General features: G+C 32.2%; 1 protein-coding gene across 1 annotated transcript; it reads left to right on the forward strand.

Annotated features, from left to right (window-relative positions):
• The first annotated feature begins 18,789 nt into the window (after positions 1-18,789).
• LOC126886123 (putative inorganic phosphate cotransporter) lies at positions 18,790-48,539 on the forward strand. The gene is made up of 8 exons (XM_050652971.1): positions 18,790-19,045; positions 24,434-24,746; positions 25,354-25,574; positions 29,050-29,196; positions 31,452-31,584; positions 35,641-35,885; positions 40,403-40,529; positions 48,427-48,539. Exons 1-8 carry the CDS (start codon positions 18,863-18,865, stop codon positions 48,462-48,464), a joined length of 1,407 nt encoding a protein of 468 aa, XP_050508928.1. The 5' UTR covers positions 18,790-18,862; the 3' UTR covers positions 48,465-48,539.
• Positions 48,540-72,089: the final 23,550 nt, after the last annotated feature.

Genomic DNA, 72,089 nt, shown 5'->3' on the forward strand with positions numbered 1-72,089 from the left:
TACTCGATATGTGAATTTGAGGATTTTTCAAACGGCGTCCAAATTTCTTTAAATAGTAGGAAAGTCAGTGTAAGTATCCTTTGCTTATTTGGTTATGGTAGTTAGTCTTCTTTAAACCCTCTTACCCCCCCTACCGATTCCACGACCTGCCACCGCACAAAAAATGAGCTGCCGTATGCATGAAGCTTTATGTGTCTGTTCCTTCTACTAGCCCCATTTCGACTCAAAGTATCTATATAGTTAATCTTGTCCTTGATCCCATTAGAGCAGACATGTAAAACGCTACACCTTTCGGCTTTCTTTGTAATATTTTCTTTGTTGTTTATTGATTGTCTTTTCTCTGCACATGTCTCAATCATGACACTGTTTGACTTTTCACAAATTGTACAATATCGTAACCTTCATTCAATTCATTAACCTCGTTGTTTCTACTGATTCTCCATGTGTCGTCTTCCTCTTGCACCGGGCCATATACTTTTTTCTCAGTATTTTCTCTCGAATGTACTTCTCGAATGTACCGAGTTGGGCTTCAATCCTTTTCGATATTTCTCAGGTTTCACAACCATACGGGTCTAATCAATGTTCTGTAGATAGTAATTTTGGTTCTTTTGTCTAATAATTTCGATGTCATCAATCTTTTAGTAGCATAGTATGTACGATTCGCCTCTGGAAATACGTGCACTAATTTCGATCCTTACGGAATTCTTCTGATTTCTCTGCTCAGATATGTCAAGGCATCCACTCGTTTAAGAGTATAGTTGTCTATTGTGATACAATTTTCATTGTCAGGTGTTCTTTTGACGGTCATGTAATTCGTTTTTGCTTCGTTTGTTTAAAGCTCCCTTTTTCGTGCTTCAGGATCAATGTTTTTGAACCCTTCAGTTAGTCATGTTAAAGTGTAGAACTACATCGTCTGCATATGCAGTAATTTGTACTGTCTTGGTGTTTCATTGGTTTTTCTGATGAGTGACTCAAGAACTAGGTTGAATATTATAGTTCAATTTGCAGCAGTAAGTTGATAAATTCATCCACTGTCATTCGGTTATATTTAAAAATATTTGTCTGATCGTCTAAAATTTCGGAGTGTAAGGTTGCAAATTCTCCTTCTTTTGTGCTTTTCTTTAGCATTTCAGCACCCAACAACGTCTTTTTCTATTTCTGCAATATTTGTTTCCATTTTCTGTTTCTTGGTCTAATATTAAAGCAATTTTTATTAACGTTCAATTTCAACATTGTCCATTACATAAAGCAAGTAACCCGCGGCAAACCTTTCACAGTGTGAATTGACTCCGAAAATCTTGCCCGTGCCTTGCCGTTGCCGGTCCGGTTCCTTGCACGTCTAATGAGAATCAGGCTTATAGATTATCGCAAAGTAAAGTGATAAACATGGTAATATCTTTTTACATCCGCCGTATTTATATATATCATTTATGACAGATATTAAAAGAAGTAGGCCTATCTCAACACTTAATTTCGCTTATAACTGAACTACACTCCCACACTACTGGATGTAGCGTACATATATAAAGTTCTTGGACATGCTCTCAGACGAATTTCACCCATAACAAAGTGTCGGACAATGACGTATACTTTTTCCACAATTTTCTAATATATTACGAGGAACATATTATGAAAACATCGCTTGACAGATGGGAAAAAGTTATGTCAATAAATGACCGAAAAATAAAAAAAGCTACGTTTTTTAGATGTCACAGCCCTTCTTGCGAATAGTCAAGCAGAGGTATTTGATCTCATACGAATGATTGAAAACGAAAGTCAAACATTTGGTTTGCTGTTCAACCCATCAAATACAAAGATCATGATAGTGAATAGACTACATAACAATAATCCACACAAAACCACAATTAACCGGCCTGAGGTTGTGAACTCAATCCTATATCTGGGATCATTGATCACAAACACAGGGCCACTATAGGAAGAAATAAAGCGTAGATGTGATCTAGGAAAAGTCGCCGTAGGATGTCTAATATGTGGAAGGGCTCTCAAATTTTAAAATAAAATAAAAATATTGAATATTTTTGATATTTTGAATAAAAAGAAGGGTATCCCTTATATGGTTTGAAGTTTAAATATGACCGTCGTTCAAATAGTTCATAAATTTTCACTATACTCAACATCGGACTTTTTTTACCAAAAGACCTGAAATATTAAAAATATTCCGGGCAATTCGCAATGACAGTCCATATATCTCCTCAGATATACTCTGCAGTCGAGAAGTCGACAAATTCCAGTATATAAAGGAACAGGACCAGAGATAAGAATCCGTCATTTTCAGCCCAGTCCATCCTTCATCCTCGCATCCCGCTGCGTTATCCCGGCTCACATTCGAGTCCTGTAAAATATTATGCTGGAAGTTTCGCGCGCTTCAACCAGAGATAGCAACTCCTATATCCGGTAGTTATAAAGTGACCCGAAGTTTATCTTAGTTCTAGCTAATTCTCCTTATTAATATTGTTTAGAGTGAGGAAGGTGGTAGCTGGAATATAAATCTTACCAAATAGCACATCTGAAATATGTCTGAAGACAAAAGATCTATACTATACAATATTAACTTAAAAAAAATTTTTCTTCGAATTCATAAACAACAAAGATTTTGAAAGTGAAAGGAATTAAACTGAACATTTAAAGACGAAAAGCATAAATATGCAAATTACGTGTTAAACTAATATTGTTAAAAGCAAAAAAGCAAAAAAGAAGAGATCAGGGCGATAATTATCCTTACGTGGACCACGGTACGACATTGGTAATAATTCGATCGTACCTATACCAAGCAGCTACGAAGGCCTCGTTGCTTAGAGTCGGATGCTTTATTAGGGGGGATGTGGATATAACTAGTAGATAAATAAGAGATAGCTAACAGTTGGATGATATTTCACTACAAAACATCTCGACTATAAGCTAAGAAATGATATGGAGTCGTGGCTATTTGACAATTTATAAGTAGGACTAAGTGACATCCAAGTGAAGCTTAAAGAAGTTGAAGAAAGCCCCAAAACACCACAATTACATATAGTCTGGGCTGATTATCGGAGAATAGGCCATTTTTGGGAAAAGTTATTTACCAGCAATTTTATTGCTGTAATCGAATTATAAGATCCTATATATTAATAATATAGGTATGCAAAGTCCTCAGATAGTATGCTACTTTTTTTATAAAAAAATGGCGCACGAAAATCGTGTTCTTTTCAATTATTACTCTATAACTCCGAAGATTTTAACTTTACAACAAGAACACTCAAATAAAAATTCACCATGATTAAATTCTGCATAGAGACGTGTTTTTACAGATCTGCTCCGACGAAAATTTTCCTCGGAAAATGCAGGTTTTCCCAACAAAATCTTTAATTTTCAAATAATGTTTTAGATAAGTAATTATTTACCAATAATTAAATAATTTGGTGACTTAAAAGCCTTCTTAATTTATATTATAATTCCAGAAGCTGTTGAAAATTGAACGAATATTTTAGCCACAATTCAATTGTTAATTATTAATTTATGGTCGCAATAATAACCAAAATAATTATGATACACTGATTAAACTTTGAGATCTTATAAAGATGAGACGCCTATTTAACATTTTGTCGACAAAATATAAATTTTTTATTTTTTTGCATAATCTTTAAATGTTTTAAAAAAATAGTTATAAACAAATTAACGTTTCTCAGAAAGTTTTTACTATATTATAATTTTAAAAAATAGCTAAAATGCGCATTTGAAATATCTTGAAAAGTAATGCTTTAAAACTTTTTTGCAACGATTTGCAAAAAAGTTATGAAACAGCAAAATAAACATACGACTACTACGGTGTTTATAATTTTTTTTTATTTCTTGTAAAGCGTAGAAGTGAGTTTAAAGTACAAGCTAATTATATAAAAGAAAATATTGATTATAAGTTTAATGGTTATATTTTAATTAAAGATAATAAATATATTTTTTTGTAATTTACACGCGCGAAAGTAGAATAATACAGTACTGTAGCTAAAATTTTCACTCGGAGCGACGACCGGCGGCCGCGAGACGTACACTTTAATAAATAATGTATGCTGCGTGTCAGTCGCTTCGAGTGAACATTTTAGCTCTGACTCTGTATCAGGCCTACTTTTGCGCTAAAAATTACAAAAAAAAAGTATTTTTAATCTTTGATTAAAATATAACTATTGCACTAATTTTTGACATTCTTTGTGAGTAATTAGATTGTACTATGGACTCATTTTTAAGCTTTGAAACAATTAAAACAAATTATAAACAACGGAGAAATCGTATATTTATTTTGCTGTTTCATAACTTTTTTACAAATGGTTGGAAAAATTTTTTAAAGCATTCATTTTCAAGACCTATGAAATACGTATTTTAAGAATTTTTTAAAATTAGTATATAATGAACAATTTCTGAGAAATGTTAATTTGTTTATAACATTTTTTTTAAACATTTAAAGATTATGCAAAAAAATTAAAAATTTATATTTTGTCGACACAATATTAAATAGGCATCACACCTTTATAATCCTGTTAAGTTTGATCAATATCTCATGATTATTTTGGTTGTTATTGCGACTGTAAATTGTTAATTAACAATTGAATTGTTGCTAAAGTATTCGTTTCATTTTTACCGTCTTCTGAATTCATAATCTATAAAAAGAAAGCTTTTATTTCACCAAGCTATATAATTATTGATAAATAATTACTGGCCAAAAAAAATTATTTGAAAATTCGAGATTTTGTTGGGAAAACCCACATTTTCCGAGGAAAATTTTTGTCGGAGCAAATCGGGAAAAACATGCCTTTATGTAGAATTAAATTGGGGTGAATTTTTATTTGAGTGTTTTTGGTGTAAAGTTAAAATCTTTGGAGTTAGAGAGCAATAATTGAAAAAAATACGATTTGTCGGCGCCATTTTGTTTATAAAAAAGTAGCACACTATCTGCGGACTTTGCATACCTATATTATTAATATATAGGATCTTATAATTCGATTCCAGCAATAAAATTGCTGGTAAATAACTTTTCCATGAATTTTGCTAATTAGCCCAGAGTAGTATATCACCATCCAACAAAACGCTAATAGAAAATGACCTGAATAACAGCTAAAGCATTCAACAAATGAAAACAATACAGAAATATGGAACACTTTTAAAGATCTTACCTGGAAAGTAATGGAAAAATATACAACAACGATGCAGAGGCACAAAAAACAACAATAGATGACTGATGAAATCCTGGAATTGATGGAGCAGACAAGAAAACTGAAAGATGGCAAGACGGAATACAAAGAAAAACAGAAACTAATTAAACAAAAAATAAAGGTAGCTAAAGAAATATGGATGAAAGATAAATGCAAGGAATTAGAAAAGTTAAATGAAATACGTGATACGTTTAATATGTTTAAAAAAGTTAGAGAAGTAGCTGGTCTTCATCATAAGAAAACTCCACATACTATAACCGATTTATCGGGAAAAATTATAATAGACGAACACAAAATTCGAACTACCTGGTATAATTATATAAATGAACTATATAATGATAGACCCGAAGAACTGGAGACTTTAGATGAAGGTGAAGGACCAGAAATACTAACATCAGAAATACTACATGCTATAAAATTGGCAAAAACCAAGAAAGCCGTTGGTCCTGACAAAATACCTACAGAAATGTTAAAGCTCATAAATGAGGAAAACATTGGAATACTAGTCAAACTTTTCAATGATGTTTATTCGACTGGTAATATCCCTGAAGATTGGTTAAAGTTCGAATTCATAACCCTACCAAAAAAATAAAGTCCGAAAAACTGTAGCGATTATAGAATGATAAACCTTATGAGCCACACTTTGAAAATCTTTCTACGTATTATCCACAGTAGAATCAGAGATAAATGTGAAGAAGACCAGGATGAAACACAATTTGGCTTCAGAAATGGACTGGAAACCCAGGACGCACTCTTTGCACTAAATGTATTATTGCAGAAATGCCGAGATCAAAGCTAAGACGTCTTTGCTGTATTTATTGACTTTGAGAAGGCCTTTGATCGAGTACAACATCACAAATTAATTAAAATATTAAAGGATAAAGGAATCATAGAAAAATTATACTGGCGTCACACAGCGACAGCTTGCATAAATGGAAAATCAACAGAAATATGCAAAATACAAAGAGGTGTCAGGCAGGTACATGTAATAATAATTATTACATGTACTTGCTCTGGGCAATTTTCTTTATGACACGGTGACAGGAAAATACAGCGTGTTTTATATGTTCGTTCATGGGTATTCTTTCATTTTTCCGACTGTAACAAACTATGAAATGTACTGATTAGATTAAATTAAATAATAGTTCCTCTAATTTTAATATTGGCACTAAATCGCTCAAATTCTGATTATCCATAAAGAAAAACATCTTTTGTGTAAAGAAAATATATTAAAGTATAAAATATTATGTCGTAGGGTCGTCGAGTATATTTATCTTCGGCCCAGACAATTTTTTATCGGCTGCATCCCAGAATGTTTTTCAAAACTGCAATCTCGTCCCTTCGGCAAATTTTGTTTTGTCAGCGCCTTATCCATAATCCACGGCAGCTCGGAGAGTTTGTCTAGAATCAAATTGCGGAGGCACAAAAGAAAGTTGTTGTTAAATTATCCGTATATATAGAGAAATCTCGTTTATGTAGAGATGATGTCGGATATTTAGACCTGTTTCTTTGAATATAAATTGCTCTCAAAATAATCCAAAATACACTAAGCGCCAAAATTAACGCACCACCTTAAAAATGGGACATTTTTAATGTCTGATATTTCCTAAACCTGTTGTCCGATTTTAGTGATTTTTTAAATATTTTATAGCTTTATTCTTCAGGAATATCGATGTAATAATATTGTTGCTAAACAGATAAGTGTCATTGTATATCGGGTGTAACAATGATAGTGTGTTTTTTCCTCAAAGTTTGGAACACCCTGTGGAATATTCTAGCGTATATAAAATATTGAAATTAAAACTCAACTAGAACCTTAGGTTATCTTAACATTTTGCTTTTTGATTCATTCGCTTATGTTGGATAATAAAAAAGTTAGGTACTTTAACAACTGGCAAAGTTTTTCATCAATACAGGGTGTTTCTAGATAAGTGCGACCAACTTTGAGGGGTAATTCTGCATGCAAAAATAATGACCGTTTACTTTATAAACATGTTTCCGCAAATGCTTCGTTTACTAGATACGGGATGTTAAATTTTTTCTTACAAACTGACGATTTATTTATGAAATTTAGTGGGTTTTAAGAGGCAGTTATTGCGCATTTTTTGACGTACAACTAAGAATTTTATATTCACCATTGGCGTGCATACGGGTCATATAACCCGGTCATATTACCTGTATGCACGCCAATGGTGAATATAAAATTCTTAATTGTATGCCAAAAAATGCCCAATAACTACCTCTTAAAATCTACCAAATTTCATTTGCATATCTCAACCGGTTTTAGAGCAATAAATAAATCGTCAGTTTGTACGAAAAAATTCAACATCCCGTATCTCGAAAACGAAGCATTTGCGGACATATGTTTATAAAGCAAACGGTCATTATTTTTCATGGCGAATTACCCCTTAAACTTTGTCGCACTTTTTTAGAAACACCCTGTATTGATGAAAAACCTTGCTAGTTGTTAAGGTACCTAACTTTTTTATTATCCAACATAAGCGAATGAATCAAAAAGCAAAATGTTAAGATAACCTAAGGTTCCAGCTGAGTTTTAATTTCAATATTTTATATTCGCTAGAATATTCCACAGGGTGTTCCAAACATTGAGGAAAAAACACACTATCATGGTTACACCCGGTATACAATGACACTTATCTGTTTAGCAACAATATTATTACATAGATATTCTTGAAGAATAAAGCTATAAAATATTTAAAAAATCACTAAAATCGGACAACAGGTTTAGGAAATATCAGACATTAAAAATGTCCCATTTTTAAGGTGGTGCGTTAATTTTGGCGCTTAGTGTATTTTTACTTTCTATTAGCTGCATACTTCGTATCTTCGACTTTTTTAGCTGCATTTTAGATGTCTACTATCGTTCAAATTATACAAGAGTTAGCACCTCTCAATAGCAATTATTGCAATTAATGTAGACGTTACAAAAAAGCTTTTTCAGAAAACCAATGATGAAACTATATGAAAAACAACTACATGGAATAAAATTTAATTCTCGATTTTATTCTCATATGAAATACAAAAGTGCAGAAAAACTATAACCTATAAAGAAATAAAATAGCCAATTAAAATCAATTAAAGAATATTTCTCCAAAATTAGCACAAAAATAATAAAAATCATTATGAGGAGTGCAAAAAACGGCAAAAAATTTATACAGAGTGGGCAAAAGAAAATAGTCCACCTCGATATTTGGCATTATTTATTAGATTTTCAGGAAATGACGAAATAGGTCGGTTTTTTGATCTATGTAAGGAAGGCACATTTTTACGGTACATACATCTATTATTTGTCAACCCCCTTCCTTCCAGACCCCGTATTTTTAAATAAGGAACAAGGGTCGTGTGCTAGCTCATTTGAAAAATTATTCAATGCTCTATTCAGTAATATAAACATTAACATAATTATTTATACTATAAGAAAAAAATTTTTAAATTAAATTAATTGACGCGAAAAGAAGAATGTATGTAATTTATTCAATTCAAAATACATTATACTGCTGTCAAAAAACAGAAAAATGTTTTTTTGATAAATAAACATTGCTTTTTTGCTTAATTTTAATGTTCAAGCTGCCACCCATCTGCCTCTTGGTAGGTTGAATATTGAATTTAACCCGGGAGTAGTCGCGCTCACTTCTGTAACGTCGATAGTCGCGTGTGAGATTTTATCTCAAAATAAGAATTTAAAACAAATTTTTATTTTGTACTATTTTTATCTACTTTTTATATTGAAAATGTATATTTCTAACAATTTTATTAAAAAAACCTGTGTTAACGGCCACCTGCCAACATCGGCCACCTGTCCTAACGGCCAGTTTAAAAATTTCCTAAACCAATTATATGTAGACTACAAAAACTGGCAATACCGTCCACCTTTCTATATCGGCCAATAGTTCTTTCATTTTTAGTGGCCGTTACTGACAAATTTTACTGTACAGTAAAACCTGTGTTAAGGGCCACCTACCAACATCGGCCACCTGTCCTAACGGCCAGTTTAAAAATTTCCCAAACCAATTATATATAGACTACAAAACTGGCAATAGCGGCCACCTTTCTATATCGGCCAATAGTTCTTTCATTTTTAGTGGCCGTTACTGACAGGTTTTACTGTATTACGAAAAAGGATGAAAGGTGAGATTCTATCTAACGGCGCGACTACTCGCGGGTTAAAGCTAATTGGCTCTCCCCAAAGCCATAAATTCCACAAAAAGAAGAAGAAGAAAAACAAAAAATTCCTACGCATTACTACACCCTTCCTCGAGGCACTTACGAAATTTTTTCAAAATTGCAAAATTTTTCATCAAGTTATCGCGAAAAAGGATAAAAATTGAGATTCTATCTCACCGCGCGACTACTCGCGGGTTAAGCAACAGACAATGTTTATTTATCAAATATACATTTTTTTTCTGTTTTCTATCAGCAGTAGACTGTATTTTGAGTTAAATAAACTGCATACATTCTTCTTTTTGTGTCAATTAATTTAATTCAAAATAATTTTTCTTGGATATAATTTTAATTATGCCAATGTTAATATTACTGAATAGAGAGTTGAATAACCTTTCAAATTAGCTAGCACACGATCCCTATTCCCTATTTAAAAATAAGGGGTGGGGGTCGACAAATGACAAATGTATGTACCGTAAAAATGTGTCCCCCTTAGATCAAAAATCGACCTGTTTCGTCATTTCCTTAAAATTTCTTGGCAAACAAGACTGAAATGAAATTTTTAGTTACTAACAAAAAATACACTGTCCAAAACGTAACTGTATTAAATTCATTTTCAACCGGAAATGATAATAAAATGGTTATACAGTGCTAGTCAAAAGTCCGTACCCCCCTCTTATCTTTTGAACGGTTTTACCTATAATAGTGAAATTTGGATGGAGGAAATTAACTGACGTAAGCTTCTTAACTAGTTATCACAGGTGACGTAATAGTGACAGATGACGTTACAGAGCCACTGTGACCGATAATTTTAAATGGGACCTTATGGCAAGTGATACCTCGTTTGAAAGGTATTCAAAATACCTACTCAGCCATACTAATTTTTTTGTGTTTTAGTTGATTTTGATTTTGGTGAATAAATTAAATAAATATAATATTGTAGCTTCGCATTTAATTAATAAAAATTCAAATGTACGCCTATGGTTTTTTTGTCAAAAAAGTTGACGTTTTTCGATTCTCTAGTAGTTTTTACGTCAACGTCAACCTTTTTGACAAGTAATCATAGGCGGAATTTTGAATTTTGAATTAATTAAATGAAACTACAATTTTATATTTATTTCATTAATTCGTCAAAATTAGCTTAAACTTAAACAATATTAGTATGACTGAATAGGTATTTTCAATACCTTTCAAACGAGGTGTCACTTGCCATACGGTCCCATTTAAAATTATCTGTCACAGTGGCGCTGTAAAGTCATCTGTCACTATTACGTCACCTGTCATGACTAGTTAAGAAGCTTACGTCCGTTTATTTCCTATCTCCAAATTTCACTATTATAGGTATAACCGTTCAAAAGATACGAGGGGGGGTACGGACTTTTGACTAGCACTGTATAGCAAATATAGTCTCCTTTTCTTCCTCTTTGTTTCGTAGAAAATGGTCCTGTTTATCCTATTATCACAGCTCTTGTGTTTTTAATGTCCATATATGACATGCCACCCTTGAGGGCATTCCTAGTGGTATTTTTTTATTGGATTTATGTACTTTTTCCCATTTCGTGATTCTTCCTGGACCTGTTTGTTTGGCATGATCTCCTAATTTACGGCGTCGTTCTCATTCCCGTAATTTATCCCCATTCCTCATTATATTACTTAGTTTCTTAGAACTCTGATTTCTGTAATGCTCATCAATATTTTGGCGGGGTTTAATCTCTTGTGTTTCCTACGTATGTTAGTACCGGCATTACAGATGCTTTGTGTATCCAGATTTTGCTCTCTGTGCTCATTCACCTATCTGTTTCTTCACATGACATCCTAGAGAATTATCCCTGACAGAATTAACCCTATATTCTGGCTCCCTTTTAGGCAAGTTTTCTCACTTCTTCTGCAGTACCCATGCGTATCAGAAGATTCCAAGATATCTATTCCGAGGTGGTTGAAATTCATGACTTGTTCTATTATGTGTTCTTCTTCTTAAAGAGCCGTCTTCTCAATGGAGGTTGGCTACTACAATTGCAAACTCTTCTCTGTCTTCAGCTGTTCTTATTAACTGTTCAAAATTTAGCCCTGTCCATTGCCGGATATTTCTAAGCCACGATAGTCTTTTTCTTTCTAGTCCTCTCCTTCCCTCGATCTTTCATTTCACTATAATTTGAGCATATTGGTACTTATTATTTCTTAGTATGTGGCCCAGGTATGATGTTTTTCTAACTTTCACTTCGTTGAAAAGTTCTCTTGCCTTGCTTATTCTATTCAGCACTTCTTCGTTTGAGATATGCGATGTCCACGAAATTTTGAGAATTCTCCTCTAGATCCACATTTCAAAGGCCTCCAACTTATTTATGGTTGATGTTTTAAGGGTCCATGTCTATACTGCATAGAAAAGAGTCGACCAGACGTAGCATTTGAATAAACGTAGTCGAATTTCGTGATTTATTCGAGAATCACAAAGCGTGATTCATGTGTGAATAATGTGTTCATTAGGTTAATAGTTTGTATATCTTGGCTATAACTATTGACTCTTTATTTTTTTTTGTCCGATACTTATTACTAATACCGAACATACTTTTAAACATAAATACAGAAATAGGAAATATGGAAGCAGAGACTAAAATGTCAAATTTACTACGATAATTAACACGAAGGCATACCAGGAAGAGAAAGAGGAAACTGAGAAATCCGGAAATTTCAAAAACTCAAATAAAATAGTTATTTATGAAGAATCATGCCTTAGCCGTCGTGATGCCTGTTGACGCGAGCCACGCCGATTCCCTAAATAGCAATGAGCTACTATGCTGAATTTCTACCGGCCAATTAAAAAATGTCAACAAAAGATAGGTAAGTATTTTCTTTGTAATAGATGATAATTTATAAATACGCCACATTTGTCCGTTCCTATTCATTCTTTCATATTTTCAATTGTATTATGTAGTATATTTATTCAATTGATGGATTCGACCGTTACTTGATGGAAGTTCATTTTATTTAATAATAAAGCACTGAAAACATTTGATTTCTATACTTCCACAAAATTTATTATAACTATGTGACTACAGCTGTTTCGGCAGAGTGCCTTTCTTAAGTGATTTAGTTTACAATGGTTTGCCTATTTAAAGTTTTTAACTGAAGAGGTTGAGGAGTGCTGTTTGTCTCGAGTTGGTCATTCATAATTATATCTGCATTTTTCAATTTGTTAATTTCCATAGATTTTAATAAAAATAGCTTAAGGCCTTTATTTTGAATATGCAGAATTTGAAACTCTTCATTAAAAGAATGATTATGATCTAGAAGGTGAAGTGCGTATGTAGAAGTGTCTGTTTTTCTATTATTGAAACCATTTTGTGTTCTGCTATCCGTTTGTCAAAAGTTCTGCCAGTTTAACCGATGTAAGTTTTCGGACAGTCACCACAAGTTAGTTTGTAAACACCACTCTGCAGTTGTTTTCTATGGGCCATTCCACGAGCATACGCCTGTTTTGGATTACTTCGACAACCAATATTTTACTATGCAACATAAAAAGCACGAAAGTAAATGGCGCTAATAATTATTCCAATAAACAACAATGTAATTTGCAATTTACTTTCGTTCTTTTTATTTTGCACAGTAAAATATTCGTTGTCGAAGTAATCCAAAACAAGTGTATGTTCGTGGAATAGGGTATAGAGTATATTTATTCAACTGCTCGCGATTTAAATTAATTAAGCAGCTAATTTAAATAGTTTCATCAATATTAAGATACGTTATAAAATATTAAATTAAAGAAATAACAAAGTATTTTAAATGTAACAAGTTTTATCATCTCTACATTTATTGTGATAATACGACAACCGAGAAGAGCGCCAGTATCATGGAATCCGATAACTCCTTTCTTCTCTATAACCTATCGTAAAATAGGAGCTCGGATTTGGCTTAGAGTCTATTATGAATATGTCTCGAATATCCGTAATTTTACTTAACAATGAAAGTTTTGGATTAATGCGGCTTCGTTTCTGTGAACTAGGATCTGAAAAATACGAAAATTTTGAAAATTTCAAACAAAAAATATATTTTTATATTATTCGTGTATATTTGTTTCTCTCTGCATTTTTTTATTTTCGTTTCTTTTCTTTTATGGTTGCACCCTTTTACTACTTGCCTCTTTAATAAATAATATCATGTTTTTTTGTGTAAAATCTGTCAAAATATCAATAGTATAGCAGAAAGCTATAAAAAAAATTCAGAACGTCATTGCGGAATAATTGAAGGAAGCACAAGAGTTGTTGAAAATTTGTTTCTAACTCTATCGCTAGGTAAATTTTACCTCCTTTCTAATTAAAGTAGTTAAAAACACTAATTTACACTCCAAATTCCCGACAAACTTTTAATATTCACTTGCCATAGTAGCACACTCCACAAGAAATAATTTACATAGAGCCACGAGGAGAAAAGTTAAGAGACTTATTTTGGACTTCTAGCGGACTCGCGCTTGCCGAAAAGAGATTATTTACATATTTTTACCTGCACGGGCGTCCTACAAATCAGAAGGGGTTACGGTAATGCATCAATAGTTACTCTAATTTAAAAAGTGGATCCTTTTTCTTTTTCTAGTTCCCTCTTCACTAACGAAGGTTGGCTATAACCATTGCAAATTCATCTCTCATCATCATCAACAACAGCTATTCCATCCATCGTCGGATATAATCCTCCCTTAGGTGTGTCTATTCATATCTCTTTGATGTTTTTTACATCCATTCGCGGTCAGTCATTCGCTTGATGTCATCAGTCCGTCTTGTTTGATCGTGTCCTCCATTCTTCCTATGTGTCCTGTCCAGTTCCATTTTAACATGGCAATCACATCTGTTACTTTTGATCGTCTTCTTATCTTTTCATTGGACTTAAGATCACTGAGCTTAATGGTGAGCATTCTCTGTTCCAATGATCTCCGAGTCAGTTCAAGTTTATGTAGTAAGCTGTTGTTAAAAGCTTAAGTTTTAGTTCCGTCTCTCAGAACTGGTAACACGTACCAATCAAACTTTTTTACCTGTAAAGTGTTTTCTACCCATGATAACGAACATCTTCTATTTGCATCAGCTTTTAGAGCCTCAGCTTCTTAAAAAGCAGTGGTACAGAAGGTGCGTAAGATTTATTCCATACAGAACAAGCTGAAAATGCATTATCATAACGAAAACTTTGTTTATTTACGTATTTTAATTCATAATATGGAAAATTGCCATTATGAAAAATAGTTTAGAATTAATAATTATGTTTTAATGTGCAATTATATCATTCTACTTTAAATGTTATGAACTATAAAGGTAGTTTACTCTTGATCGAAATTCATATTTTTTATTTACCTCGTATAAAATTAATAAAATTTTATATATTATGTTGGTTGCATCATAAATCTTAGAACATGAAGAGCTTTTTATGAAGAATAACTTTTCTTCGTCAAATTAAAAATAAATGAGTTATAAATGAAAATGTTGTTGGTATCCATAATTTGAGAAAAATCTTCAAATATTTTTTTCCATTAGAAGGATGTAATTGCACATATCAGACCATAATTTTTTTACCAAACAATATTATTTCATATACTGTCGGTTCGCTAAACTCAGACAAAACTGGCTAGTGATTTTAGTCAATAATTTTGCCAATTTGGCAAAAAAAATAATTTCTAATTAGTTAATAATTACTAAATAATTAGTAATTTTGCCAATTTTGGCAAAATTCGCAAAAAACAAAAAAAGTACCTACTAAACTCACTAGCCAGTTGTGTCGAGTTTAGCGAACCGACTATACAGAGTGTCCAGAAACTCTACTGACAAACGAAGACAGGAGATTCCTCAGATAATTTTAAGAGAATTTAACCAAATTCACCTAGTCCGAAAATGCTTCCTAAGGGAGCTAGAGCTCTTTGAAGATGGCGTCTTGTAATTTGTTTTTCTTAAACACCTCCAGGACGCTTTTAGTTAGAAAAACGAAAATTGGTACACATCTTCCAGAGATAAATCGATTCCATCCATGGTGGCGTTCTAGTACTAGTGATAGGCGTCCGTTTTTGGGTGGGTCAACAGTAATTTTATCGCATAACTTTTGTTGTCTTTAACTTTTAAGCACTTTTGATACTGGATTATTAAATTGTGAGGTATTCTAGTACTAAAAAGTACTCCTGTTTTAAGTCGGTAGGACAAACCGTTTTCTAGAAAAATTGATATGAAAATTTTTCGTTTCCTGAATTTGAAAAAAATTTTGAAAATTAAAAAAAAAACGGTGTATTTTACCAATTTTGGTCGCAATTACACAAACACTTTTACATTTCGTTAATTTAATAGTATCAATAATTTAGTTATCTATTTTATTAATTAAAACTGTTAAACATCATACGGACTTTTATTACGATTGTCTTTAAAGAAACCTACATTTTATTCCCTCTCATAACGTGTCCGATATATTCTTACTTTCTTATCTTAATCGTATTCACGATTTTCTTTTCTTTTTCATCTTTCTGAGGACCTCTCGTTCGCTACCACTGTTTAAATTCAAATTATATTACTCGCTTTTTTCTTATGCTCTTCTCTCATTTGGGATTTGTTTGGGCATTTTAGCACCTTTGAAATTTCAAGTGGTAAAACTTTTTTTCCATCAAGCGGCGAGGCTGTTGAAAAAGTTGGTAATATACTACCCCGCATTTTTTGAGTTGAACATCTAATTTTGGTCCGTAAATTAGGGATGCTCAATCTTTTACTTTTTAGGTCAAAACTGAAATTTACGTTATTTGAGAAAAACATATTTTTAAAATATTGTAGCGTTTTTTAAATAAAATTCCGTATTGAAATAAGATCGTAGGTTTACAATAATTGATTGTATCTAGTTTAGAGATTTTGAGATGTAAATTTTATCTTATAAAAAAGAAACTTTACCAAATTGAAGTAAACCTAATAAAGGAAACAAGGCTCTTGTTTTTCTTTTTTCTTTTTATAAGCAATTCTGCTTGTTTATTGGCGGAATGGAACGCTGTCACTTCATCGTTTTCGCGTTCGCGTCAGCCGATACTTCCACCCATTGGTGATTGTCAAAATCACTATTTATAAAGAAAATACCCATCATGATAAAATACTTTTTATCATGAGCTATTTGTCAGCGACAAACTGGGACAAACCCATGGCCCAAGAAAATCAAGTCTGGGACTACCCCAAGGTTCCCCATTAAGCCCTATCCTCTTCAACCTATATTGTCTTTCCCTGTATAATATAATCCCCTCTTAATGCAAACTAATTCAGTATGCAGACGATTTAGTTCTTCTGATTAGAGGGAGTGATATTAATGAATTGGTAATTAATGTAAATAAATTCTTGATTCAGATGGAATCATGGTTGCTAGACCACAATTTAAATCTATCCCAGAACAAATCTTCTGCAATATTATTTACAAAAGGAAACACGAAAATCTCTCCCCCCAACGTAATATTTTCTAACCAGAATATTGGTTGGGTGGATTCAGTCAAATACCTGGGGGTAAATATTAAAAAAAACTTAAAGTGGAATTCGTATGTAAACTCAATAGAACTAAAAGTAAATCGTGGCCTGAATGTGATGAGAGCTCTTTGTGGGACTTATTGGGGAAGTGATCCAAAAACCTTACAAATTGTAAACAATGGTCTGATTCAGAGCCATCTGGACTATGGCTGCCAGGTAATTTTCGATTGCCCAACTTTCTTAATTAAAAGATTGGAGAAACTCAAATACAAAAGTATCCGAATTATAACTGGATGCATGAAATCTACCCCAATCCATGCTCTCTTAAATGAAAGTGGTCAGGTCTCGCTTAAATCTAAATGGGAATGGCTTAGCTCTATATTTATATTAAAAAATTTAATGTTAATTGGCAAACCAATTATTTCCGCTCTCGACCTGTGAGACTTATCAATTAAAAGGAACCAAAATAATTGAAAAAACAGAAATATTCCATTTCTAGTGCTTTTAAAAAACAAATTTAAAAGTACTTATCCCAACTTATATTTAAGTGACTTATACCCATGCCATAACTTTAAACTAGACCATCAATTATCAACAATTCCAATCATAAATATCCAATCTAATCGTTCAGATGAACTTGCCTCAGTTCAACTCCAAAAAATAATTCTAAATAAACCTAGTCACACCAAATTCTTCACGGATGGCTCGGTTGATGGTGAAGGATCAGCAGGCTTTGGTGTCTTTAGCCCAGAGATCAACTATTCTTATACCAGTAAACTACCTAAGTATACCCAAATATGTATGGCTGAGATTGTCGCAATTAATCGTGCCCTCCAAATTATTTTGAAAAATGGGATTAAACAGGCAATCATCTGCTCGGACTCTAAAAGTGCCATACAGAAAACAGGCAGATCAACCTATTCTATGGAAACAGAACATTCATCGTTCATGACCAAGAGAGTCATCATCGAAGCGAAAGAAAATAACGTTAATATTAGTCTGGCATGGATTCCAGGACACTCGCATATTAAAGGGAACATGGTGGCTGATAAACTAGCTAATATAGGTAGAACCTTAAATGTAGCTGCTGGTATCATTCTTCACTATTCCAACTTTCTACCAGACTCCAAGCATTTTATCTGGAACCGGTGGAAGCAAGAATGGCAGGGGAAAAATCGAAATAATTCATTTTACTCTAAAATTGTAGGTCAAATAGATAAACTCCCCTGGTACCACAATTTTGCATACCAAGACAGAAGACATATAACCAACATTATTAGAATGAGGACAGGTCATTGTGCTACTCCAGTTCACCTATTCAGGATAGGAGTAAAAGACAACCCATATTGTGACTGTGGCCAAGTTGGGTCCTTAAATCATCTGATTTTTGAGTGCCCTATAAATATGTCACCCAATTTTGACCTATATAAAGAATTAGCTAAAACAAATATCCCTACCCCCATTGAAATTTGCCTAATTATGTCCAACCTTAATCCACATAGGATTAACCTGGTCCTTAAATTCCTTTACTTAGCCAAACTTAACTTATAAATTAATCAATTCCCAACTTTTAATTAAAAAAATTATGAAGATAAAGACATAAAAAGATATTTTAACCCTTATGTTATAATATTGCCTTTCCTGTAGGGACTGTCTGGCCCTATAAGAAGATGTTCCTACTAATATATATTTAAAAAAATTGAGGCTTTAGCATATATATTTGGAAATATTCGATTGCCCAAAGCAAGACAAGAGTATTTCCCTGGTGTAAGCTGGGCGAATTATCCCTAGGGATATAACCCAATAAAGGAAGAAGAAGAAGAAGAATGATAAAATACTTAAAAACATTTTTTCTTCTTTTTTAATCCAATGGTTTCCAGCCTTACAGTACTTGTCAAATTAAGTGTGTTCCGACTGTCAAAAAAAATAAATTATAAACAAAAATGACATTGTCACTGATTGTCATATTTACTTACGGTAAAAATCATACACATAAGAAATAAATTGGGATGTAAAAAATTCTTCATGGTTAATTCTCTAAGAACGAGATGTGCAATTTGGTTTTTAGATTCGCCGTTTGGAAAACGACATGTCGAAGCTTTCAGCTTCTTTCTGGCTGTATTTCTTGGATTTTCTATAAGGGTAAATTTGTCTTTAACTATAGTAGCGATGACTGATCCAAATGCAAACGAATACGAGCATATACCGGTAGGTAAAACATTTAATATTTTTAGCGTTAAGAAAATTATAAATAATAAACTACATTAAGATTTTAACGGTATGTAATATTGAGAGTTGCTTTGAAATACTCTTCCAGGAGGCTGGAAAAAGTATTTTCTGAGTCGAGTAGAATATCAAGGACATGTAAATCAAAACCAACATAGAATTACAATAGTAGGATGACCAATAAGATTAAGGCCATGGGTACATAATTCGCAAATATTTTACGGCTATCCCTACCTTTTCTGTCTTTACATGGCAAATTACGTTTAGTAAAATTCACACTGGTATGGATATGTACATATTACTAGAATGTCATTCTACTTGACAATGTCATCATTAATTTAAAGAGATGGCTTTTGAATGTTCTTGGATAACTGTTTTTTTTTTTTGTATAATTGCAAATTGTTGTTTGTTTGGGTTTATATGACTGCGGACACTAAATCCATTCGCCATAATTGCAAATTATTAATTCAGTTAATAAATGTGATAATTTTTTCACTAGCTATGTATTCAGTGATTGTAATAATTTATATGTACCTACAACAAAAACTAATACTCAATCGAGAAAAGAGGAAAAGCGTTAAAGTGATTTATTGTTAATATTGATTATATATTGTTACTATGGAACGCTTACAATTTTGAACATCTTTAGAAACAAAATACTTGGATCACAGAATATATCTTGATGTATTCTCTGCTTCTACCTTCCATAAATAATACACAATAAATAACTTTTTATAAAGTTCACCCTTTAAATCAATTATTTATCAAATACACTATACGCTGTGAGCTCGTACGTAGAGGGGATATTTATAAATTCGCGAACGCCAGTAGTGGCAAGTCTGTAAACGTTTACCGGAAATTTGACATAAATGTCAAAGTGATTAATTTAAAATTAAAATTAAAAACATTAATTATAAACAATATTAGTTGGTCAAAGCTGTGGTATATATTTTTACCTTAAATATACTTACGTTTTAAATCCTGAATTTACGTTTTTTTAATGTTCAGTAATATGTAATTATAAATTAATCAGCGCCATCTACACGATAATTGTGAAAGTATCCGAAGTAAGAAATTAATATTTCATCAATAGAACGTCAAAATGATTATCAAAATCTTAAAAACATCGAGTACAATTTAATTATTTTTTTGTGTTGTAAATATTAAGCGATAACAATTCAATAACAAATTTAAAAATTACCAGTGAAAGTTGAATTAGTAATCCGCCAGGAGCGACACCAGCGAAGCTCAGAGCGTATACACTGTGAGCTTCGCTGGTGTCGCTCCTGGCGGATTACTAATCAACTTTCACTGGTAATTTTTAAATTTATTATTTAATTGTTATCGCTTAATATTTACAACGCAAAAAAGTAATTAAATTATAATCGATTTTTTTAAGATTTTGCTAATCATTTTGATGTTCTATTGATAAAATATGAATTTCTTACTTCGGATACTTTCACAATTATCGTGTAGATGGCGGTAAGATTAATATATTAATTTATAATTAGATATTACGGAACATTAAAAAAAACTTAAATTCAGTATTTAAAACGTAAGTATATTTAAGGTAAAAATATATACCACAGCTTTGACCAACTAATATTTTTTATAATTAATGTTTTTAATTTTAATTTTAAATTAATCACTTTGACATTTATGTCAAATTTCCGGTAAACGTTTACAAACTTGTCACTACTGGCGTTCGCGAATGTGTAAATATCCCCTCTACGTACGAGCTCACAGCGTATATATCAATATTATTTAATCAACAACTTAAAATACTCCCGATTCATGTCAAATAATTATTTAAAATTGTTACTGATTGTCAGTGTCTGACTGACAATATTCTATTCGACTGAGTGCGTTGTATGACAAAGATAGATTTGGAAAATTACCACGGACATTGTGTTCATTTTTTCGAATCCTGAAAAAACCAATAAATGTTTTTGAAAAATCTGAACGCAGAATGAAAGACTAAATTATTACCGAGGGCTGGAAGTCCCTTAGAATAAATAAAAAATTTGTTTTGAATAAGATATTTGAAATTAAAAATAACACTAAATTTTCTCTTAGTTTTCACCCCTCTAACTTATTATAATAAACATTATAGAAGTTCTCAGAGATTTTCGACCCTCGCTAATAACGCAATCTTTCATTCTGCGTTTAAATTTTTCAAAAATACTTATTAGTTTTCTCAGGATTCGAAAAAAATGAATCCCCATTTGAATAGCATTGCAGCCGAAAAAACGTACTGATCCTCTTGACAAGAAATGAAAAATTGATTAAAACATCTAAATAGGAACAAAACACCCGCACCGGGGGATATACACTGAAAATTGTTTAAGTATGGAACGAACAAATTATATGAACATATTCGGCAACTAATTCAAAATTGCATAAACACAAGTGAAACCTCTATAGAATGGAAATCAGCATATTTTAGTATTAGGTATACCTACATCATTGTGAAATATTGTGGAGCAGCAATGACAGAACCATTAACAACATTAATTAACAAAATCACAAAACACAATAAAATACCGGAAGAATGAAGAACGAGCGAACTAATTCTACTATTCAAAAAAGGAGATAAAAAGCAGCCAGAAAACTACAGAGGTAATAACTTGTTAAATACTACCCTAAAACTTACAACTAAAATCTTACAAGGCGTAATGAATCAGAGGATAAATTTAGCAGATGAACAACAGGGTTTTCGTACTGGAAGATCGTGTACAGATGCAATATAATAACCGTCATAAAGCAAATTACTGAGAAATCACTAGAGTATAATAGACCAGCATTTCTATGTCTGATTGACTTAAAGAAAGCATCTGACAGAGTAAGACTCAAAGATATAATCCATCTTCTGTATAATAGAGAAGTCCCTCCAGATATCATAAAAACTATTGAGAACATCTATCAAAACAACAAAATGGAAGTCAGAATAGATGGACAACTTACAGAACCTATAGATATAGGCAGCGGAATAAGACAGGGAGACTCATTGAGTCCTATACTAATCATGGATAAAATCATCAAAAACTTCAACAAATGAAGAGGATATAGAATGGGAAACAAAGAAGTAAAAATACTCTGCTACGCAGACGACGCAATATTGATAGCCCAAGATGAAGAAAGTCTACAAAGATATACACAGATTTAACATAAGAGTAAAAGAATTAAATATGACAATTTCATCTCAGAAACCCAAAAAATAGTAATCAGTAAAGAACCAATCAGATGCAAAATAGAAATTGATGGTATCAGTACTGAACAAGTAATGGAAGTAAAATACCTTGGAATTACATTGCCAAGTTGCGGAGACCTAGACAAAGAAGTGAGAAATCAAGTACAAAAAGCAGATAGATTGGCAGGAGGCCTTAATAACACTATGTATATGGCGAAACCGACATGTTAACACTGAAATAAAGTCAAGAATTTATAAAGCCAGTGTAAGACCAATAATGACATATGCATCAGAAACAATACCCGATACAGCCACAACACAAAGACTACTGGAAACGCAGAGATGAGAGTACTGAGAATAATTACAGGAAATACACTGAGACACTAAATAGAAAAAAAAATGGAACAACCACATAACCACAATAAAGGAAACACGTGTGGTTAAAATAGCACGAGATTAATCACCAATCGGTAGAAGAAGTATCGGCCGACCGCGCAAAAGATGGAGTGACAACTTTCCATAGAGGTATCAATCCGCCAATGAACAAGCAGAATTGCTTATAAAGAGGAAGAAGAAGAAGAAGAAGAAGTATACCTACATAAAAAGGGAGATAAGAATAATAATTGTGAAAATTACCGAGGAATAGCCGTTACCATATCTATGAGTGGAATGTTATATCTTATAGCGTAGTTTTTTTTTGATGAATCGAATCTAAAAAGTATATAATGTAGATTTTAAAGCAGAATACCTAACCCAGATAAAGATTTGCCTACGCTATAAACTGAGTATGGCACATTCTATCGAGGAATCAGCAACAAATCATCTATGGGCAAACTGTAACGAAAGACCATAAAGGAAAAATAAAAAATAGGCATAAAGGGAAAAATTAAAGAAGATCCGGCAAGATTCACAGCAGGAAGAGCATGCTTAGATTATATCTACACGGTCGAACGACTAATAGAAGAAAATAGACCTGTCCATCTGGCTTTTATAGACCTTAAAAAGCCTATGATTTGATACCTAGAACCAAGCTACGTAAATCAATGGAAGACATCGATGTTCCACTAGTAATAATAAAACCAGTATAAAAGCACTACAAGAATATCAAAGTAGTGATCAAAACGAGCAATATAAAATGAAGTTAATTTATGACAACAAAGGACTGCTACAGGGCTGCTTCACATCCCCTACCCTGTTCAATGTATTCCTGGAAGATACCCTAAAACCCTGCAACAGAATGTGAGAAAAACTAGACATATCAGTAAGAAACCAATAGCGATATACTCTTAGTTTGGATGACGACCAAATAGTGATAGCTCAAGATGAAGATGACCTCAGCTTTATGATGAGAAAACTGGAACATGAATATACAAAAAATATAATGGAAATAAACCTAAAGAAAACTTAATACCTAACAACGGAGAATACAGAAGTAAACCAGCTGGAAAAAGACGAAGGTAAACAAATCAAAAACAGACTCAGAACAAATCAAAACAACCGTGTGGCATAAGAACGTCATTATAAAAACAAAAGAGAATATAACACCATGACAAGAAGTATTCTGAGTACTGAGTGTGAAAATTGGATAATAAATAAGAAAATCAATAATAAAATAAGACTAACAGAGATATAATTCTTAAGAAGAAGCTACAGATTAACAAGATAATATAGATTAAATAACATAGAAATTAAAAACAGAATGGGAATGAACTCAGATATAATCGACTACATTAAACAGAAGAGATTAACTTGGTACAAACATGTCAGAAGAACAGAAAAAACGTTGAATAAACATAATAAAAGAGTTAAGTCACAAAGGGGGGAAGGAAGAGAAGCAAGTTTTTTTTCTTTGAAAAAGCTTTACGAAACGCGAAAGATCTTTCGGAGATAAAGTAGACGAAACAATGGAAAGAACAAATCTGGAGTAAGGGTCCAAGCAAAATAGAAAAAAGTAGAGAGAACGGTTGAGTGAAAGAATGCAGTGGAAACTGTGTAAATCCTTAGTCTATAATATACATCAAAAAAGCTGCTTTGAGTAGCTTGTCAGCAAATTTCAGTAAATATTGTTTTGTAGTATGGAATCGCAATCAAATTTATGTCATTTGTTTCCGAAAGTAGATTTAATTGCTTTAACCATTAATAAGAATTTTTTATATCGAGTATATTTTATGATATTTCAGACCTATGACTGGAAAAACAGAAACGTAATCTTATCGTCATTCTTCTGGGGTTACGTCATTCCACAGATAGGAGCAGGCTGGCTAATGACCCGATACGGACCTAAGTGGTTTCTGATAGTCAGCATGTTTTTGGGATGCGCAGTAGGATTTTTAATACCACCATTGGCCGGCGTATGGGGATCCACATCCGTGATTGTTTTCCGAGTAATCCAGGGACTGTGTCAAGGTTTTATACTGCCTTCAGTGCCTTGTTTTATGGGCAATTGGGTGCCGATAGGTGAAAGAGGAAGGATTGGAACGTTTGTATATGCAGGTTTGTTAAAATTTTAAGGAAATGTAAATTTACATAGGTATAGTGTTAACACATTTGATTCTTGCCTTTTAGAAATTATTGGGAAATTGTTCCCAAAAGCTGAGTAACATAGGCAAAGGTCCAAGGGCCCAGTGAAGTTCTTCCCAGATCAGTATTCTAGTATAACTCTACTCTATGTCAATGTCTACGCTGTTTTATATATTTGTCGGTGTTGTATCTCTAGCGCGCATCGAATGGAAGTGGTAGGTAATGGTGGTAGTGCGTGTGTACAGATAGGTGGATAGGTATCGAGAGTTAACGATGCTATCGTTACAAAAGTAATTTTTAATTTCATATTTTGTTTGTATTCTTTACTGAATATTCTTTATATGTTTACTTTATATTCTTCTTGGAAGGTAAATATGGACCTCTTTTAAACTAACGTAGATACGCCTAATTAGGAAATATATGGTTGAATAATAGGTGATCCAGTGGATGAATTGTGATTTAAAAAGCGTAAATTTTCAGAACTTCCATCAAATTTTTTAACTTAAGTAGTTCTTTATCTCGTGTATTTTCATAAAACTATATTTTTATTTATTTTTAATACATTTTCATACTTTTTCAGCTGGGCCATTGGGAACAGTGTTCAGTATGCTGATAGCAGGTGTCATATCAGCTAGTCGCTTGGGCTGGCCTTGGGTCTTCCATTTCTTCAGCATACTTGGTATACTTTGGTGCATTTTTTATGCAATTATTGGAAGAAACACTCCAGCTGAACATCCAAGGATATCACGACAGGAACGAGAATATATAGAGAAGACGGCAGCTTGGTCAATCAAAAGACATGTAAGATATTTTCAGATATTTTGGCGGATGCATTATTATAGAATAGTGTTATATTAATTTATAAAAAATGTTATTATATATTCCAAAATTCACAAGTAATAGTTAGATATTGAAAGATAATAATTTCGTGTAAAACGAAACCAAGAAATATATATGAGATATATATGATTATCTCCGAACGAACTGAAACAAATCCGAATGCTAGTACCGAATTACAACAAAATAACAAGATACGAATGCCGTGGCGACATCTGCATAAAACATTTGCAATTTGTGCTTTAATAAAATAAAATTAATATTATTTTTTAGTAGCTTTTCGTATCACTCAGAAATCAAAATTACGATTTTTTTTTGTGATAAAATGTTAACATCCACATATTTGTTGTTGTTAAACAAAAAATAAGCATAAAACAAATATATCTCGTCCGCTTTACCTCATGAAATGTCTACAGAAAATTGTTCTGCAAAATTTCAGGTTAATAGGTCAAGTAGTTTTTGAGTTACACTGTCCACCGCATTTAAAAAAGCCGTTTTGAGGAAATAAAGTTTTGACAACTTTTATTTTCAATTTCTTTTTGTCTGTCAAATCGTAAAGTTATGCACACCGGAATATATCTTTGAATCGCGCAGTAATTTACAAAAGAGAAGGGAAACAAAAATAAACATAAACCACATTATATCTCGTCCGTTTTACCTTATGAAATGTTTACAGAAAATTTTTTTGCAAAATTTGAGGTTAATAGGTCAAGTAGTTTTTGAGTTACACTGTCCACCGCTTTTAAAAAAGCCGTTTTGAGGAAATAAAGTTTTGACAAATTTTATTTTCAATTTCTTTTTGTATGTCAAATCGCAAAGTTATGCACACCGGAATATATCTTTGAATCGCGGAGTAATTTACAAAAGAGAAGGGGAACAGCTGTTGAATCTTTCAGATTACGCTCAAGCGCGCTGGCGCGAATCTGCTGCAAGGGTAGCCGAAGGTAGGAATATTCAACATGCCGTAATTCCTCTTAATCAAAAACAGCTATTAATAGTCCAGGGTAATAAGGTTTTTTTCATGACACTTCAACAGCCAGGTGACTGAAGCGTTTTTCCGACAGGTAATACGTATAAGAATAAATTGTAACTATTTCCTGCGTATGATCTGGCGGCCATTTTTATTTATAAAAAATTTAATGTCATAAAACGGTCTCTTTTCCTTTTTTTTAATTAATGGAAAACAGTAAGACATGGTTTTCTGAGTACAATCATCTTCGAGAGAATGGAAAAATCTATAAAATGGCGTATTACAAAGTTCAATACACTATTTATTGTTAATAAAATTGCGAAAAAAGTCGAAATTTTAAAAAATAATAATTTTGCAATAACTATTGTAAATATAAGCGTACAGCTTTGAAATTTTTGTCAAATGAGAGTTCTTTGGTACTTAATATGTGACAAAAGATTCAAAGCGATCCATTCAATTGTTTAAATTCTATTCAAATTGTTTATCCCAGAGAGTTCTTTTTTGCAATAACATAAGTCAGAAAAAAAAATGTTAGAACCATTCTACAGGTGTCAAATGAAAGAGCATGAGCTATAATTTAAAACTGGTTTAAAAAAGTGTATAAAAGATGCATTTATTAGTACTAAATAATTATGCAAAGTATGTTTAATTTTTCCTTAAAAACTTTTTATTTTTTTATATAATAAATTATATATATTCATTACAATTTTTCATCAATTACCATATACATACTAACATTACTTGGTAGTTGTGCACCTAAAAAACGGTAAAAAAATAGATTTTATCTACTCTATGTCATATTATGTATAAGTTTTTAGTTTGTGAAAACTGTCATTATACGCTCTGAGCTTCGCTTGTGTCGCTCCTAGCAGTTACTAATTCAACTTTCACCGGTAATTTTTAAATTTATTATTTAATTGTTATCGCTTAATATTTAAAACGCTAAAAATTAATTAAATTGTAATAGATTTTTTTAAGATTTTGCTAATCATTTTGACGTTCTATTGATGAAATATTAATTTCTTACTTCGGATACTTTCACAATTATCATGTAGATGGCGCCAAGATTAATTTATAATTACATATTACAGAACATTAAAAAACGAAAATTCAGTATTTAAAACGTTAGTATATTTAAGGTAAAAATATATACCACAGCTTTGATCAACTAATATTTTTTATAATAAATGTTTTTAATTTTAGTTTTAAATTAATCACTTTGACATTTATGTCAAATTTCGGGTAAACGTTTACAGACTTGTCACTACAGGCGCTCACGAATTTATAAATATCCCCTCTACGTACGAGCTCACAGCGTATAGATAGCAGTGCGTGAAGGGTTTAAAGTGTGCGTGAAGTAACAATGTATTTTAAATTGTACTTACATTTTCGCACTGTTTTTGACACACTTTCATATAATTAAAATATCCTTAACTTTCGCGTTGTCATGGTGATGACATAATGAGCAATAAATTACGACAAAAGTTTTGACAGTTTTGTGGTTTGAAAGAAGTTAGTATTTTTAAATGTCAGAGTTCTAAAAATTGTAGAATAGAAATAAATTCCAGTGACGAAGAATTACAGTTTTTTTATTTGTCCATCATAGATAAAATATTGTATGAAACTGTGCGTGAAGTACTTTTTGCGAACTTACGCGATGTATAGCACTCGCTATGTTTGTCGCTCGTGCTCTAAACATCGCGTGCGTTCGCAAAAAGCATACTTCACGAACTGTTTCATAAATAACTATTTTTGAAAAAAGTTATTCTAAAAGTTTATAAGGAAAAATTGACGATACTTTTCCATAATTATTTATTACTAATAAATGCATTTTTATTCACTTTTTTAAACCAATTTGAAAGTTTAGTTCATGCTCTTTCATTTGACATCTGTAGAATGGTTCTAACATTATTTTTTTCTGACTTATGTTATTGCAAAAAAAGCTCTCTGGGAAAAACAATTTGAATAAAATTTAAACAATTAAATGAATAGCTTTGAAATTTTTGTCACATATGAAGCACTAAAGAACCTTCATTGGACAAAAATTTCAAAGCTGTAAACTTATTTTCACAATTATTATTGCGAAATAAATTTTTTTTGAGATTTTGACTTTTTTCGAAATTATATTAACAATAAATGAGTGTATTAAACTTTGTAATACGCCATTTTAAAGCTTTTTCATTCTCTCGAAGATGCTTGTACTAAGAAGACCATAACTATTACTGTTTTCCATTAATTTGAAAAAAAGAAAAAAGGCCGTTTTGTGACACTAAATTGTTTATAAATAAAAATAACAGCCAGATCCTACTCAGGAAATAGTTACAATTTGTTCTCATAGGTGTTACCTGTCGAAAAAGCGCTTCAATACCCTGGCTGTTGAAGTGTCACGAACAGGGTATATTTTGGTCTTACTACCCTGGCCTATAATTCAAGCAAGAGATTATGCTAACACTGTTTCTTAACTTTTAGATGCCCACGCCATGGAAGGCCATTTTCACATCGGTGCCATTCTTAGCTCTATTTTTTTCGTACGCCTGCTTCATTTTTGGATTTTGGGTGTTGCTTACACAAATACCAACATACATGAACGAAATTTTAAAGTTTAACATAAGAAAAGTAAGTATATCTCATTTTTCAGTTTACTAAGGAATTTGCCAAAATATAAATATAATTTAGAATCTTCTTCTTCTTTCTCATAATCCTTAGTGCCCTTAAGGGCGTTGGATGTAGTGTTCCGCCTCTCATCCATTTCTTCTATGCCCTTCTCTTGGTAGCCAGTTTCTTCATACCTCTTATATTCATGTCTCTATTTTCACCTAAATCATGGATTTGGTCCATCCATATCTTCCTGGGCCTTCCTTTTTTTTTTTTGTTTGAATTTTGGGCATTAGCTACCTTCTTTGCTCGTCTCTTTTTCTCAAACCAGTTCAATTGTTGGATTTCTCAGCTCTCTCTTTATATCTTCATATCTAAATCTTTCTCATTAAGTCAACACTAACAGTTCAAACTTCGGCACCATAAAAAATAATAGGAGTTTATAGAATAGAAGAACATTTTACTACCTGATGTCGGATTTGCAAATTGAGTCCTCGGTTATTCAGAAATTCTCTCATTTTCTAAACGACTACCTACTCTTGATGGCTCTATTCTTGATCAATTTTCTGATTTTGGACTTAGGTCTTCAGTAGGTAATCTAGATTCCTAAGTATTCTGTCTTGTGCAATATCTTCATTTAGAATTTGGATCCTTGTTATGACTTTATCCCTCTAACCCTTATTATAACCATGGTTTTTTGTTTTCTTTAATATTTTTTATTATACTTACTCCAGAAAGCCACTGCGCATCCGCTAGGAAAAATGTTCTAATTCGGATTTTTTGCACAATCATACTCAAAAACGACTCCTTTTAACAAATTTGCATGTCGCCAGGACCAAAAGGTGGTCAAAAATTTTTTAAACGTTTTTTTTTTGTTTTTTTCCTAAAATTATCTTTTTTCCACGGAAAAAAGTTTTCTTAGGTTTTTTGGATCATTCCAAACAGAAAAGGTCTTTAGTGACTTTTCTCTAAAAATGATAGTTTTTGACATATAAGCGATTAAAAATTGAAAAATTGCGAAATCGGCCATTTTTAACCCTCAAAAAGTATGTGAAAATCTAAAAATTTGAATGTTGCCAAGGTAGGCAGATATTCTTTAAACATCGATTGATGAAATCCTGAAGAGTTTTTTGCAATACAGTATTCAAAACTCCTTTGTTTTTTTATTGCTAATCAAGCATGCGCGACACTATTTTCCACCGACAGTATGGTGCAAATGAAAGGAATAAATTCGTTCTTTCGTAAACAGGCGACTTTAAGGAAAAATCCCGAAACAGGTCGATTTTTATTTTTAAGTTATGATATTGTGGCATATATGATATACTAGTGACGTCATCCGTCTGGGCGTGATGACGTAATCGATGATTTTTTTAAACAAGAATAGGGGTCATGTGGTAGCTCATTTGAAAGGTTTTTCAATTCTCTATTTATTAATGTAAACATTTACATAATTATTTATGCAGGGTGTCCTTCTACTTCTTTTTTTGTCAAATAATTTATTTTAATAAAAATTTTTTGGACACCCTGTATCAATAATTATGTAAATGTTTATATTACTGAATATATAATTGAAGAACCTTTCAAATAAGCCAGCACATGACCCCTATTCTCATTTAAAAAAATCATCGATTACGTCATTACGTCCAGACGGATGACGTCACTAGTATACCATATATGCCACAATATCATAACTTAAAAATAATAAAAATCCAACTGTTTCGGGATTTTTCCTTAAAGTCGCCGGTTTACGAAATAACGAATTTATTCCTTTCATTTGCACCATACTTTCGGTGGAAAATAGTGTCGCGCACGCTTGATTAGCAATTAAAAAACAAAGGAGTTTTGAATATTGTATTGCAAAAAACTCTTCGGGTTTTCATTAATCGATTTTTAAAGAATATCTACCTACCTTGGCAACATTCAAATTTTCAGGTTTTCACATAGTTTTTGAGTGTTAAAAATGGTCGATTTCGCAATTTTTCAATTTTTAATCGCTTATATGTCAAAAACTATCATTTTTAGAGAAAAGTCACTAAGACCTTTTCTGTTTGGAATGATCCAAAAAAAAACTAAAAAAACTTTTTTCCATGCAAAAAATTAGGAAAAAAACAAAAAAAACGTTTAAAAAATTTTTGACCAACTTTTGGCCCTGGCAACATGCAAATTTGTTAAAAGGGGTCCTTTTTGAGTAAGATTGTGCAAAAAATCCGAATTAGAATATTTTTCCTAGCGGATGCGCAGTGGCTTTCTGGACTAACTATAAATGCCTGTTTTAGAATGGCGTTTTGTCAGCCCTTCCATATATATTACAATGGGTGACAGGTTTGACGCTGAGTATTATTTCGGATAAGATGATCTTGACAGATATTATTTCGATATGGACTGCTAGAAAAACGATGAACGCAATTGGTAAGTTTTTATATAGTAAATTATTACACAATAAAAACAAATTTTAATAATGATTGTTAAATTCATTGGCCGGTCGACATTGTTTATCTAGATTTCTCTAAAGCCTTTGGCGGTGTTCCTAAGCACATACTCCTACATAAGCTAGAACATTTCGCAGTTCCTGGTACTTTACTCAATTGGATAGATGATTTCCTGACAGATTGACAATACGAAGTTAAAGTTGGCGAATCTGTCTCATAGGATAAGTTAGTGGAAAGTGGAGTGCCTAAGGTATCTGTCCTTGAAATTCTTCTTTTTGCGGTATATACCGGCAATATTCCCTATTATGTTCCAAGTAAAATATCATTCTATGCTGATGACACAGCATACTAGCATACTTCATTAATAGGTCGTTTTGGTTAGATAACTTCAGTTTCAGTAACTTCACTGTGTCCAGCTGGGGGATCCTCAGCCTTAATCTGATTATACACCTCCTCCTCTCCCCATTCTTTGAACCTTTGTCAGTGCCTGGTGACAATCAGCAAGCTAATATTGGAGTATGTGTATGTGAATGTGAGGTAAATTATTATTTTTCCACCTACCTCTACCGAAAGTATACTTTTCCGGACCTGATTGTAGAGAGCAAAGTTGTACTTTTCCTCCCTAGGGAGGAAAAGTAAAAGTGACGTCATGGTATTCCATTCATGAAATATAACTTATTGACGCCCTCTACAATATATATTTTCTATTACGTAAGTATCTATACATTTTAACGTTTATTTAAAAACACTCTGTATTTTGTAAATAAATGAAGTAAAAATGAAAAAATGACTTGTTATTTGAGAAAGGTAGAAAAACCATATGTATAACATGGGAGTAAAGTGCCTTTTCCTCCCTTGAATGATTACTGCCCTCCGACATTCTCGGGAGGAAAAGTAGCACTTTCCTCCCTTGTTATACAAATAGCTATTCCCTAACTCGTAAATAAAAAAATCGGCTAAATATAGAGACAGAGAAAATTCTCTAAAGGTCGGAGATTAATCTATTAGGGCAATCAATGAGTGTATGTGGCTCCGAATTCCATCCTACTATATCGATTTACGTGATATTTTCACAGTAAGTAGGGAATAGCCCAAGAAACAAAGTCTACCCTATGCCGATGTGTGCTTTTGTCTTGGGGGCGGTTCTCACCCCTTCTCTGGGGCGGAAAATTTTTTGCTTAAATAACTACGGAAGTTGCTAGAGAACCTAATACTAAGCAAAAACGGTTCTATAATTTTTTTTTCGAAAACTTAATACTTTTTGAATTAGGTATTCCTGGTTAAAAATTGGCCATTTTCATTGAAACATAACACCTTTTCAAACGGTTTTTTGCGAATACTTTAAAAAAACTATGCATCTAACTAAAAAAAACATATAAAACCTTTTTGTAGCTTATAAAATAACAAAGAGATTCTTTCCTTTATTAATCTTCTAGTTATAACACAAAAAGAGATATGGAAAGTGAAAGAACTTGTTTTCTTAGTGCATGCTCAAATCAGTGTATTTAACTTGAAATAACAGAGAAACGGTCGATTTTAGGTGTATAACGCTACCAATAACTTTTGTTGTGCTTGAAAAGACCTTTAAAATAAGTAATATTAAATGTCGATTACATTCAAACTATGCGAGATAAACTGTAAAAAATTTGATGACTAACGTATTTTAAGAAAAAAATGAGAAGTTTATTTAACCCCTCATCCACAAGAATTTAAATGCATCGTTTGCCTTCTACAATACGTTTTACTATAATGTTCTTTTTATGTTCAAAAAGTTGGGCGGGTTTAAAATGAATGGTTTTTGAAAAAAATAAGCTTCAAATTGCTTATTTGAAAGGACTTTTTAAGCACAATAAAAGGTATTGTAGCATTATACACCTAAAATCGACCGTTTCTCTGTTATTTCAAGTTGAATACACTGATTTGAGCATGCACCAAAAAACAAACTAATTTTACCTACCATACCTCTTTTTGTGTTATAACTACGATACATTTTTGGCGAAGTAAGGTAAGTGACATTTTTGGCGAATCATGTTTTTCCATTAAACAAACGCTCTTATTGTTTAAAAGGTACTGCCGGAGTCTTGTAAGCCTAGACATATTATGTTTGAATTAATTCTAGGCTTACTACACTTTGGCAGTACCTTCTAAAAAATAATAGCTTTAGTTTAATGGAAAAACATAAAATGTCACTTACGTTACTTTGCCAAAAATGTATCGACTAGATGATTGAAGAAGGAACGAATCTCTTTGCTTTTTTATGAGCTACAAAAATGTTTTGTATAATTTTTTCGGTTAGGTGCATTTTTTAAGGTATTCGCAAAAAACCGTTTAAAAAGGTGTTTATTTCAATGAAAATGGCAAATTTTCAACCACGAATAACTCAAAAAGTCTTGACTTTCCAAAAAATAATTATAGAACAGTTTTTACTTAGAATTAGGTTCCCGAGCAAATTCCGTAATTGTTTACCCAAAAAATTTTCCACCCCCGAGAAGGGGTTATTTCTTTTTGTCTCCAAAGGACATCGCACACATCTTATGGAAAATATAATGTCACTCAAATTCAATAAAATTTATACGAATAGATGCGTTTTAAATTAACGGTCAAATCTTATCATTGCGCCAACTCTATATTTTCAATAATAAGAGTAGAAATTGATATAAATAAATCTGAAATCAAATGGGTACGTATATAAGTTAGAGAGAGAAAAAATATTTTAAAATACCCAAATTGTCGGTACTCCATAAATCAGCGGATTAGTTTCACTAATCCGCTTAGACCCAGCGGGGTTTAAGCTCTTGTGAATAGCACCCAGAGCAATAGTAATTGTAACTGACACTTTTACTGACTCAAAAAATGTGATTTCGATAAACCTTAATTGCAATTTGCGCCGTAATTAATCATAATTAAGAGTTGGCGCAATGATAAGATTTGACCGTTAATTTAAAACGAATCTATTCGTATAAATTTTATTGAATTTGACTGACATTATATTTTCCATAAGATGTGTGCGATGTCCTTTATTTTATTTATAATGAACTATTATGATTTATCAGTAACAAATTGATTTAGGTTTGATGAACTTTTTTAATAGTGATTGTGTGGCTCAATTTTCAATGTGGTATTTAATACACAAACCATACATTCATGTCATAACAAAATAGACTGACCTTTATTGATGATTTGGCAATGTCTTCACACAAAACACGTTTCCTATTGTCTTGGGTTGCGATCCAACGACTCGTCCAAGTCTTCCAGTAATGCCTCTGCTCCTTTGAAAACTACGCCTCGTACAGCACTCGTTCCTGCCTTCTCCTGATGCCGTGTTCCACCTTTTTTAAACACTTCAACAAACCGGGATACTCTAGACTCAAGGAGTTATATACTATCTCGACTCGGCCTATCACTCGTTCCACGATATCTTACTTTTTATTTTTTAAAAACAAAACTAACCAACCCGGCGTTTCACTTTTTTGTACAATCTTCTCGAACACTGGACTTCGCCTCTCGATCGCTCAAAACACACTGACTCTCATTGCTCATTCATTCTCCTCCTTCCAAATACCCCTTCCAGCATTCAAAAATCAACCAATCCAAAGCAACTTTCAATTATCCGTATTTACCAACACAAACTTTCCTTTTTCTAAATATCTTGATGGATTTCAAGAAAAAATAATATTCCCCATTTCAATTTTACTTTCCACATTAATCCTCTTTACAAATTTAATAACCTATTATCTTATTTACTGGAATATGAGTTATCGGTGGTTATTGACAAACCTTTCCACGAACACTTTCTTTTTAAACATCACTCTAATTGTTTACTTGAGTCGTATTGTTCCTGGGGTTCGTAAACACTTCTCCGAAACACTTTCTTAAAAACTACCTATACAAAATTTGTTTTATACAGGGTGTTCCAAATTTACATGCCCGCGGTCGAGAAAAACGAAAACCTTTATTTTTATTTGCATTTTAAATATAACTATAGACTTTTATTTCTTATGTCAAATAGGAATATAACAATATTTTATGCTTTCAGGTATGTTAATTCCGGCACTGGCTTTAATCCTCTTGGGCCAATGTTCAAAAGACACTTCAGAGGTAGCTGTCATATTATTAATAATAGCAGTTGGTGCGAACGGTGCTACATTCTGTGGAACGTTCATCAACAATTTGGATCTATCTCCAAATTTCGCGGGTGTTTTATATGGAATCATGAACGGATGTTCAAATCTTTGTGGTATCCTGGCTCCATTGATAGTTGATATTATGGTAAAAGATCTGGTGAGTGGGTATTTTTTATTAACATTACCTTTCAAATTATGTTTATATTAAGGGGAACGGCGCAAAATGCAAAATTTTGACGCCTGTCAAAATGTTCAATGTGTTTTAAATGTATTCATTTTTTTCGAATCCTAAGAAAACCAATAAGTATTTTTGAAAAATTTAACCACAGAATGAAAGACTACCTTATTACCGAGGGCAAAAAGTCACTTGCAATAAATAAAAAGTTTCTTTTGAGTAAAATATTTGCAATTATAAATCACACTGAATTGCCTCTTTTATTTTCACCCCTGTAACTTATTAAAATAAACATTATAGAAGTTTTAAGGGACGTTCGTCCCTCGGTAATAATGTAATTAAATCCCTCGGTATAATTATTCTTTTAAATTTTTCAAAAATATTTATTAGTTTTCCCAGGATTAAAAAAAATGAATACATTTAAAACACATTAAAAATTTTGACACACGTCAAAATTTTGCATTTTGCTCCTTTCCCCTTAAGAACAAAAAATGTTACTGCATTACTGCATTTTTTTATGTTAATTCCATGGTCGTAATCCATTTGTGTTTCTTATCTTCGTTTTCTTGCCTATATTCTTGTCTAATCCTCATAAGCTGGTTTTTAAATTCATGTTCCTAAATTGTTTCTTCTTCTTCCTCTTGTTCTTCTTCTTGTTCTAGTGTCTATCATCCATTATTGAATAATAATAATAATATTAATGTTTATCTGAATGTTTATTAATTTCACAATACAAGAACTAAATACATACATGTTAATTTTACATTCTACGTTTTACATTTACATTCTACTTTTTAAATTTACAGGTTTATCCTGGAAAATAAAGAAACATTTACTAACTACCCGTTAAAACCTGGATGCAATGGACCCAATCATTCTGAAAATGATAATTTTATTTGTTGCTGTCCTAAATATTTGCGTGGTAGATGTTTTCAACCAAGTTATTAAGTTCTTTAGCTAGAATATTCATCTTCTGCTGATGTGCCTCTTAGGAACTCTTATGTTTGATATGCTTCACATACTTCCAGCATCTTTATTGTTGTCACATTCAAGGCTCAAGTCTCTACTAGGCTTTACAAGATGGAGAATATGTAGTATCGTTCAACACATTCAAATTAAGGGTGTTAAATAATTCGGATTGTCTGGCCTTCGGTGATGTTACTGTTTTAACTTTAAAAAGAAAAAACTAATAAATGTTATAAAAAGAGTAGAAATGGAGGCAAAATATTTTGACCTAGAAATATACCAGGAAAAGTCAAAATATGTACATGATACTTACAGAGCAAATACAGAGCAAAAAGAAGAGGACAGTTTATTTTCATTTCTAATTAATGAAAGGAAATATATTTTCAGGCGGTTGGTTCATTTTACGTATCTAGGGATTATAATAGAAGAGAATGATCTGGAAGAATGATAACTGAATGCCACATTGGCAAAGAGAAATAAAAAGATGAGAAGCCTAATGCCATTAATGAAATTCACATGTGTATCGAGAATAAAGTTAATGATATATAAAACGGTAATAAGACTGACAGTGACGTATGGTAGCGAAGTATGGATAATAAAAAAGCAAATATCGAAAAATTGGAAAGATGGGAAAGGAAAATGCTCCGAGCTATATATGGGGGCAAAAACACGGTGGAACGTTGAGTGCAACGAAGAAAGGGAGCTAGGGGAACTGTATAGCGAGCCAAGGTCGCTTCATAAAGCCACAGAAAGTGAGGTGATGGGGCACATGATAAGAATGGAAAGGACGAGAATGCCAAAGGTGATCCTAAAATGATCTCCCGCGTCAATCTTCCCTGCTATTCTATTACCTCAGTCTGATATTCAATATTCTGAAGGATCAATTCAATATCTATGGCAGGATTCAATATTCATTATTCCTTGCAGGATCGTCATCTAATATAATAACTTGAATATGTTGCCACTCTGGGAGCTAAGGGTGGTCGTAGTTCAGGTTCTTTTCAATGTTACGTAGTTAAGGGAGAATAAAATATCTTACCTCGACGAACACCAAGTTTATTCTGATATTTCATTGTTAAAGCTCAGATTTATAGGCAACAAAAATTGAAGAAAAAGGCGCCTATATAGGCAAAGATTTTTATTAAAAAAGGCAGGAATATTAACATTTAGGCAAACTATAGGCAATAAAGGAATATAACTTATTATTTATTGTACAAAGTGAATTAACGTAGTATTAACTTAAGGCAGGTATATTTACACATTAGTATAAATAAACTAGTAACTAAAGAACTGTTAATTAATAATTAAACATTGTAACCACTTAAAATTTTATCATTAATAGAAACAACTAAATGTTTTTCAATATTTTCGGTCTTAAAACTATGTCTTCGATCACTTAAAATTAATTTGTACATTGAAAACGAACCTTCGACATCGACAAATGTAATTGGAGCATATTTCAGAGCGGATAATAAATCTGGCATAATTTGTAATTCCTCGGAAAATGTCCCATTCAAAACTTTAGCAACATAAGGTAAAAACGAAAAATCTTCATTCTTGTGGAAAATATATTACATTTTTTTTTAAATTAATTGACCGTTACTTCCAGGTGCCGATTTAATTTTCGTCTTTAAATTATCTATTAATTTTACTGACCCACATAAATTTATCTCTTGTTTTTCTAATAAGGTAATTGTGGTAACTATTAGTTTATAATTGTCATTGATATAAGCGAGTTCCTGTTTCAATTTGGGATTTTTTAATATTTTTTTTACACTCGAATGGCTTCGGAAATATCATCATCAAATTCTGACAACTAATTCTATTTCATTGCAGTGTTCAAAGTAAAAAAAAACTGCTTCGAGCCAGGTTCCCCACCTTGTAATTACTTGTTTAGGTGGCAAAGGGACACCGGGAAGTCTTTCTTTATATATTTGCACCCTCAACGGAGCCTGTACAAAAACTTTTTTCATAAAATTTATAAAATTATTTACCAACGGAAACAGATTTCTTATTTCTTCAGCAATTCTATTTACCCCGTGGGCTACACAAGTGCAATGAATTAAATTAGGATAAAAAATCTTTAAATTAACAGCAGCTTTTAACATATATGCCGCAGCATCTGAAAGCATTAAAACTATTTTATTCACTGGTATAGGGTTGGGCAAAAAGAGGTTTGTTAAACTATCTTGTATAAATCGACTTATTGTTAAATTGTTTGTTTTTTCGAATTCTTTAACGGCAACTAAATAAGGTTTTCTCGCAAAGTTTTCGTTCAAGATTCCAATCATTAAATTAGCTATATACCTGCCGCATACATCTGTCGTTTCATCCACGATAATATACAAAAAATTGCCCTCTAACTCCCGCTTAATTTTTGAAATACCTTCCACATAACATTTTTCCATAGTATGTTTTCTCAATGTACTCTCGTCCGGTAAGGATTTATTAAGATATTTTTCGAAAAAGCATTTAAAACTAGGGTTATTAACTTTATATAGAGGAATGTTGGATGCAATCATCATCTGGCTTAAATCAAATTTAAATGCGTCTTCCTCCTTTTTTTGAACTGCTTAAACTATCCCGCAGAGATATTTGGGCTAACTTAGAGGAATTTAATTTTTCCAAATTACGTTTATGAACTGGGGTTCCACAATGCTGGTCAATAAAGTACTTTTTTCTACTTGAAATCTGAGAAGATAAAAAAAATAATTAGAATTCTAAAACCGCTTTAGAATTTAGTTATGTTGTGGGACGAGAAAAAAAGAGAAAAAATAAAACTTACCGATTTGCCGCATGGTTTACAAAATGCTCCATCTCCTTCTAGAGAAAGTTCCGAATAAGGTGCGATCCATAGCCTTAATTTGGATGTCATCTTTTCACACAAATGTCTAAAACGTTTTAAAACGTGTTCTTTGCTTTTCGGTATACGCAACAAAACTAAACTAGGATATAGCAATTTGTGACTAAACTCTGATACAGTAACCGACTGTACAACTGATAATAAACTAATAAAGCTTAGGGATTTCCAAATAGTTAACACTCAAGTCTCGATCAGGTACATTTTCCTAGAAATCTGTTATATAAACAAACCATGGATATTTTATTATTGACCCAAAATTGTATTATAGAATGGTTTAGTAATAGAATAATATCATGGGTAGTACCATGAAATTTAAAAAAAGGCACAAATAGGCGGAATTTACGAGAAAAGGCAAAAAGTGCAAAAAACACTTATAATAGGCAAAATAGGCAAAAAAAGGCATTTTGCCTATAATCCGAGCTTTAATCATTGTATTATTTTTGACAATCAATGTGTGTTATTGTTACAAATACACGAGTTGCTTATTCAGCACCCGTGGCTTAAGGATTAGCACAATTAATATATTTGTAAAACAATGATTTGTTTACTCGATATTTCACAATCTTGACCCAGTTCAATATTGGATATTATTTAATATTATTCTTCCCAATAATCCCAATGATTCCCAATAGTCTCCACAATACCCTTTAATTTAAATCCATTTTTTTAGTACAATCCGAAGCAGTGGAGAAATGTTTTTTATCTGGCAAGTGCGGTTTATGCATCAGGAGCTGCAATATTTTGGATGTTTGGATCTGGAGAAGTCCAGCCGTGGAACGAAAGACCCCCTAGAATAGGTACTTATGCTACTAATACAACTATTTGCCTTCGTTGGGAAGGTTATTTGTATTACTAATATTCTGTCCGGGTATTCTACAGTTGTATTTTATCAGTTATGACGTATGGAATGGAGACCGTTACACTTATACAGTTATCAGCCAATATATTAACAACAACATAGAGGGCCATCGAACAAGTTATGTTATGTATATCTCTGAGAGAACATATAGACCAGGGCGCATCTGAAAAAATATTAGTACATTTGGATGTTGAGAGATGACGCATATTTTTTTGTAGAAATTGCTTGAAAATAACTCATATAATAATATTTGAATTCTCCTCCCACTCAAAAAGGACCGGAACATTGTTTTAATAATCAAAATGTCAAAAAATGAAGGAAAAATTTGATTTTTTTCTTGGTTTTTTTATTATAACTTTAAAAGTGTTCATTTCCCAGAAAAGTTGCACTGACATAAATGCTGCTAAGTTTCCTACAACATAGGATTAATTAAGAATTTTAAAAATTGTCACCCTTGTTGCAAAATAGCAATAATTGCAAAAAAACTATAAAAAAACAACTATTCGGAATTTACGCTTTTCAATCATTTATGCTACACTTATTGACCGGGAGATATTATACAGAAGTTCAGCCACGATTTTCTCAGTCCTGCCTTTTGCAATACTGGAAGGGTAGACGAAGTACTTACAATCTGTGGAAACATCCACAAATTTCCTGTGACATTTTCCCGTAAAAACTAGATTTTCCCAAAAAATAAAAATAGGGTTTTGCGATGAATTTCTGAGACCTGCCATATCCGTATAATGACAGGATACTATGGATTTTATGAAGAAAATTTTTTGGGTAGGAGGGTTGCAAACGGGCTAACGGTGTATATATGTATACAAACATGTAAGGAAAATAATGAAATTTTCATGATTTTCTGGGTCCTGCCAACTAAATAAATTAAACATATTTATTTCAAAATGATCAAAAAAAAATATTGGCATGACGTCTCCTAATGTTTGAGAATGGGTCATTCCATTTCAAATCACTCAATTTTGGAGCAAAAAAAATTTTGGACCTCCGATTTATCTGAAAATTGGTATATAGCTTCTGCGGGAAAAATTTGCATTTTCTATTGTAAAGTATCAATGGAAAACATAATATTTTAATAGGAGGGACTCAAAAATGTCATTATATGGCATTATACCAAGTTACTCTGATTCAAAACAAGCTTTTGATCAAATTTTATAGTGTAGAAAACGTTAAAATACCTTTTTTACATTTTTCTCCATTCCCAAAATACATCATAATCGATTTGGCTGAAAATTTGCCCACAGATAGACAAAACATAGGACATTAAGTGGTGAGAAGTATTTGAATTATATTGCAATACCAAAAAAGTTACATGCAATATTATAGTCAAAAATATAGGCGTCTACTGCAAGTACAATTAACTCGAAAATATCGACCTCACGACAAAAATTGTTAAAAAGAAATTGTAATAATTGTAAATACGATTTATTTGGAACAATTTCAGTTCCTACCATTTTTGTCGAAAAGTTAAAAATGGCGGAGATATTGAGAAAAACAGGTTCTCCTTTAAAATCAAGATGGCGGCTAACGTAACGGAGGAATTCATTCATGATTTTAAATTTAGACTACTATTGACTCCCCTAAAGATCAGAAAAATAAAATTTTGGGCAGCTCGGCATTCAAGGTCAAATGCTATCCCGACTGGACTAATATATACTTTTGAGTCTGATATTACTGCATGTAACTTTTTTGGTATTGTAATATAATTCAAATCCTTCTAACCACTTAAAGTCCTATCTTTTGGCTATCTGTGGGCAAATTTTTAGCCAAATCGATGAAGATGTATTTTGGGAATGGAGGAAAATGTAAAAAACGGTATTTTAACGTTTTTTACACTATAAAATTTGATCAAAAACTTGTTTTGATTCAAAATAACTTGTTATAATACCATATAATGACATTTTTGTGTCCTTTCTAGTAAAATATTATGTTTTTCATTGATACTTTATGACAGAAAATGCAAATTTGTTTAAATAAACACCAAATCACTGTAAAATCGCATAAAATAACATTTTGAGAAAAAAGAAGAAGAAGATTTTTAGACCTTAAATATCTTATTTTTACGTCCCGCAGAAGCTATATACCAATTTTCAGACAAATCGGAGATCCAAAATTTTTTGCCTGAGTGATTTGACATGGAATGTACCGTATACTTGTCGCTTGGAAAATTCTGCGGATAATTTTCACCCTGATTCCGTGATTTTCTAAGTCCTGCCTTTAAAAAGTTTTAATACTCAAATGCAATCAATACTTTTTCGGTACTCGGCAGGAAGGTTAAACGGTTCTAGTAAGACGACACGAGTCCTAGATTTGTAAGAAAATTCATGAAAAATTCCACGATGTTCTGAGTGATGACATTTTGCCTATGTTTCAAGAATCTTAGTATAAGTCGATTTACAAGGAGGCAGGATGGTTTTATAGTTATTTCTTATACAGGGTGGGGCATTAGTGTGGCATGGCGCCCTCCGCCCTCTAATTCGTTTTTTTATATCTCCAGAACGCTTCCATTTCGATACACAAAAACTGGTCCGCCTTTTTATCTTCCAGAGATAAATCAATTCCATCAATTGCGAATCTCTAGTACCGGTCATATAAGTCCGTTTTGGATAGGACAACGGTTAATTTATCGCATAACTTTTTTATCTTTAACTTTTAAGCATTTCTGACACTATATTATTAAATTGTGAGGTATTCTAGTACTAAAAGGTACTCTTGCTTCGGTAAAAGACGCACCGTTTCCAAGAAAAATCAATTTTAAAATTTTTCATATTTTGAATTTAAGAAAAATTTGAATAAAGAAATAAAAAAACGGTGTATTTATCGACTTAAAGCAAGAGTAACTTTTAGTACTAGAATACCTCATAATTTATTACTCTACTGTCAAAAATGCTTAAAAATTAAAGCAAGTTATGAGACTTCGTTGATCTACCCAAGACGGACGCCTATGACCGATACTAGAAATTCACAATTGATAAAATCGATTCATCTCTGGAAGAGAAATAAACGTACCAGTTTTCGTTTTTGTAAATAGTTTTTTTTATTTTTTTTTTCAAATTAAAAACCGCAAAATTTTTCAAATCGATTTTTCTAGAACCTGACGTATCCTACCGGCTTAAAGCAAGAGTACCTTTTAGTACAAGAATACCCCATAGTTTAATAATGCAGTGTCAAAAATGCTTAAAACTTAAACACAGAAAAGTTATGCGATGAAATATCCGTTTCACTACCCTAAACGGACGCCTATGACCGGTACTAAAATTGACAATTCATGGAATCAATTTATCTGTGAAAGATAAATAGGTGTACCAATTTTCGTTTTTCTAATTAGAAGTGTTCTGGAGCTATTTTAAAAATACTAATTGCAATACGCCATCTTTAAAGATGCTTCCTTAGGAAGCATTTTCGGACTGGGTGAATTGAGTTAAATTTTCTTAAAATTATCTGAGGAATCTCCGGGCTTCGTTTGTTAGAAGAGTTTCTGGACACCCTGTATAATAGGTACAATCCCTACTATAACCAATTAATTGTAAAATTATTGATTTTCTTCCTATTATTTTATGACGTTTACTTAGATACAAATATGATCTAATCGCTTAAAATAAAGATCTTACAGTTTGGTATTAGATTTGAAAGGTGTGTAAAAATCCGAGACATTACTGAGGAAAATAATATTTAATACCGTACGTTTGTTTTAACGATATAAAAATTACTTTTTATGTATTAAATATCTTTGCGACTATCCTGCCACGTTTTAAACGGTTTTAGATTAGCGTTTTTAAAACATACTTGACATGCCATGACTCAGAAAATTGTGGTGATATGAATATGTTTGTATAACAACCAGCAATAATTTTACAGATTTAAAATTTTGTTTTTATATACGAAATAACTACACAACTCTCCTGCCTCTTTGTAAAGAGCTTTATATTAACATTCTTGAGATATGTGCAAAATGGCATGACTCAGAAAATCGTGTAACTTTCCACGAATTTTCTTACACATTTTTTAACTATGTATAGGAAAAAAGGTGTAACTAAACATCCTGCCATTTTAAATAATGTCTACTTAAAATTATTTATTTTATAATAAAATTTATTTCATGACTCAGAAAATCACGGAACCAGGGTGAAAATTTTCCACAGAATTTTAAAAAGGACAAGTGCAGTTAAACATTAGGAGACGTCATGCCAACATTTTTTTCGATCATTTTCAAATAATTATGTTTAATTGATTAAGTTGGCAAGACTCAGAAAATTATAAATATTTCATTATTTTCATTACATGTTTGTATATCTATATACTTTCTTAGTCCTTTTGCAACCCTCCTGTCCAAAAAATTTTCTCCATAAAATTGATAGTCTCCTGTCATTCTATGGGTATGGCAGGACTCAGAAATTCATCGCAACCCCAATTTTTTCCTCATGAAAAATCTAATTTTCACAGGAAAATGTCACAGGAAACCCGTGGATTTTTCCATAAATTGTAAGTATTTTTTCTAACCTTCCAGTATTGCAAAGGGCAGGACTTAGAAAACCATGGTTGAAGTTCTGTTAATATCTCCCGGTTTATTAGGACCTTCATATTTACCCAGAAAAACTATATGATATAGTAAAACAATACTGTAAATTTCATTAAGATCGGTTTAATAGATTTTGCAAAATAAATTAAATTTCTCTAACGCGAGAATTTTACTGTCATCGTTGCATTTGGTTGTCTCTTTAAAGACAGATCACATGCTATGATTTTTTTTGTGACGGATATTCTTGAGTTGGGATTGATTTCATATAATCGAATGAACTATCTTTTAGTAAAGTCGGCCCAGGAGCGCAACTCATAAATATTGGCGATATCAGTTTAAAGTCTTCTACTTTAGAATGTATAATATACGTCTGAATTGCCAATATAAATGAGTCAGATTAATAAATTATTAGAAGATTTTTTTACTTAGCAACAACATTTTTGTTTATTTTAGTAGTGTTTTGTATTTTAACAACGAAACCCGATTTGGGCTTCGAAACGTTAATAAAATTATTTTTTTAATTTAATTGTGGCTTATTTCCCACCTAAATAGTTAATCATAAAAATGCCACAAGGAAATAGCTTCAGAACAATATAAATTTTGCAATCCAGCTTTCGCAAAAAAAATTCATTTTTTTAATGTTGCAGGACTAAAAATAAAAACAGACAACAACTTGAATTTCCTTTTACATATATAAGAATACTGTACCATTTATTTGTAATTTTCAAAATTAAAATCGGTTAACTACCACGACGTCAGGAATTTTTTTAAATAAACATTAATTTTTGGTGCTACGCGTAGGACAGTGGATAAGTTTGCTCTGATTGGGCAGTCCAATGACCTTTGATAATGGTTGATAAATTTAAATTTTTAGTACATTTCGATATAAATAAATAAATTTGTTTATTGCAAAATAAAAACGCATACTCTGTTCTTTGAAATAACACTTTTTTAGCAGAAACTTTCTTTGTTCATATTATATTTTAAATTAGAGAATGACAGTTTATTATTTTTAAACATATGCAATTGTTTAAACAATATTTCACAAACAATAATCAAATTAGTTTGATTTTTGTGGAGTTAAAGTATTGTGTGTGTGTGTGTGTGTTTATGTTTTATTGGCACTGGTTTAAGCAACCAACTGGCCAGAAGTTAAAGTATTAAAATACAACAAAGTATAGAGTAAAAAAATAATATATTAAATAAAGATTGGAAGAAATGTTTGGTGGAAATCAACTTGTGTGAATCGAACACCGCTGTCCTGCGCGTAGCACCAAAAATTAAGGTTTATTTAAAAAAATTCCTGACGCCGTGGTGTTCAACTGATTTTAATTTTGAAAATTGTAAATGAACGGCATTCTTTTATACGTAAAAAAAATTCAACTTGCTATCTGCTTTATTTTCAGTCCTGCAACATTTTGAAACAATTATTCTTTTTTTGAGAAAGCTGGATTGCAAAATTTATTGTGCAAAATCTAATGAACCGATTTTAATGAAAGTTACAGTTTAATTTTACTATATCATATAGTTCTTCTGTGTAAAATACGAAATTCCTAAGTTTTGCATAAATGGTTGAAAAACGTAAAATGCCAGTACTTGTTTTTATATGGTTTTTTCGCAATTATTGCTATTTTGCAACACGGGTGACAATTTTTAACTAATGCTATATTGCCGGAAATTTAATTACGCAACTTTTATGTTGGTACAGCTTTTCTAGGAAGTGAATACTTTTAAAGTTATAATCAAAAAAACGAAGAAAAAATCGAATTTTTCCTTCATTTTTTGATATTTTGAATATTTCAACAATGTTCCGGACATTTTTGAGTGGGAGGATAACTCAAATATTATTATATGAGTTAATTCCAAGCAGTTTCTGCAAAAAGATATGAGTCACCTCTCAACGTCCATCTCAAAACAGATGCACCCTGGACAAATATACGAAATGAACACGTGCGAAACGGGACTAAGGTGAAAGGTGTAATTGGAAGAATGGACGAAGTGGAACTGGGTAGGACACGTGGCACAGAAAGATAACGAAAGGTGGACGGGAAACATTACCATGTGAGCACAGTCGTAGTAGAAAAAGACCACGGAAACTATGGCTAGACGACATCAAAATAAAAGTGAGGAGAAACTGAAACCAAGCAGCACAAATCAGAGAAGAGTGGAGAACTCATGTCTAGGAGTCATAAGAATTTTGTCTAGGATTAGATGCAAACACACTCAATAAGAAGAAGAATGTCCTATAGTTCCTATATCCTAAGAATCGTATAAAGAGTTTTGTACTTTTTATGCTTCATCAATAACTTGCTGAAAATTGTAAAGATAATTTTTACTAGTAGCATTTGATATAACTCCGTCAGCAGTGTTATTGAGAGACCGAGTAGCTTAACAGCACTGCTGCCGGTCCCAAGTCTGGATAATGGGGAAGAGAGTCTTCAACAAGGTTAACACTTTACTGATATACTATAAATTCTTTGCTCATAGAGATAGAGTTATGTCTCGGAATACGACGGATTCGATAAGAATGACAATACGAAAAAGGAAAACCACAAATACAAGAGAGCCAGAAATATCCAAAAACTTAAGAAGAGGATATCTGTGCACTTCAAGAGACAAATAAAAAGGGAAAATACCAAATAATCTTAGAAAAACAGAGCCAAAGAATAAGTTGCTACTAGTACACTAAATATGTAGCAGACTAAATATGTCTTAAAATAGTTTACATAATTGTTAAACTGTACACCAAGTTGTACATTTAACTGCGACAGAATTTGTGCGTCTATGTGCATAACAGAAAGCTAACACCTCCAAAGCACAGTAAACGAAATTCCTCAAAATGAATATAGATTCATTACGTGTGACTTTAACGCCCTTGTTGGTGATGACATAGTACCTATCAGGGATAAAACAACGATATAACGAGAATGTCAGAAATTAAGACGGTGATCTTCTAACGGACTGCTGCAGCACAAATAAATGATGTGTTGTAATAGCACTTCGTTCCTCACCAAGGACAACACAAGCATACATTTGACACCAGAGGACAAAGATCTATGATCGACGACTACAAAACAATATCCTAGGTGAGAAATCTAAGAGAATGATTTGGTTGCACCACAAACGAACTATTTAGAATATCTGTAAACAAATTCTAATAGCCTTTATGGTATGTAATCCCCGACAGCAGAGGAACGGAAATAAAAAATAAGAAGCTAAAATCTAATATTAATAAAGAACACTTTACAAAATATTTTTCTGTTTGGAATTCAGTAAGAATATTTTTTTTATTTTTTAGACGCAGACGCTGTTTCGAACGTAAGCAGTATTTACTAAACTACTTGTAATTTATTCGTTTTAGGATACTGATCAAATATTTTATATTCAATAATAAAAGCTATTTTAAACGCTGTTTCTTTGTGCTCAGCATTTTCATTGCAAGAAATTAAAATTCTCAGTTTAGAGAATTCTCAGAATTTAAAAATTCTGATTTCGTTGTGTCTCAAGAATCCCTCAAAATTGTTTATTTTCTATTTTGTTGAACAAATTAGGTAGTTTAGGAACTATTTGATGAACCCTTTTAAAATTTTTGTCACATACGTTCCACTACAAATGCCTTCTTTTGATGCAAATTTGAAAGTTGAATGTTTTTACCTTTGTTACGTTGCAAATAATTTATAGATATAAATGGTTTAAAATAATAAAAATATGTATGTTTTTTTCTGTATTATCTTACTTGCTTTAATAGAGCTTTATTTGCATATTATTTATATACAGGGTGTTTCATTGGGAAACGGAAATACTTTAATGGTGAATAGAGGTCACCGAGCCGGTTCTAGATATAGTACATTTTTTGCCCTACCGACTTTTATAACCGAGTTACAGGGTGTTTTATCGATTTTGCCCATTTCTGTCCTAAGCCATAACTTTAGAACCACCCTGTATAGTTTTTTGATATTTGATACACATATGTCTCATTTAAAACCCAAACGACCGACATACTAACCATAAGAAAAATCCAGGTCCGGATTAACAAAAAATTATAAAGTAATTGTGACCTTAAAAAAACACCCTGTATATTGAAATTTTGAAAATCTGTTTGCATATTTGCAAAGAGCACAAAAAAGTAACTTTAATGGTTTTTCAGCCAGACAATTTTATGACTTTAATTTTGAAGTTATATTGAATTTTTTAAGCACTTTGACATTAAAAAGCAGATATTATTAACTTTTAGTTATAAATTATTAAAGTTAATGAATAAATACTCATTTTAAAAATAATCAATAGTTATTTACTACATTGGAACGACCCAATCACTAATGACAAGAAAATCCAGGTCCGGATTAAGAAAAAAATACAAAGTAATTGTGACGTTGAACCAACACCCAGTATATTGAAATTTTAAAAATTTGTCTGCGCATTTTAAAAGAGCATGAAAAACTGTGATTAAAGGCTTATTTTAATTTTTTCGCCGTTGATTTAATTACATCAATTTTGAAATTATATTGAAATTTTAAAGAACTCTGAGATTAAAAACCAGGTATTGTTAACTTTTAATAATAATTTAATGTTAATGAATCAATACTTATTTTAAAAATACTTAATACTTATTTACTACGCTGGCTTCATAGATTCTCTGGATTTGTAGCTATATGCACATCATTAAAAATTAGAATTGCGAGAATTGGGATATTTTAATGATTTAGTAAAGAATTAAAAAAAACTGCTACTTATATCTAATAAAACAAAAATTCGTTATAATTCAACAATTTAACATAAATTAAAAATATTTGAACTATAGCAGTTGCTCAAAATGTCCGCCATTTTGTTCGATGCATTTCCTTGCTGGTTTTAAAATATTTCGAATCGATTTTCTAATTACATTGGGATTGTTCTTCATTTTTCTGGTAGCTTCTTGTGACCTTAACAGAATTAATCAATATGATTTCCATTAAATTGTCTGCGCAAAAATTTGACATGCACCTTTCAACGCAGTTTTTTATGCTCTTTTAAAATACGCAAACAAATTTTTAAAATTTCAAATACAGGGTGTTGTTTCAAGGTCACAATTACTTTATATTTTTTTTCTTAATCCGGTCCTGGATTTTTCTTGTCATTAGTAATTGGGTCGTTCCAATGTGGTAAATAAGTATTGATTATTTTTAAAATTAGTATTTATTCATTAACTTTAATAATTTATAACTAAAAGTTAATAATATCTGCTTTTTAATGTCAAAGTTATTAAAAAATTCAATATAATTTCAAAATTAAAGTCATAAAATTGTCTGGCCGAAAAATTAAAGCGAACCATTAAACTTACTTTTTTGTGCCCTTTTCAAATATGCAAACAGATTTTCAAAATTTCAATATACAGGGTGTTGTTTTAAGGTCACAATTACTTTATAATTTTTTGTTATTCCGGACCTGGATTTTTCTTATGGTTAGTATGTCGGTCGTTTGGGTTTTGAATGAGACATATGTGTACCAAATATCAAAAAAATATACAGGGTGGTTCTAAAGTTATGGCTTAGGAAAGATATGGGCAAAATCGATAGAACACCCTGTAACTCGGTTATAAAAGTCGGTAAGGCAAAAGATGTACTATATCTAGAGCCGGCTCGGTGACCTCTATTCACCATTAAAATATTTCCGTTTCCCAATGAAACACCCTGTATAAGATACGTACTCACGGTGAAGGTGAGAAACCAGCAGGTTCTAGATTGAACGGGCAAATCCATACTTTCATTCTGATTTATATCGTACAGTCTTAAGAACTCTAAAATTATTTTAGTAATTCCGCATATTATGTACATTAAACCTTAATTTTATATTGATGAACATGAAAGTTTCAACAAACAAAAACAAAAAATTGTTTTTATTGGAATAATTAACATATACCAGTAATGAATATTTTTTCTGTAAAAGGTACATAAGCCGTTTTTTTCATTTGAAACACACATTTAAAATAAATATCCAGCTAATAACAATGCGCCGTTCGCAGCTCTTCAACAACGTTTTTTGCACACTTTCAAAAAAAGTAATTTCACATAACGGAGTATGTAACGGTCCACCCGTTATAATATCATTTTTAGCTCTTTAAATATTTTTATAATTATTTTCTCTCGATCTCTTAATTAAACTCTCTAATTTCTCGTAAAGGACTACTTACGTGATGTCACAATTCGGCATGTACGGAACATAGCTGTTGAATCGTTCCTTGACGTTTAATTCGGGTTCCGTGAGAGTTTGACGATTTCCTCTTTGAACGAGAGAGGAATGTTCTTTACTTGGCTTGTGGCTGTGAGGTTTGTAGTTGGTACCCTAAAATGACGGTTGATTCCCATCTAAATTATTATTCAACTAAGTTTTAAAAGTAAAGTGAAAAGTTACCAATGGTTGTCTGGAGTGAGGAGACATGTGGGTAACACAACTCCTCTTGGAATCTGAATAAAAGTCACCGGTAATAATATCTTTTTTTATAGTAATTTTTTTGTTAACCTTTGGAGGTTTTGTTATGAATATTTTAAATATTAGTTTTATTGTTAAATTTCCTTAGTGAACCCATTAAGTGAAGGATGTAGATTATTTCGATCTTTATTAAATATTCATTAAGGAAGTTATAGGTATATTAATGGGGTTTTTGGTTTTACATAACCAAACATTTTTGAAGTCCTCAAATTAATATTAGAAATAATTATCACTACTTGTCTGTACGTTTTAAACTGATTGAGCATCCAATATATCTATAAATTGTCAAGTAACTATCTTTGCCTGGTTCCATACCATTTCATTAAGGTTTATAAAATGTATGTAGATGACTATTATTATATTAATCTCATATTCTCTCAGATAAATCATATTCTATGTTCCAATTTCAAATTCAATGTCATTATTTGTTCATGTCTTCACACCCAAAATATTTCAAGGTTACCTGAGGTTAGTTTTTGTTCCATTTAAATGGTCACTTTTTCAGTATCGTTTCTTCTTAAAAAAAGTTTTCTCATTTATTTCTTCTCTTTACTTTTTGCTCATGTTTATATGGGAAATAAAACTGGGAATGTTTTTTTAGCCATTTGGGAGAAACCATAATATGAAGTCGTAGCCCCTTTGACCACCTAAGGAAACCATTACAGCCACAGTCAAGTCATCATGGGAGTACGTCATTTGGGAAACACACTTTGGGACGTTCCAGTCCCACTTTCTGTCATCTTTCCACCTGCACCTACGGATAGGACAGGTTAGCACTCTCCGTGTGCTCATTCTAGGGATTGCAGCCTTATCTGGAAGTCGTTCGATGAAATGGTTTGTTTGGGAAAATTTAGTGTGTGCTTTGAGTAACTATTGGTTTTTATATTTCAGATTCTCGGTTTAGTGCACTATGTTAATTAATTTTTTTTTCAGATTTAGCTTACCTCTGGATTTTTTATATGGCATATTTGTATATTATTGTATTAGGCTCCCAAACTTATTTACGATCTACGGTAATTTCTTGTACACAGGAATAAGCCTAGAGAAATTAGGTTTTATACTTTATTATTGGTTTGATATTTATTGTGTAATATTACTTGCTTGTTTCCCAAATATTTTATTATTTATTCGCTTTACTTCATTTGTTCGGTTAATTCGTCGTTTCGGTATTTATGTTAACTTCATTTCTATAACTTTTATTTATTAATTTTGCTTAATTCATTATTGTATTTTCTTTTCGTCAGGCTTGTGCCTATTTATTTTTATTATTTTCATCTTTGTCGGTTTCAATTTAGTGGTACGTAGCAAGCGTACTATAATCTCAAGTGAGTTTTACCCTATGTATAAGTAAGAGGTATATCTTTTTGTACATACATATAACAGGACTGTTGTTATAATATTATGATATATCATGTTTAACGATAACTTTTGTCATGTTAGAGTCACATTACTTATAGCCAGGGAGGTAGTGTCAAATTTGACCGGAGCATTTTAGCATGGCTGCTTTCTTTTTATTTAGTTAGGTATTCCAAAGCTTATTAACAAATGATGTGTCAGCTGGCCCAAAACCGGGGATTTTAGACAAGAAAAGGTAAAATATGAAACTTGATGGAAAAACGCTACAACTTATGTCAAATATTTATCTACGTGACTTACAAATTCTTAATAGCCTTGCTGACTTCTCTCCTAGCTTTCACTCAGGCAATCCGGGTTCAAATCCTGGCGTTGAAATTTTTTTTGTTTTTAAAATTGACATTTCATTTTGAAAAATAATTATTTTTATAATTAGGGCGTTTTTCAGCGGAATACTGGATTTATTGTGTTTTGATTGATTTGCACACTTTCGATAGCTATTTTCTATTGGATATATTCCGTTTGGAAGGAATTGGCTGAAACCACTGGATATATTTCATGACAAAGCTATTTAGTATTAATTTAACTCGCTCCTCATACAGACAAACATCCATTTTTATATACCTATTATAGAGAACAGGGAAATATTTAGATTGTTATTAAAAAATGGGGGTTGGTGATAGAAAACTGAAAAATTAGGGTTGTATGTATCTTTTGGTTCTACATCATATTACATTAAGAAAAAACATTTTGTCCAAAAAATAAAAAAAAATGTCGGGAGGGGGTGGGGAGGGCAACCCCCTTTTTCACTTAGATTGGTCATACTAACTCAGGAAGCTTCAGGGGTTCATTTACAACAACTTTGCTTATTAAGGTCAATCATAATATTTATGATCAAATAATGCCTAGTTCTATTTCATAAGTTCTATGCATAATTCTATAAAAGACATACAGATTTTTTTATATTGTCTTGTATAATTAATACAAACGTGGTATTATAAAAATAATTATTTTTCAAAATAAAATGTCAATTTTAAAAACGAAAAAAAATTTCAACGCCAGGATTTGAACCCGGATTGCCTGAGTGAAAGCTAGGAGAGAAGTCAACAAGGCTATTAAGAGTTGTAATTCACGTAGATAAATATTTGACATAAGTTGTAGCGTTTTTCCATCAAGTTTCATATTTTACCTTTTCTTGTCTAAAATCCCCGGTTTTGGGCCAGCTGACACATCATTTGTTAATAAGCTTTGGAATAACTAACGAAATAAAAAGAAAGCAGCCATGCTAAAATGCTCCGGTCAAATTTGTCACTACCTCCCTGGCTATTATATGCATTGTTTCAACTCAGAGATTGTCAAAAATCTAGTAGTTATTTTTTAATAAATGTTTGCTTATTTTGCATATAGTTTCTTATTATTCCTTATATTTACATTTACTTGTATATTTAATATATTTAATATTTGACAGCAGTGTAAGGTACCTGGGAGAGTGATCGAAGATCATTTTATTGGCGCCCATGATTTGTTAGTGTTATTTAATTTGTTCTTCTTTTGCAATTATTCTCCTTTATTTATTTTCAGAACATTATTCTTATCTTAGTATATACCTTTTTTTAGTCATCATTATCTACTTTGAGCTTCTGTTCTTCGACAGGCATGCAAACGAGCCGTATCCATCCTTGAGTGTCAAGTTGTTCTCTTGCATCTCTTGCTAGCCAACTCTATTCAGTTTGCCTATGTCTCTTCATACTTCTACTTCTATCCCTTTTAATTCCCCTATCATCAACTTCATCATCATTATCATTATTTCCCCTACATAATACTACTGTACAAGTAGTATTTTTAATCCCACTTCCACTTTCTTCTTTTTTCTTACTTCTGTTGGAGTTTATTTTTCTGCTGAAAAGACAATCTAAATTAAGACTGTACATGTCAATTATTCGCCCAGTTGTTACATATGGGAGTGAAACATGGACTCTACATCAGCGAGAAATAAATAAATTGCTGATATTTGAAAGGAAAGTCCTTAGAATGATATTTGGTCCTCAAATAGATGAATTGACAGGAGAGTAGAGAAGGCGCCGCAATGCTGAATTGGTGACTCTATATGGTACGGAAAACATCGTCAGACATATAAAAGCTAATCGGATAAGATGGGCAGGTCATGTAGTAAGATCAGAGGAAGACAGAGTGCTAAAGACAGTGTTCTTCGAGAGACCAGACGGTAGAAGATCAGTGGGCCGTCCCAGAAAAAGATGGAAGGAGGATGTTGAAACCGATCTATCTAGGATTGGGGTACAACAATGGCAAATCGAAGCGCAAGATCGCAGACGATGGAGGGCCATAGTGGATGCGGCGAGGACTCACCCCGAGTTGTAAAGCCAGTCAAGAAGAAGAAGAAGTTGGAGTTTATGGCTCTTGACTTTCACTCCAACAGAAGTTCATGTCTTTCTTGTTTCAAGTACGTTTCGTTATTCTATTGTCTCATAAGGGAGCGTTTAGAACGAATTTAAAAAACGCATTATACATCGTGAAAAGGCGCAAAACACAAACTAATTTTAGTTTTTTTAGTGGCTGTAGTATGAGGGCGTAATTTTTGCGGTTAGAGCTGCAGAAAAGACTCTTAACTACCGATCTTGTAGGGGGTAGATTTTTTTCTTCTCTTGACCATCGGCTATCGCAGGCGATAGACGCTCTTTTTTCTCTTGATAATTAGTGAAAGTACTTACTAAATTTACAATCAAGATGCAGTAGAATTAAACAAACCAAGACACGTTAAATTCTACTAGGAGCACTCCCGAATCATAATTTACAATGTATATACATTGTAAATCCCAAATCATGATTTCCAAAGTTTACACATTGTAAAATTTGGAAAAATATGATTCGGGAGTGCTCCTAGTAGCATTTAACGTGTCTTGGTTTGTTTATTTCTACTGCATCTTGAATATAAACCTAGTATAGTGAAAGACTACTGCCTGTATTACATTTAGTTAGCTATTCTAATCGTTTTGAAACAACCTTGTTGCAGTTTCGCAAATTTATATAAATATTATTGAAATATCAACATACTTTTTGCTAGTTTTGTTTCCCCTCGTATAGTCGGCCAATATTTCGCTTACCAAAACCGAAAAACTATAGAACAATAGACCGTTGCGTTGTGGAAATACTGTTGTATGAAAAATGAGAAATGGAGTTATACACTCATGCGTCGCGTCATATTCGAAAAAAAAATTTAACCATCCGCCGAGAAAATAAACAAAATCACTTTTATTCCTGGTCTGCTGTAAGGTACGGACGTCTCTTTGCTGAGTGGTAGCAGCCGCTTTTGTCCACATCTCACGAGGGGATTCAAGGCATGTGTAAATCTATATTGTTGCTGTGGTGTATCAAGTACCGTTACTTGTGTACCATTTTAATATACGTCATTTTCTTGGGAATTTATGTAGTTGTGCTGAACTATTTCACACTATGTCGCGGTTGAAACAGTTTTACCGATAAGAACATTTTACGTTTCCTTAAACATTTTGTAGTTTTTTTGATAAGTATGTCTTTTTACCATGTATTTTATTTCATTGAGTTTATTAATGATTATATTAATATTGCGTAGTATTTCGTGCTGATTTAACTGAATTGTATCATCATTAATTGAGGGATCTAGATGCAAAACCGGACATTTCCACTTTTTGGTCAAAATCAGTTGAATACACCTCTGTAATCTGTGATTAAAGATCCATATATTAACAATTTGATATAGAGCAAAATTGGACAGTTCCTAGTAGTAATTCAGTGTGAAAGAATTGGTTCAGATGCAAAGGTGCACTTTTCCTCCAATTTTAGATAGGCAAAAGTAAAGTTGTAAATTGTTTTTTTTTTAGTTTACTCACAATGGCATAAAGTGGAAATGTTCGGTTTTGAATCTAGACCCTTCAATTGAATGTGCAGTTTATTTATAATTTAATTTTGAATTGCATTTGTTCTTACGTATACAGGGAAAGTGGGGAGGAACTCACCAAACTTGAAGACTGTATAATATACGTGGAAATGATCAAAAATAACTCATATGTTGTTATTCGATTTTCATTTGTTTCCGAGATATGGGGTGTTAAAATTTTTCTTACAAACTGACGATTTATTTATTGCTATTAAAACCGGTTGAGGCGTGCAAATAAAATTTGTTGGGTTTTAAGACATAGTTGGTGCACATGTTTTAACACACAATTAAGAATTTTATGTTCACCATTGGCGCACGTACGGGTAATAGTCTAAAATTTTTGAAACAATAGTACGCCACTGAGATATTTCAAATTAAAAATTATTTTTTAATTCCCTGTTCAATTTCTGACAAACAATCTATCTTCATGTTTGTTCATACGATGACGCTTCGTTTTCATGCAAAAAATAAAATATCTTAACGCTTACAAAGTACTCGAAATAAGTTTCTACACATTCATATATAGAAATTTCGTCGAAAACTTTGTAAGTGTTAAGATGTTTTATTTTTTGCATGAAAACGAAGCGTCGCATAAAAAAGGGAATATAGATTTTTTGTCACAAATTGAACAAGAAATTCAAGAAAAATTTTTAATGGCGTACCATTTTATCTTTAAAAAATTTCAGACTATTACCCGAGTATAAAATTCTTAATTGTATGTCAAAACATGCGCAATACCTATGTCTTAAATCCCACTACTTACATTTCATTTGTACACCTCAATCGGTTTTAGAGCAAAAAATAAATCGTCAGTATGTAAGAAAAATTTCAACACCCCGTATCTCGGAAATAAATGAAAATCGAATACCAACATATGAGTTATTTTTTATTATGTTTACCTATATTATGCAGTCTGAAAGTTTGGTGCGTTCCTCCCCACTCACCCTGTATATAACATACATTCATTCTTTTGTAATTGACGGATTCGACCGCTACTTGATGAAAGTTCATTTTATATAGCAATAAAACACTGAAAACGTTTGTTTTCTATACTTCCACAAAATTTATTACAAACATGTGACTACAGCTGTTTCGGCAGAGTGCCTTTTTCAAGTGATTTAGATTACTATGGGTTTGTCTTTTTAAAAGTCTTTAACTGAAGAGGTTGAGGAGTGGGGAGCTGTTTGTCTCGAGTTGGTCATTCAGAATTATATCTGTATTTTTCAATTTATTAATTTCCATAGATTCTAATAAAGATAGCTTAAGGCCATTATTTTGAATATGCAGAATTTGAAACTGTTCATTAAAAGAAACAGCTGTAGTCACATAGTTGTAATAAATTTTGTGGAAGTATAGAAAACAAACGTTTTCAGTGTTTTATTGTTATATATCATTCTTTTGTATTCGATATTGTGTACCATTATTATCAAATTGCTTTAATATTAATACGTTTTTTGAACCTTCGGTCCTAGGCGTAAGCCCGTTATCGCTTTTAATCTTTTTTAATATTTTAAAGATATTTTAATATTTTGGTCGTTTGTATAATCTCCTGTTGTAAATTCATTCTTGTCTATAACTAACTGTTAGGCTTTCTACAGGGCCGTAAGTACGATATTGGGGGCCCCTGGGCAAACGTGATGAAGGGCCACCCTACCAGGGGGTCTGAAGGGTTTACCATCAGTTATAGCGGGGTGGAGAGGTTCGGAAAAATGTTTGGAATTTACCATTTTTATGCATTCCATGCTTCTTGTACCTACATATTGCTATTTTAGTTGACCAACGCAAAGAAAACATTTAAATCACCTTATTTTAAGAGCTAAATAATTTTGCAAGTACCATCAATATAACAGAAAGACAAGAAAATGCTTTATAGAGACAAACAAGTCAAATACAAGCAATGAAAGAAGAAAATGGATGGTTTTATTACGCTACTTTCTTACTACGAAATAACTAATTTCCTAAGTAATAATTTAAATTTTTATGTTAAGGTCTCGGAGACCCCAGCTTAGCTTAGGCCTCAGGAGCCCCTGTTCTGTTGCAATTGCATTTTAGTCTAATTTTACACTAATTTCCTCAGTGAAAAATTAAATCTCTATATTGAGGTCTAGGGTTCTCCTGTAAGGCGTTTTTAAAATATTTCGTTGGGATCGGCTTTTAAAATACATATTTTTCTTCCGCGTTAAAATCTATACATGGCCAATCAAACGGGGGCCCCCTTATACGGGGGCTCCGGGGCACTGCCCCGGCTACCCCAATGGTAGTTATGGCCCTGGCTTTATACCTTGTTACGTGACAATTAGTGTATAGATATTAATGATTTAGATAATAATTTATGCTTAACTTCTGAGTGGCAATTTCCTTCTATGGACGTGGATTATAATTTCAGTGTTTTTCTAGATAAGCTTCTCCACATCTTCAATAAGGCATTTTCTTTAATTCCTATTAAGCCAAAACATCGGAAATCTTGGGTTACGAAAGGTATTCGTATATCAGCTAAGAATATGCTTTCACTACTATACATCAAGAAATTTATTACCAGTGTTGCTGTCACTGAATATATCTTGAAGTACAGGACAACATATCTAAAACTTGTCAGGTCAGCTAAAAAAGCCTATTATCAAAATCGTCTGGGAAGCTCTAAAAGTGTTGCAAAAGAATCTTGGTCTATAATAAACGACCTTCGACATAAAACTCAAAGAGCTCAATCATTTTCCCTTCCAAATCCTGAAAGTCTTAACGACTACTTCGTTAATGTAAGTAAAAATATAACATCAACAATTTTGCCGCAACAAAATCCCATTTCCTATCTTCCTAATTCAAGAAAGGTCTCGAATTCATTCTTTTTACGACCAGTCGATAACTCTGAACTGATTCAAACAATCAATAGTATCAAAAGCAAATCATCTTGTAGTACTGATGGACTATCTATAAAAGTTTTCTCTAATCTCACATAAAATGTGTTGGAAATCCTCCTCTCACTAATTAATGATTCCTCCGAAAAAGGTAAATTTCCAGAGTGCCTAAAGACAGCCATTATTATTCCTCTTCATAAGGGTGGCGAAAAATCTGATGCATGCAACTATAGACCTATTGCCTTACTACCGGTGCTCTCAAAAATTATTGAGGGACTCATTAAAACTCGACTTATGTCCTTTATCGTTGATAACAACATTTTATCACAAAATGAGTTCGGCTTTTTTACAAATAAATGTACCACTGATGCCATGTTTTCTGTACTACATGAGGTTTACCAAGCACTAAACAGTAATCTTTATACTGCCACTGTTTTCTGCGACTATGCCAAAGCTTTTGATTTTGTAAATCACGACATTTTGATTAAAAAACTAAGTTTCTATGGAATTTGAGGTATATCTTTGAATTGGCTCCAATTGTACTTGAATAATAGGAAACAACTAGTTAGAGCAAATGATATTGACTCTAGTCTCAAAAACTTTGTATTCGGAGTACCACAAGGTTCAGTATTGGGTCCTCTACTGTTCCTTATCTTTATAAATGACATCACTAATTTAAAAATCAATGGGAAAATTTTTCTTTTTGCTGATGATACCAGTATCACTTGGAGCAACTCAACTATAGCATCTCTTCATGAAACTATAACTTCGGATCTACTGACGATAAAGACCTGGTCTGACTCTAATTTACTCTCTTTTAACGTAAATAAAACAGTAGCATTATCCTATAAAGGAGCTCTTCAACCTTTGCCTCTTAATAACAGCCAGATCAGTACCGTTGATTCTGTAAAATTTCTTGGTATTTTTTTAGACAGCAACCTCAAATGGTCCCTTCATATCGATTCGTTAAGTAAGAAACTCGCCTCAGCTTGCTATGCAATAAGATATGTCTCAAGGGAACTCAATTTAGCATCTTCTAAAGTAACATATTTTTCGTTGTTCGAGTCTGATCTTCGATATGGTCTTCCTTTTTGGGGTTCTAGTACAGCTGCTCAATTTGATGTCATTTTTAGATTGCAAAAAAGGGCAATAAGATATCTGTTTGGCCTCAGAAGATCTACACATTGCAGAAGTTACTTCAGAGATCACGAAATTTTAACACTTCCATCTTTATATATTCTAGAAACGATTTGCTTAATTCGTAAACACCTTCATGTCTTTCCTTCAAGGCCCAATCATCTTTACTCCACCAGAAATTCAATCTTTGATATTTATTTACTGATTCCATCCACTGAGTTAGTAAGGAAATCTGTATTATATTCCGCAAAGAAACTGTACAATCATCTTCCGTTACAACTTAAATCTGCAACATCTTTCCCTAGGTTCCGTAAAATGACAAAGTCCTATATATCCAAAAGACGATATTATTCAATAGAAGAATTTCTCAATAAATAACTAAGAAAATTGGGTTTCATATGAAGTAGCATAAATTTGTCAGTTCCTTATGTTGTACCTATTTTATTTTATTTGTTGTATGTTCAATTTGCAATTTATATAAATTTTTCAATAAATTGTTTTTGTCTTGGCTTTTATATTTGATACTGTACAATATTGACGATTTATCTAATTTTAGTAAATTGTAGTTGTTATTTGTTATTTATATTATGTTTTTCTTTTGACTGTATGTAAGCTTTGTCCATAAAATTGTAAAAATGTTCATTGGCAATAAAGCATATTTCTATTCTCTGTTCTAGAATTAAATGTATATGTGCTATTTTATTTGACTTGTTTTAAATAGAGCTTGCTAATTATCTTGTATGTAGTAATATACATACTCAAGACGAAGGAGAGATACCAGCCGGTTCTAGATTAAACGTGTATATCCATGCTTTCCTTCTGATAGCCTGATATGATATACGGAGACCATCGTATGTACATAAAACCTTAATTGTACATCGCTGAACATCAAATTTCAACCAACAAAAATTCTTTTTATTGAAGCAATTATCATATACCTTTAATTAATTCTATACAAGGTACACGAGCAGTTTCTTTCATTACACATTTGAAATAAATATCCAGCTAATAACAATGCGCTGTTCGCAGCTCTTCAACAACGTTTTTTGCACACTTTCAAAAAATGTAATTTCACATAACGGAGTACGTTTCGTTATTCTATTGTCTCATAACGGAGCGTTTAGAACGAATTTAAAAAACGCGTTATACGGCGTGAAAAGGCGCAAAACACAAACTAATTTTAGTATTTTTAGTGGCTGTATGAGGGCGTAATTGTAGCGGTTAGAGCCGCAGAAAAGAAGGAGGAAATATCATCGCTTTATTGTTGAACAGCTTCTGAAATTTGAATACTGTCTGCATGTATAGCTACTGCGGGTCCATTTTAATATAATTGGAGCAGTTTGCCTTTTTGTGGGGGATTCTTTGTGAGGGTAATTTTTCGCTGAATTAAATTGCGAGGTAATTGTGCGTTGTGCTATTCAGAATTGGATTAAAAAATTTGATCTGAAAGGACTTTATTTCATGGCTGGATTTTACAACCACCAAACAAGTAATAAAAGTATTGTGTATAGGGGAAAAACGGTTATAGAAAATAAATATTTTTGACTCAGTACATAATATAAATTAATATGCTCATCATCGATTGGTTCGATTATTTTCATTTAAAATGTCAAATATGGTTGAGTTATCTGAATAACTTCGCAACTTGCGAAGCGATAACACCGACGCAGTGGAACAACGCAGAAATCGTCTTACTCCATAAGAAGGGAGATATCATCGACCTTAGAAACTGCCAACCCATTAGCTTACTGTCACAAGTATATAAGATATTCACAAGAGTTATTACCAACAGACTAGGAAATAAGTTGGATTCCTATCAGCTATAACAGCAAGCAGGTTTTAGAGCAGGATATGACACAAATGATCATTTACAAGTAATTAAGAAGTTAACAGAAAAGAGTGTTGAATATAACAAGCCATTAGTAATGATATTTCTTGACTACGAAAAAGCTTCTGACACCATAAGCCATCAAAAAATATTAAAAGCCTTAACAGAGTGTCGTATAAATCATCGCTATATAAACATGATTAAATACATTAGCGTGAAACTGGCACATAAAAAGACCAACGCATTTAAAATAAAACGGGAAGTGTGACAGGGAGACACAATTTCGCCAAAATTATTAGAGCGTTTGTTTAAGAACGCAAATCTGAGTGACAAAGGAATTAATGTCAACGGAGAAATACTTAGTCATTTGAGATTCGCTGACGATATTGTTCTTTTTTTCTGACAGCATCAATGATGCAGTATCGCAACTGGAGAAACTATACCTAGCCTCCTTACAAGTTGGATTAAAAATCAACCATGCAAAAACGCAAACCATGACAAATCTTTTGTTAAGCGAAAATATTTCAGTAAATGGCATGCCTATTAAAGAAACCACCTCTTATAAGTACTTAGGGCATGAGATACGCATATGAAGAGATAATCAAACGTGCGAACTAAGCCGCCGCATAGGACTCACTTGGGTGGCATTCGGCTAGTTGTTCTATGTCCTTAAGTCAGAACTGCCTATGTGTCTCAAAAGAAAAGTCTTTGATCAGTGTGTGTTACCAGTACTTACCTATGGTGTAGAAACTCTAACAATAATCAAGAAAGTAATAAATAGATTTGTGTTACCTAAAGAGCCATGGAACGCTCAATACTAGGCATTTCTCGTCGGGATCGAATTACGAACAGGGAGATAAGACGGAGAACAGGAGTGACGGATGTCATAGAAAGAATTATGACCCTAAAGTGGAACTGGGCTGGACATATAGCTAGAATGTCGGATAATAGATGGACACATCGAATAATACACTGGAGACCAAGACAAGAAGCATATCGAAGTAGAGGTGGTCCGCCAACAAGATGGTCTGATGACACAAAACGGATCGACAAAAACTGGATGCAAACAGCACAAAACAGAAATGCATGGAAAAGACTAAGCGAGACCTATATCCAGCAGTGGACAGATTCGGGTTGAATGATGATGATGATGTTGATGATCTGAATAACATCTTCTTCTTCTTATTGTGCTGTCTACAAACGAAGGTTGGCGATTACTTCTTTAAACGCTTCCCTATCTTTTGCAACGTGAAATATCTGTAACATTGAGGTTACTCTAATCTTTGATATTCTTCTTTTATAATTACGTTCAGATTTATCCACAGGGCTCACACTCCCTCTAAGGGGAAAATTGAATTATTCCAGATAACTACGGTATCAAAAGGATTAAGCTCTCTTGGGGTTCTTTCCGTGTTTCGAGCCCTATAGGTGACTTGGAATACAGGTGTATCTCCCAAAAATTTTCGTACACATCTGGCTGTTGTGAGTAGTACAGCTTTCCGCATGGTTTTGTAAAGATGTTCATTTCGAGAGAAAAAAATTCTTGACATAAAGAAACTTTATTAATATTTAAGAAAGATCGACTTGGCATATTGCCTAAGAAATATATCTTTGTATGTAGGATAAAATTTTCTAAAATATTTCAAATAAATTCTACTATATCCAAAGAAATATATCTTAAACATGATTCAACCATCACTTTCTGGCAAACTTCCAACCCATTTATCAGAAAGAAATTACACTTGATGTTAATTAATTTTATTAGTCATAAAAATATATTTTCTACACATTACAAAACTATTCTTTCTGAGCAATAATATTTCTTAGTAAGGAATATTATTATTTTACTATTAATAATTAATGTATTTAATGTTAAGAAATATATTTCGCAGAGATAAACGTATATTTAGAGTTATTTCTTGAATATAAAGTGATATTACATACGGCGAAATAAATCATTGTGTTAAGGTAAAATCATTATTTTATTAATAAAACAAGATATAAAACGTTATTATTACATACAAATATTTTCTCCACTCTTAAACTACTGGCTTCTACACAACAATAAAAGGATGGAGAGGCAAATCTAACTTCCTCAAATTTTCCTCCTTTTGTTAATAGCACTTTGTATATCAGCAATTCACTAAAACAAAATCATTATGTAGAAAGACTAAACTTTAATAAACTTTTTTATAAAGATATAGATATTTATTTTGACAAGTTTAGGAAATACAAAAAAAAACGAATACACGGCCCCACATAAGAACTATTAATACTAATAATAGGTAATCAATCATATTTAGTTCAACCATGGCATTATTTAACCTACACATCTTTGTTTATTTTTTTCTTTTTGTTAATGAAATATTATTTATTTATCTGTATAATATTAAGTCAAACAATAAACATTGTTTAGCTAAAACAAGAGGGAAAATTCAACCAATGTAAAACATTGAAGCAGACATAATAATATGTAATTTTCTTAATTTTTATAATCTAAAAGAGACAGCATACCTAATCATTAAGAAATTTTATTACGGGAAAGTATTATTAGTTTACATCTAAGTCATTTAATACATATTAACTAATTCACGGTTTTCGGCAATAACATTTCTTAACCATAAACATATATTTCTTTTAGACTAACTGATTTCTTTATTTCAAATAAATTAACAGAACACATTCTCAGCGTTGCACCCGCAATGTTTGATATAGCGTTGTATTGTATATTTTTATAGAAGACGATACATTCAAGAAACCTATTATAGTTGATACATAAGTATACACATTTTTAAAAAGGTACTTACATGTATGAAGTTCTACCATTTCTGGAAGGCCCCGCAGTTGGTTAATAACTCCTGTCTTAATATTGTTCTGAAGCTATATATTATATCATTCTGTCCCAGCTTTAAATTGTGGCATATTTCGCAGTTAGAATAATAAGCTCCTTTATTTCAGAGTCGTCCATCATTATACCTAAAAAGCATATAAAGATACTATTATGTTTCTTTTTTAACCATTCGGATACGCAACAATATTATTATTACATCTTAAATTACTCAATTTACTTTTATTAGTTTTATTTAATACCTATAATGTACGTACCTTCAAAATATCCGTTAATTTTTAAAGAACACCAATAAATAAACATCCATCTATATGAACATGAACATATCACGCCATCTTGACAAACACTGACGACTAAATCATAAATAGTTAATCTGCGCAATTCTTTTGTGGAAGAAAATCTCTTTGCAAGTAACATTTCGGCATTAATGACAAAGTTTTTATTTTATAACCACAGTTACTACAGAGGGTATTTCTGAAGAATTATTTCTTGTGGTTTAAAATATTTATTTGATTGCAAGAAAATTTCTTGTTCACAAATATAAATATGGATTAACTCAACATTATATTTCTTATACTGCCAAATATTTGTAGTTTTCAATTTAAGAAATAAAAACTTTAGGATAAGAAAATTAAATATAACCATTACTGCATTTCTTAGTATTGAAGAAATTATCTGTAAGAAATTATTGAGTTGTGTTTAAAAAACTCGTTTCTTTATATGTGAACCGGTTTGTTTAAGTTAATAGGATATGTTAACTTTTAAGAATTATTGCTCAACGAAATCGGTGTTTTAGGAGAAAAGAAATTGTTCTCTCGGTGTAGACCCACCTTTTTTATGCTTTCGAGGAGGTTCTTCGGGACGACCCCAGTGGTAGACATAATAATCGGTATCGTCTGGGTACTTTGCGTTCTCCATTGCCTTCGTATTTGAATTTCCAGATTTCTGTACTTGGCGATCTTTTCAGTAAATTTGGTACGTAGATTATTGTTGTTAGGAATCGGCACATCAAGTATTGTTTGTCTCGTTAATTTATTGACTAATACAGATCTGGTCTATTATGTGTAGAGCTCGGGAAATATGCAAAATGCATATTAAGTGCATATTTGCATATTTTGGATAAATTGTATAAATGCATATGCATTTATTAAAAGTGCATGTTTTCGGCATTTTTCAGATATATATCACAATACAGACAAACATCTGAGGACACAAGTAATGCAATTTAGCTAGGTAGATAAAAATATAATGATATCTTGGTATTAGCATAATAGGACAATAGACCCATTGACAATGCGAGAAGCCCGTAAGCCGAAAGCTTAACAAATAACAAATTGTAGTTGACGCTGGCTGTTTATTTATCGTCTGTCGGCAGATTCAAATAAATATAATTTCCAGGCCATATTATTTTACCACCTTTAGTCCAGACAAATTAATATATTTTTTACTACCAAAAAACGAGATTTCAAACAAATAATGCTTCAAATAGGTAGGTATAACGTGCAGAATAATTTTGAATTCTGTTCTGCTAAAGAACTTGGCCTTTTGTCCTTAAAAGTAAAAAAAAAAGTTTAATTGATCAAGCTTAATTTCGTCTTAATATACTTGTCTAACAATTTTAACTGTACTAATGTCCAAGTATCAACTTCCAGTTCGAAAGTGACTGATTTATAGGTAATGCCATTGTTAAAAAAACAGTGGTAATTCTTTTTTAAACAATGGTAATACTATTGTAAAAATACCGGCATGTGCCTATCCTGCAATAAGGTACTGGACTTACAAAATTTTTAATTCAGTTTTCTTTGCAACGGTAGTTAGTTCAGTAAAGTTCTGTGTGTGTATCAAAAGTGTTTGATAATGCTAAAACAAAATGCAAGTAAATCAATTCTTCTGAAGAAGTGGATTCATAGTAAAACAGAGTTCAAAATCATTGATGGCAGTCATATATTTTGCACGATTTGTAACAAACCGGTAAGTAATATGTTTAATTTAATTATTGTTTTAATTTTTAAATATTTGTCTAAAAATATAAGCTGAATGTAATTTTACGTTAAAATGTAATAGGCATGGATCCCGCGTACCAAAAAAAAGTTTATTAATAGCAAGCTGAAAATTTATTATTAGCTTATAGTAGGGGAGGAAAGTACCTAAGTAATAGATATTTCAATAAATAAATAAATATTTGTGACTAGCATAAAATAAATTAAACACCTTCAATACAAGGATTACTGCGTTTTTTTATTTTTATGCATTAATGCATAAAAGCATATTTTAGTGCATATTTCAACTGTTTTTTTGTGCATATTGCATGCATATTTTAGGGTTTTTAAAGTGCATATTTCCCGAGCTCTAATTATGTGCCACTGTTTAGTCTGTGAGCACAATGAGGTCCCAGTATAGCTTGTAGTTGTCATTCTCAAGCATACCCTTAAGAACGTATTGATAATATGGCAGATGGTCCGTTTGAAGAAGTCCCAGTTTAATAGCTATGGTTTTTTTAGGATTTTTCCTCCTGAGTGATACCTTTCCTTGTATTCAGTTGCAGCAAATGCCTGGCAGCCCCCGGTTATATGCTGGATGGTTTCTTGGGCTTGACATCTATATCGCCACGTTTGGTCCGTACTTTTGTATAGTACAGAAGTGTGGACGCTTAAAATATCGATCATAAACAGAATTGAGGTATTGGAAATGTGAATTCCTAGACGGATGCTGAAGATACCTTGGACAGCAAAAAAAACTAATGAAGAAGTACTATGGTGGGTCAACAAAGATAGAGAACGGCTAAAGATTGTTAAACATCTAAAATGTGTTATCTGGGACATATAGTGAGGGGAAGTAGATATAAAATATTACAACTAATCCTTAAAGGCAAAATAGAGGGCCGTAGAAGTGTAGGAAGGAAACAAGTTTCTTGGTTAAAAAACATTCGTGAATGGACTCAGATATCAAATGCAGGACAATTATTTCATATTGCAGAAGATCGAGAAGCCTTCGCAATGGTGATCGCCAACGTCGGATAATTCTGATATGGCACGTGAAGAAGTAGAACATCGGCGTTTGTGGTTTTGGACCTGATAAATTGCAAAATTGAACATACAACATATAATAAAACACAAACAAAGGAACTAATAAGTTTAAGCTGCTGTATGTGACACCCAAATATAGATAAATACCCTTTAGTTACTTGTACATTACTGTGATTTCTTAGTTAGTCATTAAAAAACTCTTCTACTGAATAATATGGTCTTTTAGATAAATGAGCTTTTGTCATTTTACGGAACTTGAGAACGGATGTTACAGATTTAAGTTGTAAAGGGAGATGGTTAGTTTTTTATAGTTTTTTTGCGGAATATAGTATAGATTTCTTTACTAACTCAGACGACGGGATCGGTAAATAGACATCAAAAGTTGAATTTCTGGTGGAGTAGTCATGATGAGGCCTTGCTGGAAAGACATTCATGTGTTTACGAGTTAAGAAAACAGTTTCTAAAATATACAAAGATGGAAGGGTTAAAATTTCGTGATCTTTAAAGTAACTTCTGCAATGGGTTGTTCTTCTGAGGCCAAACAGATATCTTATTGCTCTTTTTTTGTAATTTGAAAATAACATCAAACTGAGCAGCTGTACCAGACCCCCAAAAATAAGACCATATTGAAGATGAGACTCGAACAAAGAAAAATATGTTATTTTAGAAAATGTTAAATTCAGTTCCTTCGAAACAGATCTTATGGCATAGCAGGCTGAGGCGAGTTTCTTACTTAGCAAATCAATATGAAGGGACCATTTAAGGTTGGTGTCTAAAATAATACCAAGAAATTTTACAGAATCAACGGTAGAGATCTGGCTGCTATTCACAAGCAGGGGTTAAAGAGTACCTTTATATGATAATGCTACCGTTTTATCCACGTTAAAGGAGAGTAAATTAGAGTCAGACAAGGTTTTTATCGTAAAAAGATCAGAAGTTATAGTCGCATGAAGAGTTGCAACCTTCCGTTTCGGGGAACATGTTTTCTGATGTCAACCAATAGTTCGACTCTATATTTGCGATATATTCTTGGCTGACCCGATTGGGATGTCGCCCGTGCACAGTTTTACCCATCCAGGTACGCATTTTTTTCGTCCTTTGTTACGTGGTTTATGAGCATTTCTGGTTCCCTCAGTTTGGTCGGTGTTTATTACTAAATTTTTACTTTCACTTTTCACTTTTATTATTTCTAAATATGCCCTAAAATAGGCTGTCTTTCGCCTTTTAATGATGGTCAAAAGTTCTGGCAACACCATCGTTCGAAATATGATCAGTCCATGGTATTTTCAAAATTCTACTAAAAAGCCACCAACGTTAAAAACTTACAGCTTTCTGATTAAGTCAACATTAACAGTCCGGGCTTCAACAACATAAAGATGAATAGAGTGGATATAACATTCTACCATCCGATATCGGATTTCCAGATTGTGTCTTTGGTTACTCAGAAATTTCCTCATCATTCTTCTTCTTCTTAAAGTTCCCCCTCCTATCGGAGGTTGGATATCATAATGTCTATGGTCACTTTGTTGGCTGCTGCTCTAAACAGTTGTAATGAACTACAGTTAAACCATTCTCTAAGGTTCCTCAGTCAGGAGATGCGTCTTCTTCCTATCCTTTTTCTTCCTTGGATCCTTCCTTCCATAATATTTCTCATCAACTTATATTTTTCTCTTCTGGTAATGTGACCCAAATATTTCAGTTTTCTAGTTTTTATACTCTTCATAATTTCTAACTCCTTATTTAAACGTCGTAGCACTTCAACATTGGTAATCCTTTAAACATACTGAAATTTCAATATTCTTTTGTAACAACACATTTCGAACGCTTCCATTATTCTTATGTGTTGTCTCTTCAATGTCCAAGCTTCCATTCCATATAGCAATATAGAAAATATGTAGCATCTTAAAGCCCTCAATCTGAAGGTCGTTGTTGTTAAGCAGTGTCTTCATTTTTATAAATGCTTGCCTTGCAATTTTAATTCTGACTCTAATATCTTTGCTTTGGTCATTTTTGTCATCGACCAGGATCCCAGATATTTGTATGTCTTTACTTTTTCTATTTGGGTTTGCTCCATCATTAACCTTTCATTTCCATGTTCTGTTTTTGAGATGATCATAAATTTAGTTTTTTTTCTTGTTTATTTTTAGTCCGTATCGAATGTAATAATAATTAATTATATTTAGCAATTCTTGTAGCGATTCCAGGGTGTCTGCCATTATACCGGTGTCATCAGCGAATCTTATGTTATTTACTATTCTTCCGTTTATAGAAATTCCATCACTAAGCTCCGCTATCGCTTCCTGAATTATGGCTTCACTGTGTAGGTTAAACATTAGCGGCGACAGAACACAACCCTGTTTTACTCCTCTCTTTATATCAATATTCTCGCATCCTTGTTGTTCTATCTTTATAATCCTTTTAATTCCAATGCAGATTTATTATAATTCGTAAACCTCGTCTGTCTATATCTCTGTTTTTCAATAATCCTATTAGATTTTTATGTCGGCCCTGTCGAATGCTTTTTCGATGTCGATAAACTAGGAATAAACATCTAAGCATTTTTGAGAGAAGACATTAAACGCAAACAACGCCTCTCTTGTTCTAAGTCCTTTGCGGAACCCAAATTGGGTATCATCCATATCATATTCTAGCTTTCTGTATAATCTTTCATGATTCACCTTTAGAAATATGTTGAGGGTATGGCTTATTAGTGATATTGTCCTATAGTCCGAACAATCTTTGGCATATATTGTTTTTGGTATTGTTACAAAGGTGGACACCAACCATTCCGGAATGATTTTTCCGATTTTATATACTTCATTAAACAGATCCAGTAGTACAGGTAGAGTTTCTGACTACTAGACATTTCAGTAATTCCACAGGAATTTCGTCTGGACCTACAGTTTTTCCGTTTTTTGCGTTTTGTATTGCTTGTTCGATTTCCTCCATTATGATCTCTGGTCCCGTTTCGCTGTCAATTTCTTCCGGTTCTTGTCTATTATCCTCAAATAGATCTGTTATGTATGTCTTCCACTTTTTTAATTTCTCTGTAGCTTCTATAATAATTTTTTCATTTATGTCTTTAGGAAGTCCATCTTTCTTTTTTCGTTGTGTAGTTCTGATTTCCTTTATTTTCTTATGCATGTTAAAGCTATCATACTTTTTAGAATATTCTTCTATTTCACTACATTAATTTGCCAGCCAGGTGGATTTGGCCTCTTTTATTTTCTTTCCTATTAATCTCTGTATTTCCTTGTATTTTGCCTTACTCCTGCCTTTATGTTTCCTTCTTTCCTCCATTAGCTCTAGGATTTCTGAAGTCATCCATCTCTGTTTTTTTTTATTATTTTTGTGGGTAATATCTTCTTTCCTGCCTCTACTAAAGTTTTTTGTATCATGTTCAATTTGTCATTAACATCTGTTGTTTTTATCACGTCTTGTTTGATTTTCTTTAAGTTATCGTTTATTTCTTGTTTCAACCTCTGACGTACAGGTTCTTCTTTTATATTTGAGAT

This window comes from Diabrotica virgifera, chromosome 1 (genome assembly GCF_917563875.1).
Source record: "Diabrotica virgifera virgifera chromosome 1, PGI_DIABVI_V3a".
NCBI classification, from domain to species: Eukaryota; Metazoa; Arthropoda; class Insecta; order Coleoptera; family Chrysomelidae; genus Diabrotica; species Diabrotica virgifera.

Excerpts from the sequence above, each read along its gene's own strand:
- LOC126886123 (XM_050652971.1), top strand. The coding sequence starts at position 18,863 with ATGGTTAATTCTCTAAGAACGAGATGTGCAATTTGGTTTTTAGATTCG. Across the intron at positions 25,575-29,049 it reads CTTGGTCAATCAAAAGACAT|ATGCCCACGCCATGGAAGGC; the intron begins GTAAGATATTTT and ends CTTAACTTTTAG. Across the intron at positions 35,886-40,402 it reads ATATTATGGTAAAAGATCTG|TACAATCCGAAGCAGTGGAG; the intron begins GTGAGTGGGTAT and ends CCATTTTTTTAG.